The sequence below is a fragment of the Rhinatrema bivittatum genome, chromosome 18, assembly GCF_901001135.1.
Source record: "Rhinatrema bivittatum chromosome 18, aRhiBiv1.1, whole genome shotgun sequence".
Taxonomy (NCBI): Eukaryota; Metazoa; Chordata; class Amphibia; order Gymnophiona; family Rhinatrematidae; genus Rhinatrema; species Rhinatrema bivittatum.
This window is the reverse complement of record NC_042632.1, coordinates 35,854,299-35,915,100: the sequence shown is the minus strand read 5'-3', so window position 1 is coordinate 35,915,100 and position 60,802 is coordinate 35,854,299. Positions and strand designations below refer to the sequence as shown.

At 45.2% G+C, this 60,802-nt stretch overlaps 2 protein-coding genes across 5 annotated transcripts; both read left to right on the top strand.

The window, feature by feature from the left end:
• Window positions 1-11,451: 11,451 nt before the first annotated feature.
• On the top strand, window positions 11,452-24,002 carry RPS14 (ribosomal protein S14). Of its 4 annotated transcripts, none has more exons than XM_029583805.1 (5): window positions 11,452-11,556; window positions 12,790-12,940; window positions 13,405-13,566; window positions 15,116-15,192; window positions 15,895-15,980. In XM_029583805.1, exons 2-5 carry the CDS (start codon window positions 12,792-12,794, stop codon window positions 15,963-15,965), a joined length of 459 nt encoding a protein of 152 aa, XP_029439665.1. In that variant the 5' UTR covers window positions 11,452-11,556; window positions 12,790-12,791; the 3' UTR covers window positions 15,966-15,980. The 4 variants fall into 4 exon arrangements, with proteins under 4 accessions (XP_029439665.1, XP_029439667.1, XP_029439666.1 ...); XM_029583807.1 differs by lacking the exon at window positions 15,895-15,980 and adding an exon at window positions 23,883-24,002 and having other exon boundaries at window positions 11,466-11,556; XM_029583806.1 differs by lacking the exon at window positions 11,452-11,556 and adding an exon at window positions 11,578-11,599.
• A 14,172-nt stretch (window positions 24,003-38,174) lies between these two features.
• On the top strand, window positions 38,175-58,432 carry CD74 (CD74 molecule). The gene is made up of 9 exons (XM_029583407.1): window positions 38,175-38,416; window positions 42,952-43,130; window positions 50,527-50,630; window positions 51,253-51,315; window positions 52,882-52,977; window positions 53,887-53,989; window positions 55,297-55,503; window positions 56,373-56,438; window positions 57,048-58,432. The coding sequence occupies exons 1-9, from the start codon at window positions 38,331-38,333 to the stop codon at window positions 57,059-57,061; spliced, it is 918 nt and encodes a 305-aa protein (XP_029439267.1). The 5' UTR covers window positions 38,175-38,330; the 3' UTR covers window positions 57,062-58,432.
• The last annotated feature ends 2,370 nt before the right edge of the window (window positions 58,433-60,802 follow it).

Sequence of the window (60,802 nt, the reverse complement as noted above, 5' to 3'; positions counted from 1 at the left end):
ACGCTCCCACACAAAAGGACAGACACATACAAGCTCGCATACAGGCTCATGCATGCATAAATACAGGCTCATGCATGCATAAATACACACATACACAAACACAGGTGCACACAATTAGGCAGGCATAGACAGACACCCACACAGGCACAGGCTGCAAAGGACCAGACTACCTGAGCAACATCAGGCACCCTTTGCTAGTAGCATATAAATACAATAGCAGAGAGTTACAATAATAAAAAGCAATAAATCTGTCATTTGCACATTTGATCACTTCATTCTTTACTCCCTTTCCAGATCACTAATGAAGCCATTAAACACTGGTCTTGGTGTAGACTCCCAGGGCTCACCACTATTCATCGCTCGCACTGGGAAATCCGCTCATTTAGTCCTATTACTTCCTATCCTTTAACCAGTTACCAGTCCACAATATGACATCGCCTCCTAGCCTATTACTTTTACATTTCCTCAGGAAGCTCTCAGGAGGAATTTTATCAAATGCTTTCTAAAAATGGCTATTTCCATTTTCAATTATTTATGCCACTTAAAAAAAAAAAATAGGTATAATCTTCTCAGCATGGTTTTAGCCTGAACAGAAAATAACTATTAATTGAAGGAAACAAACTACTTCAGCTAGAGAATCTTTTGAATTTGTTTCAAAAAGTTAATCTGCCACTTCTCGGGATATAATTCAACCAGGGATGTGCAAAGAATCTGAATTGAAGCAGTCGGATTTTAGCTTGGTTCACAGTGGATGGGGGATCTGGATTTCCCCACAATTTTCTGGAAAAATCCAGGAGATGATCTGGGGAATATCTGAAGTGGATCCTGGAAGCTCACTGATGTGAGGACACCTATAGCAAGTATCCTCTGCTCTGCTGTGTGTTTTTCTGCAAGTGTGGGTGTTCCATTGAATGACGTTCATCGAACTGACTTGATAAACCGGTTGAGATTTTCCGAGTTTGTTGAACCTCTTAAGATGCACAAGCATTGTGCATTCTTAAATCTAAGCGTGATCACGTTACGATGTTTGGCACAAGCTGATAGCAGGAGATTTTAGGATAGTACCCAAAGAGTACCGAGAAGCAACTACGAGGCTGGTGCAATATAAACACGCTAAAAAGGGGCGGTCGTATTGAGCACCCATTTTTCCTAACGTGCGCCCATTCACCTTTCCTAGGCGCGGGATGAAATATGCTAACGAACTGTCGTATTAAAAAGGACGCGCTAGGGGAAACTGAGGTCCTAGCAGGCCCTTGCCATCGGGCGCCCAGGAGACATGGCTGGGTGCAGGTTAGGAAAACAGATGCTCAATACAAGCGTCCATTTTATCCTGCGGCAGCTAATTGACTGGCACAATATATACGTAGAATATATACATGGCCTGGACCATGTATATTGTGCATCCAGAAATTTTTTTTTCCCAGGCATGCCTTTTTAATTTTGCATGGTGCTGCTTTCTTCGGTTCCTCCTACTTAGTATTTTTTTGCTCTTAAAATGAGCCCTTGACTCACGGCAAGACCTTGCGCCTGCTCTGGGACAGGCGTAAAATTTTCCGTGTTAAAAGTGTGAATCAGGTGCATGGCAATTTTTTTAGAATCAGGTTTAACAGCTAATAGCCTCATCTACATGGCATTTACGTATGGTGAGCGCTATTAGTTACGTGCCTGTGTGGCCGCGTGTTTTGGATGCGCTAATCCCATTACTGCATCAGGAGTTATTCTAGCACGTCCAAAACACGTGTCAAGCTGTGTGCCGGGCTAAGGGCGCTATATTGCATCGGCCTGAGAATGAGCTTTTATGACAAAACGTAGTTATAGATGTGATTGCTTCGGTAGAAAAGCAGATCTGTAAACAGCCTGGGCACCTAATGTAAGCGATTCGGATGGGGCCCAGGCCATGGGGCAGGAATCGTGGAAGCTGTCATGGTGGGGCTGGAGAGAGGAAGGTGCACAGCTGGTGGAGGAGGAGAATGCCTGGAAGAAGAAGGGAAGAGAAGAAAGGTGTACCTGGAAGGAAGCAGGAAAATGGGAGGGGAGGGACGACTGCCTGGAGAACAGAGAAATGTTTGGCTGGTCCCTAAGTCCCCTGAATCTTTCTCCACCCCTGTACAAAAGTGTTTGGTTCTCCGATCTCACTGCTCTGAAAGCAAACTTGTTCCATTATCCCACTGTTAAAATGCTTTTAAGCTTTGTTTAAGCTGTTGCTTTTTTTTTTTTTTATTATTATTATTTATGACTTTCTTAACTTTACATGGCCATATTCAAATGAGAAAGCAAAGGCTGGACAAAGGAAAATATTTCCACAATAGAAATACTGGACGAAAGGAAGAAGAGCAAGGCCTAGTCCACAAGAAGAGGAGGTGGAGAGACAGAGGCAGTGAGGGAGCTGAAACAAAGGAAACAAAACTGAACTTGCTCCAGGATCCTGCCTCTTAGCGCATCTTATCGCCTACTTCAGGCACTGCAATGAGCGATTTCTTCTGATCTGAAAAGAAATAGTATCTATTACCAGCGGACGTATCAACACACTTAACCCGGGTATCTAAGCACCCAATACCAGAACTTCCTGACACACAAGAAACCATTTCCATCCAGTGGTGAGTCAGCTAGCAAGGGTCGACCATTCCCCCTCTCTTCTCAAGAAATCACGTTTGCTAATAGGTGGATGCAGTGAACGCTGAGGATTCTGCCACTCCTAGGCCCGTGCCCTGACTCCGACAAAGGACAACAGAGCAGAAGGTCTAAGGCACAGGCCTCTTTGCTCTGTTAATCTCTTCTCATGTCCCTAAATGACAAGAGAGGGGCGAGATTAGGGAGCAGAGTGGCTCTTCTCTGTTCCCTGCTATCTACTCTTGTTTATTTGCAAAATCTTAATATTCCGCCCTCTTACCAAAGAATTTGTGTGAGGCGGAGTACAACATCAAAATCAAAACAAACTTACTATAAAAGCATAGGTACTCTGGCCTTCTACCTCGCCTCCTGCTCACTGTGGAGAGCAGGAGGAAAGGGGCTGGCAAAGGGAACAGAGCAGCTTTTCTTTGCTCTGTCCCTTCCCGCCTCACCCCTCCCCTCCAGTTCTCTTCATTGGGGGTGTGGAGGGAGGGGCTGGAGCAGGACGCAGAAGGCTGTTCTCTGATGAGGGACATTCAGCACTGCTGGAAGGCAGGAAATCTTAGGTTGGTCTGTGGCTCCCAAGGTTTTTGCCGCCCTAGGCACAGGCCTAGTGGGCCTACTGGGACATCCAGGCCTGGGTGGCAGGTTTCATCAGGCAGTCCCAAAACTTCGGGAAAATATTTCTTCAAGGTTCCTTTGACTGGAATCTCTGGTAACCTAGGGAAACGTAGAACGCGCAGGTTCAAATGCCTTGAAAAGTTCTCAAGCTGTTCAGTTTTCTTATGAACCGAATTCGTATCCCGTTTTAATGCAGGATTGACAATTTGAACATCTTGCGCTTGTTGTTCCACATTAGTCACCTTTGATTCGATCCCTTGGAGCCTTTGTGAGTGAACTTCTCGGAGTTCACAAACTGATCTCACCAACAATGTCCGAGGCACGGTTGGTTATAGTGGAGTCCACCCGCACCAAAACTGACCATAGCGGGTCTAAAGAGACTTCGACAGGTCTTCCCAGGGGTTGCAAGGGACGACTCGGGAGAGGAGAGGATTTATCTCCAACCTCAGTGCTTCGTGCAGAGATGCCCAATGAGAGCATCTCACCATTTTGTTCAATGATGTTATCATCTATCCCAGTTGGGTCTACACCGCCCATGCCCCACTCCCCACCATAGACAGAGCCGTGTCATTTTCCTGCGACTATCGGGGGCACCCGGCTGGGATGGAGGAAAGCGGGGGCTAAGAGTTATGGCAAGCGGATCCAGCACTCCCTCAGTGGAAATCGCAACAGACTGCTTGTCCCCTTCAACCATCGCTCGGCCGAACACCAAATCCAGGGTGCACTGACCGGGAAGAGGAGTATTGCCTGGGTTTCCCTTTTCGCTTTGGAAGGCATAACCAAAAGAGAAAATTCAGAGGTAAAACACCAGCACCCGCGAGAGCCTAGCAAGCCGCCATCTTAACTCCTCCTCTGCCACCCAAACCAGAGGACCTGAAGCTCTTTCTATAGCTCAGAGTATCCCGGTCTACCTTATCTCCCCTCGACACACAAGAAACAGAATCGATGAATGGCAAGGAGTTAGTCGTCCAGAAGGCAAATGCTACACCCAATGCGGAGAGACTAAGAAACCCACTTTCAGGCTTTATGAGGAGGATCTGATATGCTATGCATAGATACAAAATGGGGGAAACCTTTTAGTCCTTGATCATGCCATGCTGATGTCACACAATTGTGCTTTCCTGAGCCCCACGCCTTGGTGCTATAGTGAGTTAAGTTTGCAATATAATAACATAGCATATCCGCCCAGTTATCCCTGCTAAGCATATATCCCAGCTACTGACCGCTAGTGAGCTCTCTCTTCTCATGCAGGACAGTTTTGATTGTCCTCCTCTTTTGTACTTTACCCTCCTGAGTAGATGAGCATGCAAGATCCTCCAACTTAATTCACATCCAGCATCCTTCCCTTTCCATGTCTAACCACAAAGCTTGCAATAATCTTAAGTCAGGAGTGGGCAAACGTTTTTGTAAACAGGAGCACATTACTGGTGCTCACAAGAGCTGGGGGATCCCCTCAGAGCTCCGGGCATGGGAGGGGAGGTGGGGGGGAGGAACAGTTACTGTGGCAAGTATAACTCTCGGGGAAAAGGACCAAAGCAGCAACCGTACCGATAAGAAGAAGAATTCAAACAATTAACACATAGAACAACATCAGATATTTCAAAACTCATATAAAAAGGTTCCAAATACCCATAAAATATTTCAAAACAGACCCATCAGATACTGCCCAATAATTAAAGCTAGTAAGGATTTTTAAAAAACTCCACTCTCCATACCTGGGAACTTTTGATTTCCAGATGCCCCGAGCCTGTCATGGATTAGCAGGCAGAGAGGAAGGGGGGTTGTTGTGTACAGATGCTCTCCCTCATCCACATGTTCTCTCCCATCCACCCATATTCACATGCTCTCTCTCACCCATACTCGCTCTCATCCACACACAAGCACTCACTCTCACTGACTCCCTCACACACTCCACCAGGCAAGGCCCCATTCACTCTTTCTCTCTCTCTCTCACACATGCACACATGCAACCAGGCAGACTCCCTTCATACACACACACACACAGCAGGCTCCCCTTCATTCACACATACACGCCCAGGCAAGATCTTTCTTTTGCCGGCAGCCTCACAGCCTTTCTCACTCTTCTGCTGTTGCTGCCACCGCTGCATGGGCCCCTCTCCCTTTTTATCAGCCACTGTTGCGTTGGGGCCTACCAGCAGCCACATGGGCCTCTCTCCGTTTTTCAGCTGTCAATGGGGATGCCTATGTTGGCTATCGGCACACGCCAATTCCGGTGGGGCTGCAATGCTCCTCCTCTTCCTGCCCCATGGATGCACTGCTCCTATTTTAATTGCTGACTCTGGGGCCATGTTGCTCTCCTGTCTATGCTCTACGCCTCTGAGGGGGGGGGGTGTCATCACTGGCTGCCGACACTCAAGTCGACGTCATCAACAAAGGCCTGTGCTGTCAAGCCATTGTCGATGACATCATTGCAAGGCACCGGCGGGTCGGAGATAACGGGGAGGAGGGCCGGGGAAAAAAAAGGTGTCGTCTGGCTGGATTTGGCCCGCGGGCCGTAGTTTGCCCACTCCTGATCAGACTGCTGCCCTCCTAGGTCCCCTGCAGAGCCTGCCAGATGCATCCAGCTAGGTAAGTGCCCGCGTATCTGCCATGACTTCTCTTATTCCTGTAGTTCCAGCCTGCCAGACAGACCCAGCTGCAGGGCTGTTGTCTTCTTGTTAGGACTCCCAGCGTTTCACATTGCCCACTTGGCTGTTGCCTTTGGCATTCCCAATGCCCTCGTTTGTTGGAGTGGAGCACTTAACGCTTCCGCTAACATTAACAGATCACTTTTTTTCCTGCCTCATTCTGACCCCAGCAGTGGCCACCGTTCCTGCCATCTTTTCTTTGTGCAGTGCTTTGGCACCAGAGCCGAATCCTTTCCATTTCAAAGGCTCTTTGTTACCCAGACCCTCAGCACAAAAGGACAATCAATCTTTTTACCAAGTTGCCCTCACACAGCATACAGTATGTCAGCTAGGCCTTGCCTTTATAAGCTGAAAATGTGAAATATCCCAAAGAGCAGTGAGAATGGGGTCACTCATTTTCCAGCTGAGCTCTAAGAAAGGGCCCTGTTCAAAACATTCAAATACGCCTTGTTTCTTTCATTTTCTGAATGTGGATTTCTTGCTATGAAGAACACAGCTGCCCCCAAATCACATATTTCCACATGTATTTTGGTAACAGAAGTGGTTGCAAACAAAGGCAGTGGCTTCGGGCACCAGATTCTTGCTGCATTAGATCAATAGCGCCCTAGGTAACCCAGGCACATCGGAGGGCAGCATTGTCCCAGTCCTACCCGCATCTACAGCGATGATAAACAGCCCAGCTTCTCCGCCCTACATCCTGCTACGCACATCAGGTTTTAAACCCAAACCTCCTCAAACTCAGCCCCTTCCCCCATAAAAGAATGTCGGTGCACAAAGTTATATATTTCTCTGTTGTTTTTTTTTTCTCTCTCGGTCATACTCGACGTTAGAATAGACCATTAGTGGCCAGAGTTCTCATAACGGTTTATTCTGAAGGAGGAGGCTGACCCCTAGTGTTTCGTCTCCGCCACTGAGAAAAAAAAAAACCCCCTTCAGCGATTCTCGGTTCCCACTAACTAGGGCGTCTGAAGAACGGAAGGACTGCACAGGTTAGATACCCCGTTAGCAGGAACTGCACATCCATCGGGGCTCAGACCTGGCTGCTGTGCCGGTCTCTCCCCTCTCCGGTCACTTTCCCTCTGCACCTCACTCAGACAATTGCAGGCTGTGAAAGAATTACTAGTGGGCCGATTCAGTAAAGTCCGTGGGAGAGCGGGGAGGCCACTTGCCTGTGCGCGCGATTCAGTATTTAAATGAGGTCCGGCGGTAGAAACGGGCAACAGGAGGCACTAGGGACACTAGCGCGTCCCTAGCGCCTCCTTTTTGACAGGAGCGGCGGCTGTCAGCGGGTTTGACAGCCAACGCTCAATTTTGCCGGCGTCTGTTCTCGCGCCCGCTGACAGCCACGGGCTCGGAAACCGGACGCCGGCAAAATTGAGGGTCCGGTTTTTGACCCGATAGCCGCCAGCCCATTTAAATTTTTTTTTTTTTACCCTTCGGGACCTCCAACTTAATATCGCTATGATATTAAGTCGGAAGGTGCACAGAAAAGCAGTTTTTACTGCTGTTCTGTGCACTTTCCCGGTGCTGAGAAAAATTAACGCCGACCTTTGGGAAGGGGCTAATTTCTGAAAGTAAAATGTGCAGCTTGGCTGCACATTTTACTTACTGTATCCCGCGCGCATACCTAATAGGGCCATCAACATGCATTTGCATGTTGAAGGCCCTATTAGGGTCGGTGGGTTGGACGCGCGTTTTCCGCCCCTTACTGAATAAGGGGTAAGGGAAAACGCGCGTCCAGTGGCGGGTTAACAGTGCGCTCCGTCGGAGCGCACTGTACTGTATCGACCTGTAGGTGAGGCGCCTTCTTTGAATTTCAGCAGGATGCCATCGCATCTGGGGGTGCGGTGAGAGAGGAGGGAGGATCCACATTATGCGTCTGGGGGGGGGGGGGGAGAGAAGGCTGAAAGCAGAAAGCCCTGAAAGACGTTTTAAAGCTGGGGGGGAGGATTCTGCCTCACCCCTCTTTATTTTCATACATAACTTTATAAAGTCTGGTCAGCTCTGTTTAGGATTTTAGATGACCAGCCCAGCAGCCGCTTGGCTTTCTGTGCTGAGAGAAAAACTGAAGGTGAGGAAGATTATTTACAGGTGAGACACGGTAAAACTCTGACCATCAATCGACTGCTAAATGACATGGACACATCTCACCAATAATGTCACAGTGACAAGTGAAACCCAAGACCAAAATAAAGGAGTTGTACTGGAGCTTGGCACAGAAGCAGCCTTCATGCTGTGATAATATAGTGCAGTGTGGACGCGATGCCATACGTAAGCCGCTGCCAGGAGCAGGTGAACCTTCAGTGTTGGATCTCTCCCCCTCCCCCATACCCATGCATGCCCTCTTCAGGCGTCCTTTTCCTCCTGCCTTCCCCCATGGCCTCTTCCTGGGTCCTCCTCCGACCCACCTATGGCCCCCTTGCCAGGTTTGCCTCTCCTCTATAGCTCCAGTCCTCCCCTTCCCTCACATCGTTTGACTGGTCCAGGGCCTGGGCTGGCAGCAGTAGGAAAGAAAGTCCATGTGGAGCCTCACAGGCCCAGTGGGGGCCATGCTCCTTGCAAGCTTTCCTTGAGAACAGGAAGCCCTTTTGGGTGTCCCTGACAGGCTCCACACTGAGTTTTCCTCCTAATGCTGCCACAGGCAATCAGATGTTCCAGAGCCATAGGCCACCAGCCCCCTAACTTCATGGCTTCTTCTCCCATACATTCTGCTTAGGTGATATTTATACCACTGCTAGCAGGCACATAGTTTTCATTTTTGAGCCCCTTTTCTGTTTGGGGCCACACCTGGATTTTCCAATACCTATGCCTAGAATCGTGCATGTAACAGGATGCCAAAATCTGTCCCTTATAAGTGTTGCCATTTTATCTTTCTAGCAGCAGTGTCCTCAACGGGCCTACTATGCCAGCAGTAGGTGTCAGAGGTTTCAACAAACCTTCTTCCTAAAGTGATGTCAGGGAGATAGAGAGGTGACTCCGAATTTGGAGGGGTTGAAAGTATATATAAAAGCGCCTACAGTGGTGAGGTGGGGAGAATGGAGGTAAGAAACACAGGAGTCCAAGTTCTGCAGTGCCAGAGTGCTACCATTGGGCATGGAAGGACTTGGGAGGTGAGGTGCTTCTACCCGGAAAGGGTGGCTGGGAGGAGGAGGTTGGCCAGGAGGGAGATGCTCTGAGATTCCAGGGAAGAGGAGTTCCTGAGAAATGAGCCCCACAACGAAAGGGGTCTTCAGAAACTGCTGGATGAGGTTTTAGACAGCCTGCCTGAGAATCAGAGTTGCTGATTGACCAAATAATTCAGACAGAGGCTGAAGAGAGAAACAAAGGAGAAAAAGATTTGCCACCCAAGATAGTGGGAGAGCCCAGGGAGGCAGGGTGCCTGTTCATAAGAGCTTACCTTTGGGGAAACAGTTAAGGAGTGTGTGACAAGAGAATGATGCCACTTTTATTGTATTTTGTGGACATTGTATTACCATACTGGAGCATTGCGCTGGTGTCTCTAGACTTTTGGAGCTTGCTTTCCAACCACCAGTTTTCAGTAAAGACTTAATTTGAATAACAGCTCCGGAATGGAGTGTGATTTTTGCTGTGACTGAACTGGTGTGCAGAAAAGCCCCATAGCATGAATAAAACCCTACTGGCCTTAAAAAGGGATTATTTTCCCCCATGCAGAAACTCGGAGGTCATTGGGCTTTGAGTGGTCTGTTACCCTCCACATGTGCCCCCCATGCCCAGTAACTGACCAGGACCAGAATTACATGTATAAGTTAGCAAGTGTAGACAGATGTGCTTCATTTTTAGGGACCTTCGTTTTCAGTTTTTATTTTATTTTGCTTGGGAAGTTCTCAGTATTTATTATAACAAAACAAAAATAGAAGAAAATTAATGGAAAAAAAGACAACTCATTTTTTTCACTGATGTTAGGTTCCATATTAGCAGCTACCACCCAAGGAATGGATCTAGGCATCATAGTGGATAATACTTTGAAATCATCCTCTCAGGGTGCTGCAGTAGTCAAAAAAGCAAACAGAATGTTAGGAATTATAAGAAGGGAATGGTAAATAAAACAGAAAATGTCATAATGCCTCTGTATCGCTCCATGGTGAATACTGTGTACAATTCTGGTCACCTCATCTCAAAAAGATATAGTTGCGATGGAGAAGGTACAGAGAAGGGTGACCAAAATGATAAAAGGGATGGAACAGTTCCCCTATGCGGAAAGGCTGAAGAGGTTAGGGCTGTTCAGCTTGGAGAAGAGATGGCTGAGGGAAGATATGATAGAGGTCTTTAAAATAATGAGAGGTCTTGAACGAGTAGATGTGAATCGGTTATTTACACTTTCGGATAATAGAAGGACTAGGGGACAGTCCATGAAGTTAGCAAGTAGCACATTTAAGACTAATCGGAGAAAATTCTTTTTTACTCAATGCACAATTAAGCTCTGGAATTTGTTGCCAGAGGATGTGGTTAGTAGCTGGGTTTAAAAAAAGTTTGGATAAGTTCTTGGAGAAGAAGTCCATTACCTGCTATTAATCAAGATGACTTAGGGAATGGCCTCTGCTATGGTTTCTTCTTAGTGTTTGGGTACTTGCCAGGTTCTTGGGGCCTGGTTTGGCCTCTGTTAATGGACCCTTGGTCTGACCCAACACGGCAATTTCTTACATTCTTATGACTCATTATTTACAAAGCATGATTGAGGTGTAGGTATCCCCCCACCATCCTCCACAGTCGATCCAAGCAAGGAATTAGTTTAGTTTTAATTCTATGACCTTATCCTCTCTTATCCCCAAGTCATCTAACTTCCAACTAACTTGTGTTTTTGGGGGGGGAATCCCTGGCTAATCGCGAATGAGGGGTCATGATACCAGATCCAGCCCTCGTTCCCACTGAGCTGGAAATGCAATGGAGCTGAAGGAAAATGCCAAGTCACAAAAAGAAAGGTGTACAAGTTTCTGCCTGCTTTCCAATTGTGAAAAACAGAACAATTCGGAATACAGGCCAGGATAGGACTAGCTAAGGCTGATACTATTCACGCCAGCGCAGTTTGACTTTGCGTAAGCGATGATAACGCCGCTCAAGAAAGACAGCAGCAGCTAAACGAACCACTGAGCACGTGGATCTAAGGCATATGTTTACAATTCGCACTCGAGATGCACATATTAACGCAAGGCGTCATTACGACAAAAAACGCAAGTCAAGGCATATGACCCTATAGCAAATGACGCTCATAGAGATGTCTGCAGGCACCAGAGAAGCACAGCTTCTCCGTTAAAGTAACTAACAAACTCTATTAGTAAAGAAAACTATGCTCAAAGATATGTATTTACTAGCTTTTATCTCGAGACATCTGGCTATCTATGATCGATTTCTGTCGTACACTACATTTCATATTTTATCCAAACATCACCCTGCCCTTATACCGGAAGACCGGCGGAAGCCATGTCAGTGAGGGGCATCAAAGCTGAGCACAGTATGTTTTTCTTTAAAGATTACAAAATCATATAATTAATATATTAAAATATAAATAGTGCAGGACTAACAAGTTAAATGAATATATGTATAAATAATACCTATTTTACGTATCAGAAGATACTACTTCCGGGAGGAAACGGTGACCTTTGCCCCCGCCAGTGAGGCTCTTTCCTTTCCTGTAGCGGTTTCGCGAGCAGACGGAGAAGTAAGTGAAATGCCGTGGTGAGAATCTGAATTAATCCTTAAAGGTGATGGGCTGAAGGCGTTATCTCCTGTCTTACTGTAGAAGGGGAAACTGTCAGCACCCTGTATCAGGTGGTATTCAAGGAGTCTTGATGGCGAGGATGCAGGACGGAAGGCATTTGACTTAGAAGTAGGGCCGGAAGCTAGTGAGGCCTGATGCAACTGGGAGTGGAAGAAGGAGGTTCCCGAGCTAAACGCTTTTGCCTTATGTCTGCAGTTGTATTTTATAAAAAGTAGGCTTTTTGATGAAGCGGTTGTACTAATGAAGCATGCTTGCTGTCAAGTGTTTCCTTTTGGACTGCTTTCTAGTGTCTCAAGGCAAGGAGAGCCAGGTCTGATTCCAAACAAAACGGGATCATGCTGTCTCTAATACAAGCCTTGCCGTAAATAGCATTACATTTCTTCTACATCAGATTCGCAAGTTAACATGCCAGTTAAACAAGATGCCACCACTTTTTTTTGTGCTGTTAACTTTTTTATGAGAAGAAACGGCTGCAGTGTAACTTTTATTTACTGTACAGTATTTATTATAAAACTTATTTTAGCTTATGAGCTAAGCAATTATGGTTTAAATAGCAAAGCAGGCACAGTGACTAGAGCTTTTCTAAAAGTATGCGTTTTGCCACCTACTAGTGTTGGTTAGGCCAGTTGTTTATAAATTGCTGCCACGCTGTCCAAATGTCTGAATAAGTGGTTTAGTGGGAAGAAACATAAAGGAAAGCTGCTATTACAAACATAGCCTATAGTACTACTTATAATAATCTTGAAGTATACGATTTACTAGTGGCTATGTCTCTATATTGTCTGAAGTCTTTTAAAGCATTAGTACTAATTAGATTCTTCAGACTATAACATGGACTGCTTTTTGTCTTCCTTCTGTTGATTCACCTGTGTTATGTTTGCACTTGTTTGAAAAGAAAAGGTATGCATATTTTATTATGACTAAATTGTCATTTTTTAAATTCTCCTGTATGTCTATTGCTCATTCTTTGATGCTGTCATAAAGTATATTTTGATTATTCAGTTGTCGGTTACAACAAAGTCATAGAGATTTTAGTTTTCCTTGTCTATTCCATAATCTCAGACCATCCATGTTTACAATTTGTGAAGGCTCCTTCTACTTCCACTAGCATAAATGAAACTAAACCAGGGCACTATCAATCTTGCTCATACTTTGTTGTTGCTGATCTTATAGAAATGGCTCCTCGTAAAGGTAAAGAAAAGAAGGAAGAACAGGTCATCAGCCTTGGACCTCAAGTTGCTGAGGGTGAAAATGTGTTTGGAGTCTGCCATATCTTTGCTTCTTTCAATGACACCTTTGTCCATGTCACCGATCTTTCTGGAAAGTGAGTAATGCTTGGTTATTTCTTTCTTTAAGACCATATAATGACTTCAGATATTCTCTGTGGGTTTTAGCAGGTCACTCTTCTGATATAGATACTGTGTTTTTAATGTATGTATTTCCCTGGCCCCAGAGAGCTCTGCGCTGTTTGGAATACCTCATCACTTTTGTAAGTAGGTGGAATGGTGAACCTTTTTCTGCCCAAATATTTATGCAGTTGCTACTGGTTATTGTGGTTGGTATTAGCTGTAGCAGTGATTATTACAGCACCACCTCAATCTGCAAGTACCTTAGATGTTATACTGCATATTTGCAACTGTTCGTGAGCACAGCAGAAGCAGACGGAAGAATGAACCCTTGAACCAAGCTGGGTGCTGGTTGATTAGCACTGCTCAAATACCAACAGACTATCTTTCTAATCTTTGTTAGTTCTTTAGATAACACTGGTTTCTATCTCTGCCTTTCTAGAGAAACTATCTGTCGTGTGACTGGTGGGATGAAAGTGAAGGCAGACAGAGATGAATCTTCTCCATATGCTGCCATGTTGGCAGCTCAGGATGTTGCCCAGAGATGCAAGGAGTTGGGCATCACTGCCCTTCACATCAAACTACGTGCAACAGGTGGAAACAGGTGTGTAATTCGGAGCAGGTGCTCACTCTTAATGACAGATAGGAAAATAAGCATTCATTGCTACTGCCTAAAAATACATCGAACAAGAGAAAGCAGAAAGGCATGGCCCTATGTTTTTTTTTTTCTTTTTACTTATATGTAGCATATGCCTTTTTATTGGTGGGTTAAGGTGAATTTCATTGAACTATTGTAGATATATCTGTTTCAAGCAGCTTACGATCTGACCCTTAGATTTATCAGAATGCTATAAATATAGTGGAAATAGCACCCGCAATTTAAAAAAAAGGGACATGGTTAGGCTCATTACTTGGCTATCATATCGCATAGACAGTTTTCACACAAGGTGTGATAAATTTATCACATCTGTGCTATTTTTAGCATTGCATGCTGATTAATACATCGCAGAGAGAGAGAACAAGCCTCTGTATAGAGTCAGTCTGACACTCTCTCTCTCTCTATATATATATCTATATATATATACCACTGTAGAGGGGCACTTTGAATCGGTGGGGGTTACAGAATCATTTTGGGGTATTGATAATAAAATTGACATTACTAAAGATTTGTAGCCATTGCAATGGATGAAAAGTATAACCAGAGCTGCTCTTGCTCTCCTTCTCTCTCTTATTGTGTCTGTTAGGGCCTGAACACGTGTGTTTAAGGCCCTATCGTGAAATGATAAATGACCTGGTACATTTGTACTTGTGGCAGTTGAAATTGAGGGTAAAGTGACTTGCCCACAAGTTTTCAGCCTGCTACTCTAACCACTTTTTGTTAATAGGTTGGTGCAAGTAAGATGCCTTCTTAATGACCAGAAAAAATTGTGTGTGTTATCGTTATTATTTTTATTGCAGTCTTGCATTGATGTGTACATGCATGAGTTTGTCAGCATTTGTGGCATGAGCATGTCTCTGTCTCTGAGAGGGGACTGCCCTTGGGTTCTGTTTTTTTGTCCCTTATAGTCACATCCATGCTGAATTTGTTTTCTGTTGTATTTTGGAAGTTAGGTGGCATGCTATGCTAGCACAGATGAAAACAGTTGTTGGCCATATAGTTTACAGTTTTTGATTCTAAAACAGAACATATGGACTTCTCAGTATTGAGTGGAAGTAGTTTAAAATCTTGTATCTACAAGTCTCTGCTGCCAAAGATTGAGGCTGTCTTTCTCTCTAAACCCACCCCCCTTATTCCCCCAGAATGTCTGGGCAGTATAACCTTGCCAATCGGGAGGGCTAGAAGGAAGTCTCATTCAAGGCTTGCCTTCTGTGTTCCTCAAATAAAAGGTTGTGACCGTCACAGTAGTAGTAGCTATCTTTCACTTTCTAAGTACATCCAGTCCTAATAGGCAGACTCAAATGAGTCTTCTGCACTGTGGTCTGAGCCACAGGGGCAATAGGAATGCAAGTCCTTTTGTGATTATAAACTTACTGGTACACAGTTTGGTCTGTGACTTTGTTGGCTTACAGGGTTGTCACTGGTAGGTCTTTCCTCCAAATACTGTAATGAAATCAACTTTTTTTCTTTTTTTTTGTTTTTTTTGTTTTTTTAGGACCAAGACCCCAGGACCTGGTGCTCAGTCTGCCCTCAGAGCTTTGGCTCGCTCTGGCATGAAAATCGGCCGCATTGGTAAGGGTTCCTTGAAAGTGACTCTGACAATAGTGGAAATAGTATTTTACAGCGATGTGACGTTGTCATCTCATTAACTGCTTGCATTTCCTTGCACTGTACATGGCATTTTCTTTCTCCTTTCTAATAAGATCTGGAGCATAAGAAAGTTAGTGCAGGGTTGTGCACTTGAGGGTGCAGAAATTCCAGGGAGCAGTTTCTGATGGTGGGGGTGAGAAACTTTATCTACCAAACAGGAAAGAGACCTCGGGGTGATCATATCTGATAAATCTCAAGTTGGTGAAACAGCCAGCACAAGACGAAAGCTTAGGGCACATAAGTAGAGGCATAACAGTAGAAAATAAAGAAGTGGTAATGCCTCTGTATAGAACATTGCTAAGACCTCACTTGGAATATTGATCCAGTTCTGGAAGCCATACTTCCAAAAGGAAGTCCAGAAAAGGGCTACCAAAATACGTAGGGCGTAAGGATCTAAATATGTAGTCAGAGGAGAAGAGAGACAAGGTGAATGATAGATGTTCTTATACTTCCTAGGTATAAGTAATGCATTAAATAAGAAGCAAACTTTTTTTCAGCGGAAAGGAAATTCTAGAGCTAGAGGCCATGATATGAGGTTCCAAAGTGATAGACTCACTTTTTGATGTTGCTCCTATTTCTTCATGGAAAGGGTGGTGAATGAATGCATTGAATGGCCTTCCACAGGAGGTGATGAAGGTAAAAACAGTAGCAGAATTCAGGAAAGCATGGGAGCATCCTTCACTGTAAAGATGTAACAGGAAAGCCAGAGATCAGCTGGGGTCTGGCATGCACCAAGAAGTAAGTTGGGCAGACTTGGTGAGCTTTGCAGCTTTTATGTGCCCACAGTCTCTCTCTTATTTCTAAATTGCACTTGAACGGAATAGTGAACCCATTGTGTTAGTTACAGAAGAGAATGCAAACAAACCTCTCATATTTGCACATACAGTTTGTGCTTCTCCAGCCTGATATTGTGCCATTGCTTTTAGTGATTGAATGACTGTTCCTTGTGAGCAGTAACTCCATTGGTATGACTAGCTGTGATTTTAGGTTTTTAGATTGTCCAGCTTGTTGTTTTCCCAACCAGTGTGATCAGACCTGATCAGGTTTGCCATGGAAAAATCACTGTTCCTGATGCTCGGATCCAGACTAGCACCTGGGCTCTGTTTTTCTGTACCAACATGTTGTGTACTTGAACTGCTAATACGATGTAACCATTTAATACATAATCGACAAAACACCATACACAGCTTGGAAACTTTTTTACTTGTGAGACCAGACCTCATATATTATGTGAGAGAACTTTTTTTTGTGTGTATATACCTATTACTACATGATTAGCATCATATGTCGTCTTATTTAAGCTTTTGTAATCATTGGTCTTGGTTTCACTAATTTTTTAGCAATGTTTTTTAAATGTATATTTTTTTTAGTAACACTTATTTCACGTTGAGCAATTAAACAACACGGCTGGAAACGCTGAAAGATGTGAACGAGTGACAGCAGAAAATTTTGGAGCAATTAAAAGAAATAATATATCGCCCCTGACGAAGCATTTAAGAAACACGAGCCGTGTCGAATATTATGATCGCTCCCTCAGCGTTTAATCGCTCAATGTGAAATAAGTGTTACTAAAAAAAAAATGAGGTCTGGTCTCACAAGCAAAGTTTCCAAGCTGTATATGGTGTTTTGTTGATTACATATTTATATCTTTTAAACATGTAGCAGATCATTTCTGAGAGTGTGTAATTGTGCAAGCCTCTTTCTTAATTAAAGCATGAGCCTTGGAGAGTGGTAATCAATGGTCAGCATGCAGGGCATGGATAGCCTAATTCTGCTGTGTGCATCACCCAGTGTGCACAACACTTCCTCAACTTCACCCTCCTGAGCTCTCTCCTTTTGAGTTAAACGTTCAGCCTCTGGCTTACTCCTACACTGAGTGGGATAGCAAGTGCATGCAGAGTTTTTTTGGAGCAGTAGCAGTGGTGGAGCCACTTCTCCCTTCTCCTGCACTTGTATATAGGGGTAACTGGCCCATGGTGACAGGTTTGTGTGTGCGTTGGCACCCACTCTCCCTTTGTTTCAAAATTTGGAAGATAGACTGGCTAGGCCCTGCGCTCGGTCTTCTCTGAGATGCCGCGTGATAGGCTGCAGCAGCATTTGCTCGCCGCCTTCTGCGCGTGTCTCGCACAAAACAGTGACTGATGTTGGTTTGCGCCTGCGCGTTCAGGTTGAGTGTCCATCTGGACTGTGCAAATTGGGTGTACGTAGTTCATGCATTCCTTGGATCCTAGCACCTAAGCTCTTCTTCATAAGAGAAGTATGGGCTTTCCTAGCATGTAGCCAGATGGACTCAGGGCCAATGGGTTTATGCTCCCCTGCCAGCAGATGGAGACCGAGTCAGGTTTCAAAGCTGACATCACCCTAGATACACCCCTGCAGTGACCTCAGCCCTTCAGAATTTCTCTGTCTCCAGCGGATGCAGACATGCTTTCCCTATGGGGATCGCTGTACCTTTTGGAAGAAAAAATTCTACTTTTAAATTGGAGAAAAGGTTGAGCCCCGCTCTCCTGCTGTGATACCTAAAGATCCCTCCCCAAGTTGAGAAATCCTGATGTGATTTCCATTATCCCTCAGAGGTGTGCCTTGGTCTGGTACCGGGGTTTCAGTAAGACTTCCTCTGGTCTCCTTGCTCGGCGCGCCCTACCAGCGTCATTCCTGATCCCATTAGTGTAAGGGGACGTGGGCTTCTGAGCAAGTTGAGTGGGCACCCCCTCCCCAGTGGGCTAGGTCCCACTTTAGGTTGGTCGGTACACTATGTGGTAGGCAGCAGCGGCGCCATCTTGTGTGCGTTTTTGTGCCTGTATTGCCCACCATAGAGCTTCGGTATGCGCAGTGCGTATAATGCTGCGTGCTTATGTACGTGCACAACTTAACTAGGCACAGAATACAAGTAAAGCTGGGGGCACAGACTGTGCATGCGCCTCACTGTGGCCCGTAATCTGTGCACATATAATTTTAAGCGTGAGCCGTCTGAACTTAAAATTACCATTGCCAGTGTCTCCGGCAGCAAATAAATATAAGCACCTTTCTCTCTGTGCTGCTTGTCATATCAGGGCTGCACAGTCTGACCTGGATTCTTGCTTTTGTCAGCCCTGTGAGGAAGCCCAGGGAGAGTTGGCCTCCCCAGACTTTGCTAAGCCCGGCTTCTCCCATTCAGTGGATGGGTCAGCCGCAGTCTTAACTGAAAGTACCCTGGATCTGAGTACTGCCGGGACTGGGTCATCCATGGGAGAGGGAAATTTTAGCAGCACCTACCCAGGTACCTCCTGGGCTAGGCATGGACCCAGCCACTTTCTCTTGGTTGAATTCTTTCAAGGCCTTCAAGCCTTCGTACAGGCACAGTCTGCTACCTCACTTGCCCCTGTCCGGACGGAACCTCAGCCAGTAAGCCCTCCCTTTCCCAGTCTTATTGGCAGACTGGTAGGGACTCAGACGGCATGTATGAAGAAGAGGATCCAGGTTCCTTGGAAGCTCCTGAAATTCCCCCCCCCCCCCCCCCAGTTCAGAACCGTATTGGACCATGTTACGGTTTTTCCATAGAGATGAATTGCCAGCCCTGGTTTCCCAGACCCTGAACATGCTGGGAGCTCCTACTGCAGGCTGTGACAGAACCAAAGAAGAATCCATTCTGATTTCCCTATGGAAAGCCTCTTGCTACTTTCCAGTACTGGACGCCATCCAAGAGTTGATTTGACCTGGCATGGGATGCCCCAGAAGCAGGTTTTAAAGGTGGACGAGTGTTAGAAGCTCTATAGCCACTGGATCCAGCAGCGAGAGAGTGTTTGCGTTTCCCTGAAGTGGATGCACTGGTCTGTGCCACCTCTTAAGTGAACAATTATCCCAGTGGAGGGAGGCACGGCCTCAAAAGATATGCACGATAGGTGGATGGAGTCTATCCTTAAATGGGCCATTGATGCCCTTTAGCTTGGCCACCCCAGAACATTTTCCAAGATCATGGTGGTTGTAGTGGCAGCACTGAGAAAAGATAGAATCCTGGGGCACCCGTACTTGGACGACTGGTTGATCTGTGCAAAGTCCGTAGAACAGAGTCTCCAGGTGACCTCCTTGCTTCAGGAACTCAGGCCGTAAACCTGGATGAAAGCAGTCTCAAACCCTCCCAGTCCTTGGGATATCTGGGAGTCCAGTTTGACATCCAGCAGGGCAAGGTATTCCACCAGACCATGTGAATAAGTTGATGACCAAGTATGCCTGTTGATGAACATGATAGCACCACTCCATCGGGCATATCTTCAAGTCCTCGGTTTGATGGCAGCAACCCTGGAAGTAGTGCCGTGGGCGAGGGCACACATGCAACCACTTCAGTGCGCCCTGCTATCACGTTGGAACCCACTGTCTCGGGACTATTCGATTTGTCTCCACTTACCAATGGAAGTATGATCTCTGTTCCAGTGGTGGCTGCAGGAAACTCATCTGAGCAGGGGTGTACCCTGGCCCCTCTGAACTGGCTGGTTCTCACGACAGAGGCAAGCCTCTGGGGCTGGGGAGCTCACTGTCAGGAACTGATGCCTAGGGGCATTGGACCAAGGAAGAGGCCCTCTGGAACATAAACCTCCTGGAAGCCCGGGCAGTCAGATTGGCGTGTCTACAATTCAGCCACATACTCCAGGGTCAAGCGATCCGTGTAATGTTTGACAATACAGCAACGGTAACTTACATTTATTTTATTTATTTAAAAACGTTTCTATACCGTCGTTTAGTAATGCACCATCACAACGGTTTACAATTAGGCATGTAAATAGGTTTGGTTTATAAATTATCTAGAGTGTGCCAATAAATATTTCGGTTACATGTTTCAATAATATACTCTATATGGAAAGTGGATTGGAATTTCCATTTATATGATTAATAGGATAATCATATACATTTTATACTGTTCTCTTAAATTAATACTTAATTATGATAAAACATAATAAAGTAAGCAATTACGCTTTTAGGTGACTTTCAGTTGTGTGTAGGTGTTCTTACTCATCAACCTCATTGTGAAAGGCTTTTTTGAAGAGACATTTTTTTTAAAACTTTTTTTGAAGAGTTTTAAAACTTTCATTAATCTTATTTCGAGTAGCATTCTATTCCATAATATTGGACCTGCTAAAGATGGTGCTCTCTCTCTAACTTCTGTCAGTTTTGCTGTTTTGACCGAGGGCATGGTTAGAGCTTTATTGGCTGATCTGAGATTTCTCTGGGGGACATGCAATCGTAGTGCAGTGTTTAGCCAATCAGCACCCCACCAGGATGGAATCAAAAGCCAGCAAGTGTCACAGAAGATAGACCTCCTTATGGAATAGGTGGAAATACATCTACAGATGTTCTTAGCCTCCCACATCACAGGAACAGACAACATCAGAGCAGACTTTCTAAGCAGGGAGAGTCTCTGGATTCAGGAGTGTGGGTGTTGTTGGCCAAATCTTTTCAGCTGGTAGTAGATCGCTGGGGCCTCCCGTCCATCGACCTGCTTGGCTGTATCTTACAATGTGAAGGTTCCCAGATTCTTCAGTCACAGAACAGATCAGTTCACCCTGGGGACTGACGCTCTCTATCAGACCTGGCTGGAAGAGGAGCTGCTGTATGCCTTCCTTCCGTGGCCCCCTCCTGGACAAGATCATTTGCAGGATCGAGCGCCACAGGGGGTTAATCCTACTAGTAGCTCCAGATTGGCCCAGGCGTCTGAAGTATGCAGACTTGCAGAGAAACCCTGGATGCCTCCCACCACCCAGGAGTCTGCTACAGCAGGGGGGACCGGTCCTTCACGAGGATCTGGCTTGATTCTGTTTTACAGTCTGGCCCTTGAAATGACTTGCTTGATAAAGCGAGGATCTTCGGCGGCAGTAATTGGCACATTGCGCCTTGTGTGGAAGTTCTCTGTGCCCCTAGCATATGTACAGGTCTGGAGAGTATTCGAGACCTGGTGTGAGGAACACGGTGTTTCCCCTCGAATGGGTCAAAATCCCACTAATTCTGGAATTTTTGCAGGATGGCTTAAATAAAGGTATGAACTTTAACGTCTTGAAAGTCCAGGTAGCAGCGCTCTCCTGTTTCAGGGGCAAGGTGAACAGAATCTGCCTATTGGCACATTTGGACATGACCTGTTTTCTGAAAGGGGTAAAGCACCTTTGGCCACCCCTATGGTGGCTGGTTCACTTTTGGTATCTTAATCTGGTATTGGAGTTTTTTGCACATTGGCCAAAAGGAGGGTCCTGCAGTCTTTCCTTGTGTTTTATTAACCCTGAAAACAGTGTTCCTGGTGGCTGTATGCTTCACAAGTTGCATCTCTGAAGGCATTGTTGTGTCGGGAACCGTTCCTCCGAATGACTCCCAGGAACATGACAGCTTGGTACCGTTCCATCCTTCTTGCCCAAGGTAGTCTCCGTTCCATCCTTCTTGCCCAAGGTAGTCTCGGACATTTGAATGTCAGTAGGCTTTTGGTGCGGTATCTGGAAGTTTCAGAACCGGTAGAAGGAAACACGGCAAACTGGCTTTGCGAGCTACCATAGCTTGCTGGATTAAGGAGGTGGTCATAGGAGCCTGTGTGGAGGCAGGAAAGCCAATACCCCCTTCATGTTAAAGCTTATTCCACTAGGACTCAGGCAGTCTCGTGGGCGGAAGCTAGACTGCTGATTCCCGTTGACATCTGCCGAACGGTGACGTGGTCCTCCTTGTACATCTCCAGGTTTTATCGCCTGGATGTTCAGGCCCAGGAGGATGCAGCCTTTGTAAGTGTGGTGTTAACCGGATCACAGGCTGCTCATGCCCCGATCGGGAGTAGCTTTTGCATATCCCATTGTTTCTGAGTCCATGTAGCTATGTGCTAGGAAATGGAGAAATTACTTACCTGATAATTTCATTTTCCTTAGTGTAGACAGATGGACTCAGCATCCTGCCCACGGCTGCTCAAGAACGGTGACCACGATTTGTCCGTGGAGTGGATATCTATTCCAAGAGATTAGGGGTAAGCCATCATCTAGGCCCTAGATCCAGGGCATCTGTAATCTGCTGGGGTTCAGTGTTTGGTTGAGTACAGTTATGGTTATTCATTTTTAATCCAAGCTTTTTTGATAGTACGTCCACAGAGGCTTTTGAAGAGAAGTTAGCATGGGGCACATTTAAAACTAATTGGAGAAAGTTCTTTCTTACTCAACGCACAATTAGACTCTGGAATTTGTTGCCGGAGGATGTGGTTCGTGCAGTTAGTATAGCTGTGTTTAAAAAAGGATTGGATAAGTTCTTGGAGGAGAAGTCCATTACCTGCTATTAAGTTCACTTAGAGAATAGCCACTGCCATTAGCAATGGTTACATGGAATAGACTTAGTTTTTGGTTACTTGCCAGGTTCTTATGGTCTGCATTGGCCACTGTTGGAAACAGGATGCTGGGCTTGATGGACCCTTGGTCTGACCCAGTATGGCATTTTCTTATGTACTGAAGGGCTGAGGTCACTGCAGGGGTGTATCTAGGGTGAGGTCAGCTTTGAAACCTGACTCAGTCTCCATCTGCTGGCAGGGGAGCATAAACCCATTGGTCCTGAGTTCATCTGTCTACACTCAGGAAAATGAAATTATCAGGTAAGGAATTTCTCCATTACATTATACTCTCACTTTCGTTTGAAAGTGGGTGGAGGAAGTAGGATGCCCTGCTGCTTCTGGTTCTACCTCCCAATAAAGATAACCAACTAAAATGGGAGAGATGGGAAGAGAAACTTTGAGAGAACTGAGACTTTTCATTGAAACAGCAGCTTCATGAGATGCAGCATCTTTTATTGATGGGCTTCCTGGGAACATTACTTAACGATACACAAACTGCTTGTATATTCAGAAGTTCCCTGTACGTACCCGGATCAGTCCAGGCAGCTGGGTTTTGCCTCCCTTTCAGCAGATGGAGACAGGAAAACTTTGAGAGAGCCCTCTCTTAACCTGGTGTGCCACTTGATGTTCCTCGGTATTTCTCTGTCTCCAGCAGACGAAGGTTGTGCAAAACCGGTGGTTCTGACCCAAGCTTACAGAAAGAAGAGAAAAGCAGATCTAATATAGGAACAGAGGTCCTGCGGACACAGCGGCCTCCTGGGGAGTTGTGCCTGTAATGTTTTGGTTTAAGAGTAAATTAAAACTAGGATGTTGCTGTTTGTATGGAATGGTATAACTCATGATCTGTTTGGCAGAATTTAAATTGATCCTCACTCTTTTTTCCCTCCTAAATGGTGATAACAGGAAAATGTATTTTTAGTTCATTAAAAAAAAAAAAAATATGAAGCCTATGAGAAGTTACTTTAAAAAGATGCTGCATCAAAAGGCCTGCTTGTTTTTGTTGGCCATGAAAAGTTCTGCCGACAAGCAGAGAATATCCAAGAAACAATATTTCAGAGCCAGGACAACTCAAGCTTTTACAGACACCATTTTGCCAGATATTTTCCCTTTTTGAAATTTAAGCCTCTTACTGCATTAATATTAGCTCTAACAATGTTGGTGCATACAGGATTGTTTATATTTTGGATTTCACAGTATTTACCTGGTTGTAAATAGTAGGTTTGGGAATTGCTACTTCTAACTCTGGAGTTGTATTTCTGAGGCATAAGTAATGAATGTCTTTCTTCTCCCACAGAGGATGTTACCCCCATTCCCTCGGACAGCACTCGTAGAAAGGGTGGTCGCCGTGGTCGTCGGCTGTAGATTATTTTGATGGATATTCCTGTTAGTAAAAAAAAAAAAAAATCTGACCAACTTCTTGGCTCTGTGTGTGTTTTTAATACTGGTGAGGACCTGAGACAGCTCTGTCAAACCATATGAAGTTTGTATGCGGCAGAGCTTCTCCATGTATGCACTTTATTTCATGTGAGTAATTCTGTGGCATCTCAGCATAATGGAAGTATAGTGTTCTAGCCCGGTAACTGTGCAGTAATTCACTTTCTAGCTTTCTGTGTGTGGCGACCAGGCAGATCCTAAATAATTACGTTCTACTTCAGCTACCCCTTCACTGATATTTTTAAAAACTCACAGAATTATCAGACTTAAAATAAAAATGTTTTGCCACTAGAGGGTGCTCTAGGTCAGTTGCTTGTCATAATTCTAAAAGACAGGCCCCTTTGTCTCTGGTGTTGGAGCTGTATGCATGCATTAATTTTTGTCTGGTGCTTCTGAAAAATGATGTTCCATCTGTTAGAGGTAGTCTCAGAGCTTGAGGTGATTTGACATCTGAAAGTTACATTTTAAGTCTGATTTTTATTTTTGTTAGAAACTGTCATGCAGAGCATCTGTGTTTGATGCCAAGGCTGGGTTTAAAAAAAGATTTGGACGAGTTCCTGGAAGAGAAGTCCATAAACCATTAAGGGGGCCTTTGAGAAAGCCACTGTTTTTTATGCCTGGGATAAGCAGCATGGAATTTGTTAACCTTTATTCTACCTCATACTAGAAGTAAAAATTCCAGTGCCAAGAAAATGTTAAGCCAGCACCTCTCTCTTTTCATGGCAGTGTACTAGTTATTGCATTTCCCTGTGCGGGTGCTAAGCAGGATGCACAATCTGACACCCACATGTTTTGTGTGCAAAACCCCTTGCTGCAGCAGAAGTGCAGTCTGGGTGCATCTTATTACATTACATCCTAAGTAAGGTACTTGCTGGCTAGATCAAAGCTGTGAATATCCTCCCCTCCTGAGCATTTATTTAGCCATCTAAGTTTCATTAGGGTGCTAACTTTAGCTGATCGGTTTTGGGGCAGGATCGAAAGTCAGAGGCTAGCCAAAGCTAGGCACTAGCAGTCCTAAATCTGGTTGTCCAGTCTTCCCCCGAGCACTTTTTTTTTTTTAATTCCTCTCCTCCCCCCCCAATTCACAGATCTCCCTCCCTACTTAGATTCTGACAAGGAAGAATAACCATCACCTATCCTGCATCCATGAAAAGGAGACACCTGCCCAAAATGACTTTTCCTGGGTCCTGCATCCTCCTTTCCCCTGCAACTCCAAAATAGCACCCCCTTTCCTACTCAACTCCCATCCTCTAGGAAAGCCCAGTTTGGCACCGTTGAGTGGGCAGGACGTCTTGCTTTCTCTCTGCTCAACTTCCTATGTTAAGTGGGAAGCCTAGCTCCCTAAAATCCAGCTAGCCAAATATTGACCAGCAAGATTTAGATAGTTTTTATCTGAAAACCTAGCCAGCTGTGTTCAGCTGAAAATTCACCTAAAGATGTTAGGCGATTATCATGGCCACTCAGTGACTTTGCAAATGTGAACTTGTGCTCCACATTTAGAAAGGAGCAGTAGTACCTGTGTGTGATGGCTGGACATGGATAGTTGGACAGAGGTGGAAGGGGGATGTGAAATGGGGGAAAACCCCCAGGTATTGGCGAGTGAAGTCTCATGCTGATTCAGCTGGAAACCCAACAGAAGCCGGAGGAAACAGCTTGGTCCTTTTGGATACGGACTTATAACTGTATGGGTGTGGAGCTTGGGTATGCTGATGACACAAAATGTAATGATGGGAACATAGCCTCAAAACTATTTTAAACCATGACTATTTTAAGTGCTGTGCCTTTAACTATATGAAACTCTAAAGACGAAACAATAACTGTAACCATCAGTCACTGGATTTTTTTTTTTTAATCGAAAAGTGAGCTGGATGAATAAATCAACAAAAGGCAAGAACTTTATTTCAAATATTTATAATTTGCCTATCCACAATACTAGACCGGTAACAATAAAAATACATAATATCAATACACAGACATAAAACTGAAAAGAATTAAGAACCCCCCCCCCAAAAAAAAATCAATATATAAAACAAAGGCAAAGACCAATAAATGAAATAAAATAATCATATAAAACCATTCCATTGTTGTATGCAGATAGTGGAAAATCCAGTAATTCTATTCATGACCCATTTTTATATACTTTCTTCCAGTCCCTGCTTGGCACATGTTTTAGAGAAATGTTTTGCAAACTAGGGAGCCTTCTGCTTGGCTTATGGGGAACTGTTGAAAACCTGCTCAGTTGCATGTAACCCTCACTTTAAGCAAACATTACACAAAACAGTTTCCTAACTTGTAGCCAGATGGACTCTGGACCAATGGGTTATGCTCCCCTGCCAGCAGATGGAGACAGATTTCAATGCTGATGTCACCCTACATACACCCCTGTAGTGACCTCAGCCCTCCACTATTCTCCATCTCCAGCAGATGGTAGATGTACCTCCCCCTATGGGGATTGCTGTACTTTTTTGGAAGGAGAAATTCCTCATTTAAATTGAGTGATGATGGACTACATCAACCATCAAGGAGTAATCAGGAATCAGGTAGTGGCTCACGAGTGCTGGAGTGAAAAACATTCAGGCAGACTTTATCAGTCAGATAAAGTTAAACCCCAGGGAATGGGAGCTGTTAGAGGCAGTGATGTGTCTCATTCATGGAAGATGGGGGGGGGTATCCCAATCAAAGAACACCAAGGTCGTGGTTTTACAGCCACTGAACAGAACACTATACAAAGGAATCGGAGCTCTGATGTTGCCATGGACTCAAGGGATTCTTCTTTGTCTTCCCTCCCATGGCCTCTGGTGGACAGGGGATTACGGCAGATAGAGAAACATCCAGGCAATGTGATCCTGGTAGCTCCAGAATTGCCACGTCGACCATGTTTCCCAGATCTGATCAACATGGCCATAGTTGGGCCTCTGAGTTTGTCATTGGTCACCTTGTTACCTTTTCCACCAGGGCCCAATATTTTTGGGTTGGGTGGCTCACATCTGTCTTGTGGCTTCGCTTCTGAGAGTAGACATCTGAGATGGAGGGGAAATTCAGAAGCAGTTATTTCCACCTTATTGCAGGCTAGGCAATCTTCTACATCCTTGATGTATGTGTGAATTTGGAGGATCTTCGAGTCCTGGTCTGCTGTTGACTGAGTCTGTTCAGGCTGTGGTGTTGCATATTTTGGCTTTTTGACAGAGGTTCTGGTCAAGGGACTGGCCTTTAACTCTGAAGAGTCCAGGTAGAGACACTGGGTTGTCTCCAGGATAAGGTGCAAATTCTTGGATGAGGCAGTTCAGAACCCGGAGTAGCCTTTTCAGCTGATGCTTCCTTTGACTTGGTATGTACTTCTGCTAGGAGTTTGGCCTCCATTGTGGTGGCTAGGAGACTTCTGTGGTTGCAGAACTGGTTGGTGGATTCAGTTTCTAAAACCAACTTGACAAAGCTTCCTTTTAAAGGGAGTCTGTTATTTGGCAAAGATCTAGAGAAGATGGCTAAAGTTTGGGGGATTCCAAAATGCTTAAGTTTCCCAGAAGACAGGCCTAAAAGTATGTTATGTCCACCACAGAGCCAAAATAGACTTCAGGATTCCAGAAGATGCAAACAGAGGAGGCCTTTAGGTAGTCAAGTCTAGGCCTTACTGCTTCCAAGAGAAGCAGTAAGGATGGAACCATAGCAATGGCAGGATCTCCCTGTAGTTTTTGTTTGTTTATTTAGAAATTGTAGGTACAGTTGTTCCATATCCCAATGGTTTACAAAGTGACATTCATAGTTATAACTCCAAAAACCAACCAAGAAAGAAAGATTGGTTACAGGGATGGTATTCATAGGCAGGCATTAATATCCATAAAGTTAGATTTTCTAATAATAAAATTGATCTAGTTTATATGGCAAAGAGTATGGATTAATAAGACGAAATGATAGTTTTTATATCATAGCCGGTGGGTTGTTTTGAGAATCTCGCATTCTCACGTTTGATTTATTCTTTATTTTTCAATTATTATCTTTTGCCCCTGTTTTTGTGGTTCTACATATTTTGATGTTTTAAGTTAAATTATATGTGATTTTGAATAGCTAGGTTGTTAATTCACATTTAAATCTTTCTGACTGGTGAAATACGTAATTTCTCAGGCAGAGAATTCCAGAGCTTTGGACCCGCTATGGAAAACACTCAATCTCTTATTTGCGTCAGATTTGTGCTCCGTATCGTGGGAATAGTCATTTATTTTGAGATCTTTAGTGTTCGCTGAGGATTGTAAGGTTGTAGTGTCACTGCTAACAAGCCGGTGTTATTGGAGTGAAAGATGAATATTAAAGTTAATATTTTGTAGTAGATTCTGGATTGTACTGGTAACCAATGCAATAACAGCAGCGAGAGTGTAATGTGGTTATATTTCGTGGTTCCTAATATCCGTGCTGCAGCATTTTGGAATAGAGGTAGTGGTTTTAAATGGCTTGCAGGAAGACCTAAAATGAAGGAGTTGCAGTAGTCAAGGTTTGAGAAGATTGGAGTTTGCAATACAGTACAGAAGTCTGCAAAAGTTAATGGTTGTTTCAACCTTTATAGTATATGCAACTTGGCGTAACCTGTCTTAATTTACTGGGGTGCATTTTCATTGTGAGTTTCTCATCGAGCTGTACACCTAAATCCTGTACTTGATTTGAGGGATGAATTTGAAAATTACCCAGGTCTAGGGCAGGTGGTTTAACTAATGATGGGTTTCTACTCAGCCAAATGATCTTTAGGGTTTAATGCTAATTTAAGTTGTGAAAGTTCTTGATTTGCTTTCATATAGGTACAGAGGAACGAAGCTGTATTTTCAGATGAACTGGAGAGTGGGATGTAATCCTCTCTAACTTATAGTGTGAATGTAACCTTGTAAGCAGTCCCCCCTCAATATGGCTTGAAGGGTGTGGTATATAAAAGCTTTTAAGTAAATAAATAATGACTTGAAGCTTGTCAGTCAGTCTGGGTGCAGCACAGGAGGACTTCTCATGCACCCAAGCATAGTGTAAGTCTCATTACCAGTAGTGGGGGGAAAAAAACTACTGTTGTCTTGGTGCGGAGCATAGTTAAACGTCACTTATAGTACTGGGTCCATTTCTGCAGGCCCTGCTCTTATAAAGCCGTTCAGAGGATGGAGACTTTATAGGAAGGTTGCCAAAGTAGTACAAAGCCTGCAACCCAAGCCCTACAGAGGGAGCCTTAAGGGATTGGAAATGCCCTCTCTGAAGGAAAATAGGCTAGAAACATTCATCTCAGGCTTCAAGGGCAAGGGACCAAGAACTAAACTTGGAAAGAGGGAAACTTGAGTTACTTTCTGCTTTGGAAGCATTACCCAGACAAGCTAAAAGCCAAAACAATAGAAGCTAGGGACAGGTACATAGGATGGGAGTAAGAGTATTTGGGGGAAGGCAGGGAGTGAAGTAGAGAAATGGGTGGGGAGCTTGTTGGGGCACTGGATTTTGGTTTAGATAAGGAAACATGCCTGTCCCTATCCAGAATGGCAGAGGACGCAGGCCCAGTGCAAGGGTATTGGACCCCATAGGCAAAACTCCAGCCGCAGGGACCAAAGGAGTGCAGAAAAGCAGCAGGGAATATTTTTGCTAGCTTCCACCATCTCAGGTGAGAGCTGGTGTTTTCAGTGCTGCTACGACCCTGGAAGTGAAGCGGCGTGGCTGTGCTGCTGAAAATCATTGCTGTGGGTGAGAGCTGGCAGCGTGAGGAAGGTAGAGAAAATGGCAGGGAGCACATTGGCAAAATCCCGCCACGATGCCAAGGCTAGGCCTCCGTCGATGCCTGATTGGTCCAGTACTGCCACTGCTGCTCTAGGCAGCTGCCTAGTTCTTGCACTAGACTTGAGAGGACCAGAAGGAGGCAATGCCAAATCTGATTTACGGAGTGGCAGTAGGGCTGCATGGAGCTCCCAGGAAAAGATGGTGAGGTGCATACGGTGATGGTAGGGCTGTGGTACCTTCTCAAGCACAATTGGAGAGCTGGCTGCTGACTGAACATGGGCAGCATGAGGATGCCACTATACTTTCCAGCTAACTACAAACCTGGATTAGAAGTAACCTCCTGCAGTCAAACTTGTAGGGCTGACAGCTGAAAATCTCCACTCGTGCAATGGTAGGCAGGTGCCACTAGATGAGTCAAAAGGTCTTTATTTGTCAACAGTTTATCCCTGTAAGAAATGGCTCATGGGTAGCTCTGTTCCTCTTGACTATCTCAATTTTCAGAACATTCTTGCTGTCACAGATCCCTGGAAAAGCAAGTTTAGACACAATACTTTTAGCGTTGCTTGTTCAGCTGCCAGGGTACATGCATGCAGCCCGATAAAATCCAATCACATTACTTAGTAGAGGCCACAGGTGAGTGGAAATGCATTAAAAAACTACAAGATAACTCAAGCTTATCAGAGTTGAGATAAGCCTAGTCCTAATCTCTGCCACTGTAGAACCAGAACTCCCAGGATCCAATAGAAGAGCTAGAAAAATCTCCAGAATTTGGATCAGTATGTGCAAAAACCTTTTTCAGAAGTTTTGTTATTTGGAGTACAATAGTGCATCAGCTGTGTTAGTCTGCTTGGATAGTTAGAAATAAAGATTGACAAATGAAGAGTGAATGATACATTTCTATTAGTCCAATTTAATATAGTTGTGACTAGCTTTCAAGAGCTACAGTATATCCTCTTCATTGAGTCAACTAAGCTAACCCATCGGAGCAGTGCCACTAAACTACATGTACGTTTTGAAGAACCTTAGCTTGCAGAAAGGTGCAGTCTAATATGGACATGGCAGTGTAGCCAGGGTTACCAAGTGAGGAGCAGGGTCCAGCCACTGCCAGGCATCCTGAGCCTCTGCTGCTGTGACATCCAAGGGGGCTCCTTGTACTGGGGCCCAGGTTGCCATCTCCCCCCACCAACAAACTGGCCTTGGACATACCACAGAGTAGGTATTGCCCTACTGCACAATTAGCCTCCTGAATAACTGCTAGTCTTATATCAAATTATTACACTAATAATATTATTGATTCTCTGCTTCTTTACTTCCTATCTCGGTACAATAATCTTCTGCAAACTCAAAATAATTTCCCACAAGGGCACATTTTGCGCACACACAAATGCTGGTTGTACCAAAAAACATGCTTTGGCACTTGGTTGACTAAGACAATTTGTTTACAGTTTTTAAAAAGTGTTCTTAGACAGAGGTGGGAGGTGCTATTAACTCCTCTCCCCCGCCCCCCCCCCCCCCAAACCAAAAGAAAAACCATTGTCTTCCTGTTTTGGGTTCAGTTAATGTCATATATATATACCTTTCAGGCTGGCAGGAATCAGGACTGCCTTTTGGGTACAGCAGGAAAATTCACCAAGGGTGAAGGAGAGGAAAAGAGCCAGGCTATGAGTACAGCCCTCGACCCAACCTCTCTTAAAACCACCTTGGTAGACCTCATCATGGTGGGAAGAGGGCACTATTGCATTCTGACTAACTGCCATCAAACGTTGGGCAAAATCCGGTTTTAGGCATCACCTGTAAAAATAAATTTGTTACAGGGATGTGTGGGGGTTTTTTTTGTTTTGTTTTGTTGCTGTTTTCTTTTGCACTAAAATACATAAATGTAGCAAAAGGACATTTTGGATTAGGGAAGCCAGTGCATCATTTTTACTGTGCAATGTCTGCTCCAGGCTTCTTCTTCCTGTCCCCTCCTGTTCCCTACACAAGACAGAAGGGGAGGGGTTGGGGAAGGGAGTAGAGCAGCTTTACTTTTTCCTCTGGCTTCATCCCTCTCCTCCTGTTGCCTATAGCTGCTTGGGAGTGGAGGGGCTGGAGAGGGAAGCCAGGTCTTATGCTTTGGCAATGATTTTCTGCTATTTTGTTACCAAAAAGGAAAAATCTTTTTTTTTTCCAATTGAATTTTTAAAAATGCATCACTATGGTTTGTTTTTTTTTAAGAAATCACAGTCAATACAAGACAAATTCAAAGTGAAAATATAACACATGGAACTTAGGAGAACTAGCTTGCAACAAGTCCACAACCCTGGACGAGAGAAAGAAAAGTGTTTCTTTGCTTCAGTCAAATATTTACATTGATGGCCAAGCCCTGGTCACTTTCTGTACAGAACCCACTACACGTTTTGGCGCCCCACCACGTGCAATACCAGGATCATAGAAACATAGAAATGACGGCAGAAGAAGACCAAACAGCCCATCCAGTCTGCCCAGCAAGTTATGCACTTTATCCTTTTTTTTTTTTTTCTTTTTCTCTCTCCCACCTGTTACTATTGGCTTCCAGTACCCTCCAGCCCTAATTCCCCTCCACCCCACCACCAATGTAGAGAGCAGCGCTGGATCTGCATCCAAGTGAACATCCAGCTCAATTAGGGGTAGCAACCACTGCAACAAGCAGGCCACACCCCTGCCCCATACTCTTACCCACCCCTGGTTTTTATTTATTTATTTTTTTGGAGATGGCAGCCCTCCATCCTTCCGCTCTGTGAAGGTGGAACACCAACCACTGGCATCCCACTCCGTGAATGCCTCTGTGGCTACTGCCGCTCTGTGCAGTGTTTTGCTGCCTCCTCTTTATTCACGTCCTCTAGACTTGATGGATCCACAGTGTTTATCCCATGCCCCTTTGAAGTCCTTCACAGTTTTAGACTTCACCACTTCCTCCGGAAGGGCATTCCAGGCATCCACCACCCTTTCCGTGAAGAAATACTTCCTGACATTGGTTCTTAGTCTTCCTCCCTGGAGCCTCAGCTCGTGACCTCTGGTTCTGCTGATTTTTTTCTGACGGAAAAGGTTTGTCGTCGTCTTTGGATCATTAAAGTTTTTCAAGTATCTGAAAGTCTGAATCATATCACCCCTGCTCCTCCTTTCCTCCAGGGAGTACATATTTAGATTCTTCAATCTCTCCTCATATGTTATCCGATGAAGACCCTCCACCTTCCTGGTCACCCTTCTCTGTACCGCTTCCATCTTGTCTTTGTCTCTTTGTAGATACGGTCTCCAGAACTGAACACAGTACTCCAGGTGAGGCCTCACCAAGGACCTGTACAAGGGGATAATCACTTCCCTTTTCTTACTCGATATTCCTCTCTCTATGCAGCCCAGCATTCTTGTGGCTTTTGCTATCGCCTTGTCACATTGTTTCGCAGACTTCATATCATTAGACACTATCACCCCAAGGTCTCTCTCCTGCTCCGTGCACATCAGCCTTTCCCCCCCATCGAATACAGTTCATTCGGATTTCCACTCCCTATATGCATGATTTTGCACTTCTTGGCATTGAATCTCAGCTGCCATATCTTTGACCACTCTTCCAGCTTCCTTAAATCCCGTCTCATTCTCTCCACTCCTTCCGGCGTGTCCACTCTGTTGCAGATCTTAGTGTCATCCGCAAAAAGACAAACCTTACCTTCTATCCCTTCCGCAATGTCGCTCACAAAGATATTGAACAGGACCGGTCCCAACACAGATCCTTGCGGTACACCACTTAAAACCGCTCTCTCTTCAGAGAAAGTTCCATTTACCATCACACATTGTCTTCTGTCCGTCAACCAGTTTGCAATCCAGGTCACCACCTCGGCACTCACTCCTAAGCTTCTCATTTTATTCACCAGTCTCCTGTGCGGAACCGTATCAAAAGCTTTGCTGAAATCCAAGTAGATGACATTGAGCGCTCTTCCTTGATCCAATTCCTTGGATACCCAGTCAAAAATGTCAATCAGATTTGTCTGACAGGATCTTCCCCTGGTGAATCCATCAGATCACTGCAAATAACCACGGTTTTATCTTCAAAGAAAAGTCTCGAAATGAGTGAGGTAAAAGAAAACAAAACAAATGTATTCCTGATAGTATACAATCACTTAGAGGGGAAACAAATGTCACCTAATGCCATCACCTGCTGCCCTAGCTAAAGGAACAATTTTTGCCAAAGAGAAAAAGATTTAATAGATCAAAGTTTCAGTGTCTCACGGGTGAGCTCCCTTGCCTTACATTTGAGTGGCATCATCACTATCCTTAGTGCAGTAGGGGACTTTGAGGTTTGTAAACTGAGATGGCCTATTTCATTGTTCTTTCACATATCACAAAGAATTTTTTTTTTTTTTGTTAGATAAGTTGTAGGAAAACTACCAAAAGCTCCAGACATCTGAAAAAGGTATAAAGATTTTTATTTTTATGGTTTTTAGTTTAAGATCTCCCCTCTGATCTCCTCACATGGGGTCTTTTGTGATTCAGCTCTCTACCATCCATCTAGAACAGGGGTGAGCAAACTATGGCCCATGGGACAAGTGCAGCCCATCAAACACTTTTTTTTTTTGTTCTGGCCCACCTATCTCTTACAAGAGCTGCATGATGTGTGGCCTGCCGACGCTATGACCTGTGTGTCCGAGTGCCTAACATCCTCATCAAAGGATCAAAATGTTGCTCTTGATAGCACCTGAGCAGGCACCTCAGAATGTTGGCGCAATGGGCTGGAGATGATGTGATTCCACCCTTGTTTATCGCGAATAAACCCCACATACTGATACCTTTAATGATGTGCTAGTGTGGGGTTCTTACACCCTGCCACTGAGGGCCCACAAGGCGGTGGGCCTGATGGTGACCTGCTGGTGGGCTTCCACATCCATATGGCAGGAAGAAGACGGCGACCTGGGGAGAAGAATCAGATGGCGGATTCCGGTGGAAAGGGAAGTGAAGGGTGAGAGGGAGGGAAAGGGAGGCGGGCACTGAGTGACTTTAAGGGAAGGGGTGAGCAGAGATGAGGGTGAATGACTGAAAGGTGAATGAGAGAGAAGGGGGAGGAAGTTTGTGGGAGTGAGAAAAGGGTAGAAGAGTATGTGAATATGTGTGTGAATGAAAGTGTGTATATAGGGGAGAGAGAGAGAACAAAGTTGGTGTGTTCCCCCCTCCCCTCCACCAATCCACTACAATCTCAGGGTGATTGGAAATCAAGGATGGAGAGGGGGAAGTTTTGTATCCTTGTTCATTTTAATTATTGGGTGTTATTTGATAAGTCTGCTGTTTTGAAATATTTAATTGATTTTTGGGAAGTGTTTTTTTTTCTCCTTATTCTTAATTATTAGATTCTATTTGTGACCTGTTTTGAAATATTATTTTTAATATTATGGTTTAATATGATGATTGATGGCATATTTCTTGATTTTGTATTATGAGGAGTGGTGATGTTTCTGTTTTTGCACTGTTGCACAGCATATGCATCTAGCTTGTAATTTCCAGTTCAGTTTATATATATATATATATATATATATATTTTTTTTTTTTTTTTTGTCTGCATCTTTCCCGTTACGCTTTTATGGTCGTTTTTATTCTTATTTGGTGAGGGTCTAACTGGGTTCTGCGTATGTGACCGAGGTGAGGTATTCTACTAGTTAAGAAAATAAATGCCCTTTACCTCTTGCCCTTAAAATGCATCTCTGTTGGCTTGAGGTTTTTGCTAATTTTGGTAGAGGCTGGAGTCCATGATGGTGGGGGCCCCTTGGGTTAAGTACTGGGGCTTTGATGGTTTTCCGAGGAGCTGCAAGGGGGGACCGTCCCTCATCCGGTTGTGGCCGATAACTTGTAATGCGGCTCCAGCCCAAAACCATTTGCCCCCCATCTAGAATAGGTCAGGGCTACCTTCTAGTTAATTCTGAACGAGGGTTTTAGGAGCAGGTTTAATCTGGGCTTTCAAGGGTAAGGTCTACATGGAAACAAGTGATGCACTCAGGCTCACCAATGAGCTTTTTCTTTCAGCAGGCTCCATTTATGAATAATTATGAAGGATGTGGTTGATGGCAGCATTCCAGAGAACTACAGGTTGGGGGTTTTATGAAATTTGCAGTAAAAGGCCTGCAACAACAAAAAAAAGCATAGGCCTCCAAAATGTAGCGCTTTGATGTTTAGTACTTAAAATAAAATCACAAAATATTGTGTGCTGCCAGCCTACAAATACAAGATAAATTAACATAAGTGCACTATTCCTTCGCTTAAAGAAATAGCAATCTAAGCAAATACAGGAAGACTAAGGGCCTCATTTTCCAAGCACTTTACCGCGTGCGATAAATTCGCAAATCGCGTTAACAGCTGTTAACGCGCTTTGCGAATGCAAATTAGTCATTTGGTATTCAGGGGGCGGAGTTGGGGCGGAGCATATGTAAAGCGGGAACCTGTGTATCGTGTGCGGCGAAACAGCCGCAGTGTTAGCGCGGCTGCTATCGCGGCTAAGAACTACAACTCCAACCTCGCGTTATGGACTGCGTTACGGGCCTGAAAAGGATTACCGCCATGAGAGAGAGAGAGAGAGAGAGAGAGAGAGAGAGAGAGAGAGAGAGAGAGAGAGAGAGAGAGAGAGAGAGAGAGAGCGCGAGCCTTACTATAGTGCCTCTGCCCTACATTGGTATTTTAACCCCTATGGGAGGGCCACCTACTAACTCGGGGTGGGGATTAGGTATGAGCGTCGGGGGTTGGGGGCCACTTTCGCATTCCACATGAGACCTACGGACTGAACAGTGGTCTCTAGTGCAGATTTGCTGGCCGTCGGAGTGAGGACGCTCACTCCAAGCGGAGATTTGGCCAACATTCTCTCCACCTAGCATGTTGTTGCCCAGGTAGAGTGTCCATCAAGCTAGGTAGAGAGAACGTTGCCCAAACCACTTCTTGGAGTGAGCGTCCTCACTCCGACAGCCAGCAAATCTGCACTAGAGACCACTGTTCTGTCCGTAGGTCTCATGTGGAATGCGAAAGTGGCCCCCAACCCCCGACGCTCATACCTAATCCCCACCCCGAGTTAGTAGGTGGCCCTCCCATAGGGGTTAAAATACCTATGTAGGGCATAGGCACTATAGTAAGGCTCTCTCTCACTGAAAGAATCATCGTGCAGTGGGGAAACATCGCGTGCGGCGCTAATGTTTTCGTGAATGGCGAAAACATCGCCGCACGCGCTTTTTCCCCACTGCACGAAAGAAGCCTCATTTGCATTGGTAACGCCCCCTAATGCGTTACCAATGCGATATTGGAAAATAAGGCCCTAAGGGCCAAAGCAAATGAGGCTTCTTTCGTGCAGTGGGGAAACATCGTGTGCGGCGATGTTTTCGCCATTCGCGAAAACATTAGCGCCGCACGCGATGTTTCCCCACTGCACGATGATTCTTTCAGTGTTGCAGGCTCCGGGGGGGGGGGGAGAGGGAGAGAGAGAGAGAGAGCGAGCGCGAGCGAGCGCCTTACTATAGTGCCTATGCCCTACATAGGTATTTTAACCCCTATAGGAGGGCCACCTACTAACTCGGGGTGGGGATTAGGTATGAGAGTCGGGGGTTGGGGGCCACTTTCGCATTCCACATGAGACCTACGGACTGAACAGTGGTCCCTAGTGCAGATTTGCTGGCCGTCGGAGTGAGGACACTCACTCCAAGCGGAGATTTGGCCAACATTCTCTCCACCTAGCATGTTGTTGCCCAGGTAGAGTGTCCATCAAGCTAGGTAGAGAGAACGTTGCCCAAACCACTTCTTGGTGTGAGCGTCCTCACTCCGACGGCCAGCAAATCTGCACTAGAGACCACTGTTCTGTCCGTAGGTCTCATGTGGAATGCAAAAGTGGCCCCCAACCCCCGACGCTCATACCTAATCCCCACCCCGAGTTAGTAGGTAGCCCTCCCATAGGGATTCAAATACCTATGTAGGGCATAGGCACTATAGTAAGGCGCGCTCTCGCGCTCTCTCTCTCTCTCTCTCTCTCTCTCAGTCCATAACGCGAAGTTGGAGTTGTAGTTAAAATCCGCGCTAACACTGCGCGCGGTAAAGTGCTTTGAAAATGAGGCCCTAAGTGACTTGCAGAGGGGGAGTCAGAATGGGGGTTTCTAGACTCATAATTATGTCCTGGGCATTAAACGCCTTATAATTTGAGATGTTTTTGATCTCTAAAAACTAAAGGCGACCTGAATCGCGGGGCGCGTCGTTTTCGCTTTCTCTCCTGCCAGCTTTCCTGAGGTCCCAGCGCTGGAACGACCGTCTGTATCAAGTCTTCTCTAGAAACGAGTGACGCTCTCTAGCTGACCAATCGCAAGGCTCGTTTTCTCAATCGCCCACAGGCTTCGCGCCAATCCACTTGCTCGTATTGGCGAGGGGCGGGGTCGGCTGTCAGTGGGGTATTTCCAACTTGTGCGCCCACTTTGCTTTCAGTTCCTAGTTTTGGGGGGGGTGGTGAATGGTTTGGCAAGCGGGGGTCGCTTGATCAGGTTCTCTTCTTCAGCGTCGCCTGGCAGAGCTGAGCTGTGAGCCGAGGAAGCAGGAGCAGCAGTCCGGCCCTAGTAGCACCATGGCAGAGGATAGGCAAGACTTAATGCCTCCCCAGGAACAGGATCCTTCGGAGACCGTGCTTGGCATGGGTGCAGGACAACATCGGTAATATGAGCGCGATGATGCTTTTTTAAAAAATGGGATCGAAGCCTCTGCGGAGAACGCTAATCGACCCACATGTCCCGTCCTTAATGTAAAGGTGCTCTTACTAGAGAGGTAGCAATGAATATGGGCAGCATCAATGGGGACGGTGCGCCAGCCTAGCCGCCTTTGCTTCGCACGTTTCCCGATCTTGACCGGTTCTGAACGTCCCAGCCCCGGGCTCGCTCTCTTCTTTTCCACCCGTTCTCATGTCCCGTCCCCCGCCCCCGGTACTTGATTAGCTGATTAGATTCGTAGAACCTTTCTCTAATGTCCTGAAAGAAACAGTAGGGAGGAGACCGAGCCTCGGTCCCGGTTAAACAGAAATGTTAGCCGCCTGCTAGTCCGCAGCAGGAGTAGGCAATCTTGTGGGCTGCGTCTGGGCGACCGGTTCTACTGCTGTTCCAATGGGGGGCGGGATTGAAATCGGGCAAACCAGCAGGTCTGATCCATGCATGCTGCTTTCCATATATTCATATGCATTCCGTTTTTTGTTTTGGAGGGAGATGAGATTTCCGAGCTGTAAGACAGGAGAATCGGGGCTTCTGAAAATGTTTGATATGTTTGTGGTATTCAAAAAGCAGGATTTCCCTTGCAGATTGCATTTGATTCACTATTTGTATACTGCATATGCTTATTACAAAGGCGCAGGTTTAGGGAAACGCTTTTTCCTTTTGAGGTTTCCAAACGATTAAAAGTTAGCTGGCGGTGAGCAATCATCTCTCTTAAAGTTCTGCGATTCCGTCTGAAATGCTACAGCCCCGGGTACCTGGAAATCCGGCCCGGACAGCCAAGAGCCAATCAGAAAGCAATATCTGTATGACATCATAGGTTGCTGGGCAGACATCAGATCGGTAGTGATTTATAATTCCTTCTTCTCCTTTTGGTGTGATGGCGAAATTAAGAACCCGATGTTGGTTAAAATCAGGAACTTTCTTTCGGCACAACTGTTATTTTATTTAACATTCTTTTCTTGTTTTTATATTTATTCTTATATTTATTTAACATTCTTATATTATTTTTATTATTTATTCTTATTTTTTATATATTTATTATATATTTATTATTTATTATATATTTTATTTATTATATTTATTTATTATTTTTTATTATATATTTATTATATTATATTATTTATTTATTATATATTTTATTTATTATACTTATATTTATATTTATTATATATTATATATTTATTATATATTATTCTTTTATTATTTAACATTCTTATATTTATTTAACATTCTTTTCTTGTTCTGTATTTGTAGCATAGAACAAGGTTGGAGAACGGCAGTCCACAAGTGCTGCAGCCAGAGCTGGTTTTGAGTGCCTGCCATGACTATTTGACATTTTATTTGCCTACAGTGGGTTGTTTATGGTTAATGTACATGTTTGGGTTATGCTGAAAACTTGGCCTGTCTATAGAATAAATAGGAGAAGATAGACATTTATCTAAAAACAAAGAGTGTTAGAATAATAGGTTCTAAGCTATAGGGACCCATCTCTACATATTATAAAAATATTGGGGGCTCCGGGTGATATTTGTGTCGTGTACAAATGTAATGATTTCACCTGCAGCAGTGGATAAGGGAGGAGTGGGGGCATTTCTGCTTACTCCATACTGCTCACTTCCTCCCCAATGCACCCAAAGTTACAGGGGGGAGAAAGGGGGGCGTGCATACCCCCCTTATGCCCCTCCATTCTCTTCTTGACACCCCCCAACACAAATATTTCTCCCCCTGCCATGACCCTCCCCCATACATACACACATGAGTGGGAGTCAATGTGGAGAGAGAGGGAGAGTGCACAGACTCCCCAACTCGCACACACCCTCAACTGACTCCCTACACCACTCACAGCAGTCCTATAACAAACACATAGAGTGAGGGGGTGTGTTGAGTGTGTCCTCCCTCTCTCCCTGCTGTTTCCTGCAACACACCTACACATGGGAGGGGGACAAAGTGGAGAATGCAATGGGGAGGGGTGAAGAGCGGGCACACACACACAAAATGGCCCCCCCGCGTAACACACACACACTCCCCAATAGCACTTACATATTCACCACAACACACAATCATTCCCACATGGGTTGAGAGAAGAAGGGTAAGAGAATAATGTGGGGGGAGTGCACACAGCCCTAACCCAATAACATCTGCAAACACCCCCAACCCCATCCATTCCACCTGCACCCCTCCCCCACTACCACTACTCTCATGCCCTCACTCACACACTCCCTGCAAGCCTTCTGACCCCCTCACCTTCCCCCATTCTTCTACCTCAGCAGAGCAGGTACACAACTCCTATACTAATGTATACATCCAACACATAGAATCATAAAAATGCTTTTTCAAGTTGCCAGGCAGTTATCATTTTCTCTCTTTTGGGGGTTCTCTTAACATCCACACAGAGTCCAAAGAGAAGGAAACGGAGAGGTGGAGTTGAGACTTCTACAGCTCTCTCCCTGCCCTTTTATTAAAGTCACTAGCCCTGCCTGGCCATTCCTTGCATTTTTCACCTGGGTTCAAACATGGTCTAGAGTGGTGGGACTGGTGAGTGAAGTGAGCAGGGGCACAGCCCCTAGTATAACATTTAATCACGTAGCATGCTTTTTTGTCCTGGAATCAGATTTACAAATAACACTTAATTGTTCTGGACCCTCTGCTGCATAAAGAAATAGAGAAACTAATGTACAAAACTGCTGATTTAATGATATTTCAGAAGTTAAAATAGGACTCTTTCAAAAAGATAAAATGTGTATCTGATAGTACAGATCATAGTCAATTTAGTGTCCTGATACAAAAAAAAAAAAAGCAGCTGGTACCTTTCATGGGGAAAAAGTAGTTGATATTACAATTAAGTGGACAGAAAAGTAAAAAGTATCCATATTTTTGGTGAAACGTCCCCTGGTGGTATTTACATGCTTAGTGGAAAAGTAGCAAAGACGAGAGTGCCCCAGTTATTCTGATAGAGAAGCCCCCTTCCTGTATCTGCTCTGCACATCACTCTGTGCTATTTCACGGTGCTCAATAGTGAGTGTGAATGAGTCTCTAGCAGAAAGGCGTGAAAATACATTTTTCAGTTCAAAGCAAGGTGAAACCATTGTGGGTCATTAAGAAAGATTTACGTGCTATGTGCCTGTGACTTTTGAGGGTGGAAAAGATTTCTTCTGGGGAAAAAAAAAAGAGATGATAATAATACTATTGCCCCTATAGCTTAAAGACCACATTTTCTGGAGATGGTAATTCTGGATGGCATTGCGCCCTGAAGGAAATGAAACAGCAGAAAACCAAGAGAAAGTTTCCATTAGGATCAGGGAAGTCCCTAGAGAATTTTCGGCTAAAACTTTCACTTCTTTTCTAGGTCTCTGCATGGCAGACAAAGGGAACTTGCAGGCTGGGCGGATCCCCTGCTCTGTCACCGGCTGTACAAACTGTTCCGGATTATATTTTAATGTCTTTGAAAAGTGAAATGATTCTTGGCCCATTTTTTTTCCCTTTCGTTCACTTGTCGCTGGGCCACTGTGGAGCGGTGACCTTGGCTATCTTAACTTGCCTAGGCAAGCCAGCTTGTTTCTTAAACTTGTTATGGGCTTGTTCTGAATATTATTATTGATATTCAGAACCTCAGCAGCATTAGAGAATATGGAGAAGCTTACTTTGTGTTTTTCAGGCAGGCTCAAAGGGAGGCAGGGTAGGGATTAGGGCACAGACCCTCTCCCGAGAGACTCCCCTAACCACCACTCGCCATGTGGTCCCCTATCCTTAAGACTGTGAGGGGTTAATTTTTCTAAAGGTTTAACTAGTTAATTTTGGGAGTTAGCTGGCTAAATCTCATCTTTAAAAAATGTTCCCCCACTAACTGGATACATTAAACACACACACACGCACATATAGTCAGAGGCATACACATAGGCTGTTATAAAGCAGACTACCCAAGCAATGCTGGACACTTTTCGCTAGTTTGTACGTACAAGTATTGTTTAAAAATAATATGAATGGTTTTCAATGAAAAAATGTGATTTCTTTTGCATAGTCAGAAAAGTACAACTTTATGCAAAATTATTTAATTTGCCACAGAAATCTCCAGAAATTGCTAACTCTTGCCGCAGAATCTTGACAAATCTGCCGCAGGAAACCAGGGGCTTTTGTTTTATATCGCATTGTATTTTTATTTCTTTTTAATGTAAACTGTTGTGATAGAGCATGGAACAACGGTATATAAAAGCTTTTAAATAAATAAATAAATAAATACATAAATAAATGGATTAAGACTGAAAGTCTCTTGTGGAATCTGGACGGAGGTCTGTCCAAACAGCCATGCCTTGGTTTTTTTTCATCAGGGTAAATTTCAAAGTGAATTGATCTGCTTGGCTGTGTTAGCTAGAGAATGTGTTGGTGCCACACAGGTTAGTAGCAGTTTCAGGATTCAGGGAGTCAGTCTGGAAATGTATTTACTCAGCAGAGGATTGACCTCTTCTCTTTCTCTTGTGTCTCCTATAGAGGGTCCTGCATGCGGAAGACACTGTACTCTGGCATTTCCATTTTTGTGGCTCTGCTGATAGCCGGACAGGCAGTCACTGTCTACTATGTGACACAGCAGCAAACGCAGATCAACAAGCTCAGTCTGATTTCGAAGCAACTGCAGCTGGAGTCCCTGCAACGGAAGCTGCCGAGCGGACGTTAGTGTCTCCTCTGCTTCTCCCTTCCTCCATTCTCTGCTCTTACTCTTTCTTCTTCCTTTTAAATGTCAAAACATTCAGATCAGCAGAAGGATACTGGTGGTTCAGATCTAAAGACGGAAGGTACTGAAACAGTTCTCAGTTCGTGAATCAGACTCTGTTGCAAAACGATGATGTGGGAAGAAGAAAAGGAAAAGCGGAGTGAGGCTGGCACATGGAGTTTACAGTTAGGGATACCAAAACTTGACAGTGTCCTTGGGTTGCTCTCTTTGTGGCTGGGAGGAAGGGCAGGCAGAAAGATCATGGGTGCTCTCTGAGGCCAATAAGTCCTCTGCTTCGAGCATCCTGCACCCATTGACCAATAGCATGGCAAGAAAAAATGCTTTGGGTCTTCTTTATCAAAAGATTATGCCAGTAGATAAAGAATAATGGAGGAGAGCATTTTATGAACTAGGTTCATATTTCATCCTTCAGCCTGCAGTAAAGGAGGGCAGAGATTATCTGTGCAGTGAAGGAGTGGTCACTAAGGCTGAGATGTCTAGGGTGGGGGGGGGCAGGAGCAGTCATGTTTAGCTAACAACCTTCCAGGACCCAATAGGAAAACAAAAACCTAACGTTTTTCAGGCTCATGACTCACGTTCCATGTACGTACCTGGATCAGTCCAGACCCTGGGTTATGTCACCAATCCAGCAGAGGGAGACAGAGAAAGATTCCACTGACTCTGACGTATACCCTGGGGTGCCACCTGCAGTCCGTCAGTATTTTTCTGTCTCCCAGCAGAGTTGGATGTACCTAATCTGCAGTCTGTAGTAGTTTTTTCCTTGATAGTTTATTTAGGAATTCTTTTTGGTAAGGTTGCTAGGTCTTTTTTTGAGACTGTTCTTTTAAGTTTAAAAAAAAAAAAGTACAGCGGTCTAGCTTTTCTTAGCAGCCGCTTCACTGCCTTCCAGGAGGTTGGGAGGTCCTGATGGGACTATTCCTTCTGGTTCTGAGGTCGCCGGACTTGGGGAGGTTATTTACCCAGCAACCAATCCTGGTCAGGGTGATACCGGGGGGCCTGGCTCACTCACCCTATTTGGAGCAGCTCCCGGGGTCCACGGCGTTTTGTCAGGTAAAATAAAAAATTATAATATTTTTATTTATTTCTGTCGGCAGCTTTTTTGTGGTTTGTTTCGCTGATGCAGTGCTCAGTGGTGCCATAAGTTTTCGTTTTCACGTCAGGGTGTATTTTATTCTTTTCTTTTTTCTTTGCGCCGTTTTTCAGTTTTTCTCTCGATGCTGCGCGGGTCTCGAGGGAGAGGCTCTGCTCTGCTTGCCTCCCCGGTGGGGAAGGCCCATCTATTTCGGCCGCAAAGGATGCTAGTCGACCGGCTCGCGCGGCCGTTCCCCCTACTCCGGACCCGTTTTGCTGCAATACAGGTACAGAAGCTTTGCTCAGTACCATGTGAGCAGCGACACAACAGGCCATGCAGGGAGCATCGGATCCGCCTCCCTTGTCACCGCAGCCGGCAGTTCCTGGTGGGTCAAGCCGCGCGAAGATGGAGCAGGTTTAGATGAGGAGAGCCTCGAGGATGTCTCAGATTCCTCTTCCTCCTTTTCAGGAGATTTTATCAGTTTTCTCCGTAAGGCCTACAAGTCCAAGAAGGAGCGAAGGAAGGGCAGAGAGAGCTTCTCTGGGCAGAGTCCGAAGGTCCGCTCCTCCAAACGTTCGAGATCAAGCGGTTTTGGCTCTCATTCAGCTCCATAGTGTCCTCTTCGCTCAGGGCTGGTTCATTCCATGATTTCTACTTCGGATGACTCCGAACAAGACCCATTGGATATCCCGGACAAGTCCCTGCTGGATGAGGATCTCGGAGGGGATCTTGGTCAGGGCAATAGTTCTGTCCTTCACATAGTGGACGGGGATGATTCCAAAGTGGTCCACCTTTTGATCCCATCAATTTTAATGGAATTGGATCTTGAAGCTCCAAAAAAGGACTCTCGGATGGGTGATATCGATCCAGTGTTGCTGGGACTTAGGGGTCCAACGACATCTTTTCCTTTCCTCCTTTCTCTTGCTGACCTCTTGTACCAGGAGTGGGACACTCCTGAATTAGGTCTAAAGGTAGGAAGGGCCATGGACAAGTTATATCCATTACCGGAGGAGGCCTTGGAAGTTTTGAAACTTCCCAAGGTAGATGCCGCTGTGTCAGCAGTCACTAAGAGGACAATTATCCCAGTGACGGGAGCAACGGCCCTTAAAGACCTTCAGGATCGTAAACTGGAGGTGCAGCTTAAGAGAATTTTTTAGGTTTCTGCACTAGGTGTGCGGGCGGCTATGTGTAGCAGCTTGGCCTTGCGAGCAGGGCTGCGTTGGGTGCAGTCGTTGCAAAACAATTCTTCCCTCTTTGACGAGGAGGTAGTGCAAGCTGGCAGATTGGAGGCTACTGTTGCCTACAGCGCAGATGCTTTATATGATCTTCTCAGGACTTCTGCTCGCTCCATGGTGTCATCAGTGTTGGCTTGCAGGCTCCTCTGGTTGAGGAATTGGTCGGCTGACGCATCCTCAAAGGCTCAGTTGGGAGCTTTGCCCTTTAAGGGAAAATTACTCTTTGGAAAAGATTTGGAAGATATGATATTGTCCTTAGGAGAGAATAAGATTCACAAGTTACCAGAGGATCGTCCTAGAGCTCGAAGTTTCTTCTCATCCCGCTCTTGTTTTCGGTCTGGTCGAAGATTCCGTTCTTCTCGTCCATCAGCTCCACCTGCAAAGCAGCCTTCAGGCAGGCAGCAAAATTGGCCTCAGTCCTTTCGTGGCCGCCTATTCGGAAGACCAGGAAATTCCCAAGTGGCAGGTGGAGCAAAGTCTGCCCAATGAGATAGGGCTGATCCATTCTTCGGTTCCGAGTATAGATTGCAGGCTGTCTCTGTTTTATGGAGAATGGACCAAATGGACGTCAGATCAGTGGGTTCTCATGGTGATAAGTCAAGGTTACGCTTTAGATTTTGTTCGGTGGCTTCACAATTGGTTTCTGGTTTCCCCATGTTCCTACCTGGAAAAACGTCGGGCAGTAAAGGACCCTCTGCAGTGTCTGAGCGATCTCGGAGCTATCGTTCCAGTTCCTCCTTCAGAACAACGGAGAGGTCGTTACTCAATTTACTTTGTCATTCCAAAAAAGGAGGGAGCTTTTCATCCCATTCTCAATCTCAAAAGAGTCAATTGTTGCCTACAGATTCCCAAGTTTCGAATGGAAACTCTCAGGTCAGTCATAGCCTCGGTACACAAGGGAGAATTTCTAGCATCTCTGGACCTCACTGAGGCTTATCTTCACATCGGCATTTGCTCCGATCATCAGAAGGTTCTCAGATTTTGCATTCTTGGACAGCATTATCAATTCAGGGCTCTCCCATTCAGGTTAGCCACAGCTCCCAGAACATTTACCAAGGTAAGGGTTGTGGTGGCAGCGCAACTCAGGAAGGAAGGTCTTTTGGTCCATCCATACCTGGATGACTGGTTAATTGGGCGAAATCGGAGTCTCTTTGTCGCTCAACGGTCAGCAGAGTCATCAGCCTCTTGCAATCCTTAGGTTGGGTGATCAACGAGGACAAGAGTCACCTAGTTCCTTCACAGTCGCTGGAATTTCTGGGCGCACTGTTCAATACTCTTTTCAGGAGAGTGTTCCCTACCAGAACATCGTCTTCTCAAGCTGCAAGCGCAAATCCAAGACTTATTGTCCATTCCTATACCATGTGTACGGGATTATTTGAGAGTCCTCGGCTCAATGGCATCCACTCTGGAGTTGGTTCCCTGGGCCTTTGCGCATATGAGACCGCTACAGTCTGCATTGCTTTCCTGCTGGAATCTGGTTTTGGAACAATACTGCCTTCCCCTTCCAGAGAAGGCTCGATCCAGTCTGGATTGGTGGTTACAGGCAGACAATCTACGGTGGGGAGTTCCTCTAGAGATTCCGGAGTGGACTGTAGTCACCATGGACGCCAGTCTTTCGTGCTGGGGAGCGGTGTGTCAGAAAACATCTGTTCAGGGACAGTGGTCCAGCGAAGAAGCGCAGTGGTCGACCAACCGGTTAGAGACCAGGGCGGTACGATTGGTGTTGCAGGCTCTTCAGCTCTTCTTTGCGGGAAGTCAGTGTGGATTCTCTCTGACAATGCGACCACTGTAGCGTACATCAATAGTCAGGGAGGAACTCAAAGCCATCTGGTAGCGCAGGAAACGCGACAGCTGATCACCTGGGCTGAACAACATCTGCTCAGCATTGCAGCTTCTCACATTGCTGGAGTGGACAACATCCAAGCCAACTTCCTCAGTCGTCATCATCTCGACCCCCGGGGAGTGGGAATTGTGTGAAGAAGCTTTTCAGATGATATGCAACAGGTGGTCCAGATCGGCAATGGATCTCATAGCAACATTCCAGAATTCCAAAGCACCTCGGTTCTTCAGCCGCAAGAGGGAACAAGGAGCGGAAGAAGTAGACGCTCTAGTCGTTCCTTGGCCACAGGACGTTCTTCTGTATGTGTTTCCCCCTGGCCTCTGATCGGCAAGGTCCTGCGTTGGATAGAGGTACCACGAGTCGATGTTGTTTTAGTGACACAGGAGTGGCCACGCCGTCCGTGGTTCGCAGATTTGATCAATCTGGCGCTGGACGGTCCTCTACGATTTCGGGATCTACCGTGCCTCTTGTCTCAGGGTCCCATTTGTTTGTTTGGAAGAGGTCAAACCTTCTGTCTAGCGGCATGGCTTTTGAGAGGCGCCGGTTAAAGAACAAAGGTTATTCCGATGCTATGGTGGCTACTTTATTGCATTCTCCTAAGCCTTCCACATCTTTGACGTATGTGAGAGTGTGGAGAGTTTTTGAAATTTGGTGTGTGGAGCACTAGTTGGATCCGGCGCAGGCTTCCATATTGGATATTTTGTCTTTTTTACAGGCTGGCTTAGCGAAAGGCTTGTCCTGCAGTTCTTTACGAGTCCAAGTTGCTGCCCTTGGATGCTTTCGGTGCAAAGTATGTGGAGTATCTTTGGCGGCGCATCCGGATATGGTACGTTTTCTCCGAGGTGCTAAGCACCTACGTCCTCCATTACGGAACCCTTGATCTGCATGGAGTTCGAATTTGGTTCTCAGGGCTCTGTATACAGCGCCTTTTGAACCCCTCAAACATATGACTTTGAAAGATCTTACGTTAAAGGTGGTTTTTCTTGTAGCCATTTCCTCAGCTCGCAGAGTTTCAAAGTTATAGGCTTTGTCCTGTAGAGAGCCTATTCTTAGTATTTCCGATACAGGAGTTTCCTTGCGAACTGTGCCTTCTTTTTTACCCAAAGTTGTTTCTTCTTTTCATCTAAATCAGTCGCTAGAGCTTCTGGCTTTTCCCTGTTTAGATCGTACAGATCCTTCCTCTAAGGATCTCAAGAAACTGGATGACAGGCGTCTACTGTTGCGTTATCTTGAAGTTACCAACAGTTTTCGACTGTCAGATCATTTGCTTGTTCTGTGGAATGGTCCTCGTATGGGCCATAAAGTTTCCAGGGCTACGATTGCTCGCTGGTTAAAGGAGACCATACGGTCAGCTTATCTTCTGGCTTGTCGGGATCTTCCGGAAGGTTTGCGGGCTCATTCCACTCGATCGCAAGCTACTTCATGGGCGGAGTGTCAACAGGTTTCTCCTCAGGAGATTTGTAAGGCAGCAGCTTGGAAGTCGCTGCACACTTTTGTTCGTCATTACCATTTGGATGTCCAGGCTCCGAGTTCGGCAGCTTTCGGAGAGAGTGTTCTCCGAGCGGGTCTCTCTGGGTCCCACCCCAAGTAAAACAGCTCTGGTACATCCCAGGGTCTGGACTGATCCAGGTACATACAGGGAAAGGAACATTGGTTCTTACCTGCTAATTTTCGTTCCTGCAGTACCATGGATCAGTCCACAAGCCTACCCTTTTTATTTGTGTGTATAGCAATTATTTTTTTCGGAGAGTCCGCTCGTTCACTGTCTTCGTGTTTAAACAGCATTTCATGCTGTCTACATTTTTGCTTGTTTATTTTGACGGTTCCTCGGGATTCTGCTTCCACTTAGGATTTGTGAGTAGGAAGTATGTTATAGAGTTTAGTTAGCCAGTTAGTTTTATTGGTTAGATTTTCTGCTTTGATATTGTTCAATACTGACGGACTGCAGGTGGCACCCCAGGGTATACGTCAGTCAGTCGAATCTTTCTCTGCCTCCTTCTGCTGGATTGGTGACATAACCCAGGGTCTGGACTGATCCATGGTACTACAGGAACAAAAATTAGCAGGTAAGAACCAATTTTCTTTTACCTGCTTGTGTAGGTAACGCCTGCGGAAACTTCTAGACTGAGACTATATAGTTACCGCTGTTTGCATTAGTGATTTCTACCTACATACTGATTCCCTAGGAAAGGTGCATTTTTATTTTGCAGAGTGACTGTGAACATGAGTCTTGCAAGTGTCATAGCAATGGCCTTTTCCTTCATTTGAGGGGGTGCTCTGCTGATCCTTGGTACACAGCTCTGTGTCCCAAACAGCAAAAGCAGGATGCATCCAGCGTGATCTAAATCACTCGTATCCTTATTGTGCTAAAAAGACCGGTGGCATAGAGCTGCTGACCCATGGCCTCTAGTGTACCATGTTCATTAACCAATGCCTCTTTTATATGAAAAATATGGTTTACGGTTACTTAGCTCTTTCTTGCTCATTCTCTCTCTCTCTCTGCTTTTCAGTGTTTTCCCCGAAGCATCTTTTCTTACTTTGCAATTTATGATTATGGATTCTAGTTTTAGATTTCAAGTGAAAATAGCCCATAAAACAGCACACAAAAGTTTGCTAAATTGGTGGTGAAAACATTTAACGGAAGAAACGGAGGTGGGTCGGGATTGGGGGGCCCAAATCTCGTTATCTCTGGACTTTCACTTGCTGGGCCTGCTTTGTGCCATTTGGATGAGGGAAGCAGCGGGCTCTGTGCGTGCCGTGACCATCACAATGTGGCAGATCTAGCGGAGATTTATTTCGGTGTAAAAACATCTTTGGTTGTGCCCCAGCATTTTTCCCATTGATAAAGCTGGAACAAACGTATTGCTACTTTTGACCCCCTTCTCCTGTTTCAATTTACACTCTTGGAAACAACTGGAGTGCGTATCAGTAATAGCTGAACTCCCCTGCCCCCAACAACAACAAAAAAAGGTTTTATAGGAAATAGTCACAGGTATGTAACTAGAATTTAATATTTCCCAGTGGTTTAAATGAATGACCTTAAAGCAGAATCCCTGAGTATAACCTACAGTTAACAGCAGCCTCTGGCCTACAAAAGAGCTTTGGGATGCATTTTATATGAAAGGCACTATATAACCATTCTTTCCTTCTTGTATGTTGATTTCTGTGTCTTGCTTCTGTCTTGCAGCCTCCAGCCAAGTTAAACCCATGAGGATGGCCATGTTCAGCATGCCCCTGGCACTCAGGGCAGATGTGGATACTCAAAACAAGCCCAAGAAGATAAACCTGACTGTGAGGAGCGATGGCGTGCATTCTTGCTAATGTCAATTCTATCAGTCCGTGCAGATTTCGGGAGTGGGTCTTATCCCTGGCATGCTCACTTTCTTCTCCCACCCTCGTTCCTTGTGTCTTGTCAATATGTCCTCTCCTTTCTGGAAGTCGTCTCCGTCCTTGGCTAGAAGTCTTCCGCACTGCGGAGCTCCTCACACTGCCCTGCCCTGTCCTAATCTCACTGAGAGGTGGACTGGCCGAGGGGAGAGCAGGTGACGTTAGTGCAATGGTTTGTGTTTGCTGTAAACCGATGCGATGTGCAAACGGTCATCGGTATAAAAGAAACGTTAAATAAATAAATAAATAAATAAATGGATAAATCATTGCTTATTGGCTAACCTGAGCAGCAGGGCCCTTGGCAATTCTTTCTTGTGCTTTATGTGGGATATGTTAGCAATCGGAGCCTTTCCCATGTCTTTAGATGTCACCAAGATTTGTCATTCTGCAATATCCTGGGTGGAGGGAAGGGGGTGGAAGAGTGTCTGGTTGCATTTTGATTTTTTTTTTTTTTAAAGAGGGTTCTTATATCGAATTCTCCCTTTTGATGAAAGAATATCACTTTTCAATGTTTTTATTTCTTCAGGCTCTAGAAAACACAGCAAAGAAAACCAATAAGATGGAAGACCACGTGAAATACATGATTGCAGTAAGAGACGCGTACAATTTTAAATTCACAACAGTATTATTTATATCTGTCTATATCCATGTTCAAAAATGTGTCCGGCTGAGTTCAAGACGTAACCAGACCGTCGTAGGTTTTGAATATTTCTACCTCCTTTCACTGACTGGATAAAGTCATTACCCAGATAAACAAAAGAAGCGTCCTGCAGGCAGGGCTTAAACTTAACGGGGTGGTGCTGATAGTCACTGGGTCTGATCTTGGACCAGAGCAGGCCTGAAGTTATCTGAGTATGTTTTACCCAGATAACATTAAACCGAACCAGCTACATTCTGAATGTAGTTTGTTATGTAAAAACAAAACAGGCGGGCTCGATCCCATGATAATTCTAAACAATTTTGGCACCTAGCACCAAATCTCCAACGCCCAAAATAATTAAACCAAGTTGCAGCCCCCGCCCTCCAGATATTAAAATCAAAGGCCTGGCTCTGGGGCCCCCCCCGCCAGAAACCTCTCTAAAATCCCAAGGCCGAACTTGGAAGATGGTAGAGAGTTTCTGCTCTCCCGGCCACATCCACCGTTGATCCCACAGCTGTTCTGGTAGTGCGTGCAACCAACTTTGCTTTCAGGTAAGGCGATGACGGCAAAGCTGGGTGTGGCCAGAAGCACGATAAGATTCTCCCACCTCGGGCTCGGGGTTTGGCTGAGGCCGGGAGGATGAAGGGAGGGGTTTTCCCAGGTGAGCTGGGTATCAGGGCCTGGAGCCGGGCCTTTGATTTTAATCTTGGGAGGGAGGAGAGTGCTTCGGCTATTATGGCCTACAACTTGGTTATTTTTTGGGGGGTGGGGGAGCGGATCACGTGATAGGTGCTGACATATTTTGGAATTATTTTAGTACGTAGGAGAGGAGATCAGACCTGCTTGGCTGCAAGTTTGTGGGGGGTTTTTTTGGTTTTTTTTTTGACAACCAGTTATATTCAGAATGTGGAAATTTTAGGTTGGAAGTTATCAGGGGTAAACTTATCCAGATAACTTTAGCCAGTCTATTCAGTGGTATAGCTAAAGTTAGCTGAGTAATTTTGCCCAGATAACATTGCTGCACAGGTGCTTACCTAGGTGCCTTATCAATCTCCATCTGCAATTTACAACTCGAGAATTCTTCGGTTGTATGAAACCACTTTTTTTTTTTCTGTTGGGGACTTTTGGTTCAATGTTTGGCACTTTCTCATCTAGAGTATTGTCATTTTTTAATTTGCTGGCACCTTTTTAATTAAAGCTAGTAATAGAGCAAAGCATAAAATCAATACATATTTTTAAAAATCATCAGTCACATGCATAAGACAATAGAATACCACACACACGCACACCCATAAAACCAAAAATCCCTGGGCCTGCACATTGCCACTCCAGCTGCAGTGTCCTAGAACTTACTGGCCGAGTGCCTGGTCCGATACGCACTGAGGCTGGCTGCGGTGTACTTTCAGTAACTGTCGTAGTCTTCTGTGTGTTGCAGGTCCCCGCTATTTGTTCTGCCTATAGCCTTTCCTTGCTGCCTGTCATTATCTCTCCCTTATTTGTTGTGGCTTTCTGCAGAAGGAAAATCCTCATAAGCCACTCCCGGATTTCAATAAAAGCTTGACGGAGAATCTGGAGGAGCTGAAGAAAGGCATGAGTTCCAGAGACTGGAAGGTTTGTGCGTCCATGCCACTGAAACCCCTCTCTTTCTCTCTCTCTCTGCTGTTTTTCCTTTCTTCCATTTTCCTCAGTCTCACAGCAGGCATGAGGATTGCAGCACAAGGAGACAAGGGGAAGAAAGCATGTAAACTCAGGGTGGTTACGTGACCTTTTTCAGTGGTTTGATTCAAACCTTGACCCCGGATTTCACAGCTGTGAGCTCTGATCATCTGGCAGGTGCCTTCCCAAGGGAGGAGGAATGGGGACACCAGAATGAAAAGCTAGCAAGAAACACAAAAGTACCTTTCCTTTGGCCTTTAATTCTCTTCCGAGCTGCTTTCACACACATGGAGTTGTTCTTCTTGACATCTTGACCTTCTGTAATTTATTGTGCTTGATGAGATCATTACAGTCAGATCATTTCTGTGCACAAATGCAGAATCTTTTTTTTTTTTTTGTCCCTGTCCCTGTCCCATTTCCTCCTGCTTTTATTGGGCCTTCAGCTCAGTCAGAACTGGCTTCTGTTGGGCTAGGGCACCATGAGTCTTCCTTCACAACTACCTGGGTTTTTTTTTTTTTCCCCTCCTCTTTTCTGTCAACTCAACAAAGTCATTGCTGTGACCATCCTTAGCCAGGGGCCACACACAGAGTCTGCTTCTAGAACCCCGCGATGATGGGTCTTAAATCCGGCCACTAGGTGTCGCCATTGTGGGGCGAGTGGGGCTCCTTTCCTTCTGTGGCATCCCCAACCCGGGGAAAGGAAGACCCGACCCAGGAATCGAACCCACTTCTTCCATCTGCAAGTGCACACCCGGCCCAACTCAGGATTCTTTGGGGAAAGGCCCAGCGCTCTGTGTGGTAGGACCTTGAATCTTGCACTTTAACCTTTTGTAGCTCTTGCTTGACCTTAGTTTTTTTTTACAGGAATTTGAGATCTGGGCACACAAATGGCTGCTGTTCAACTTGGTCCAGAAGTCGAATGAAACTGAGACCAGATTGAATTCAATCCAGACTGACCCTGTCACAGGTACCATAGTGCAACAACTTCTTAACTCCCCTAGAGAGAGTCGTCTGCCACTGTTGTTCTTTAAAACGTACCTCTTCCTTGTGGAGCCATTATCAGCTAATAGGAGACAGGACTGAGTTTGCATGACTTGATTTTTGGAGGGGGAGAGGAGATTTCAGCGTAGCGCCATTAGGCTATCGCTTCATCTCATCCCCGGCGCTCAGGGAATGCTGTAGCACTGGGCAAGCTTCAGGAGGCAGTGGTATTATTTGGATATTGCCTTTTTATGCTAAGAAAGCACCACTAAAACATTCTGGTGATTTTGTGCTGCCACATTTAATAAAAAAAAAGAAAGGAAGGAATTTGTTTTTTTACCATGCAATACAGTTTGACTGTGCATCTCCTCTTTAATGCAAAAGTATCCTGAAATGCATTACAGTCACACACACACATGCAAAATAAAAAGAGGAAAGAGGAAGGATAAGGGTCTTAGTCAGGGCTGCAGTGGTTCTCCTTTCATCTAGAATAAAGGGTTGAAACTTGTGCTTATGATGTGGAAATGGCCTGCATTCCTGCACAGAATATTAAATCGCATGTTGGTTGAAGGACCGCCTTGGAATGGGTTACACACTTTTGCCTTGGCTTTGGTGCGGCCTGAGATTTAATTTTGAAAATGTTTCCACGTGTAATGTTGGCTCCTTTAGGCATCCCACGTGGACCCAATACTTGCTTTGTGCTTGGGCAGCTGCTCTTCTGAAGGAATCCTTACCTATATTCAGCTTTGCAAAGGTGCCACAAATGTGTGTTGTTGCATTCCCAACTGCTAATGCATAGGTTTGTCTTGCTTTTTAGTTTTATTTCTTGTAGAAAACGTAGACCCCCGACATACTATGAACAGAAATCATACTGGCGAGGAAGGAGAGGGGGCATATTTCAAAGCAGGTGTTTGCTGAACAGAAAAAGGCAAATTGTTAGTACAGATTAGGGATGTGCATTCATTTTGCACTTTTATATGCATATTTACAAGCATAAAATTTTTATGCATGAATACGTAAAAGGCACAATGTTGTCTTTTATGCATGTAAGGAAACAAAATTGGAAAACACTCCGAAAAAAAGACAAATGAAACAGGTTTTCCTGTGCATGCCCCTAGCTAGTACAGATACATTTCAGATTTTCTTTATTAAAGTTGCCTAGGTTATTATCAGAGAATACTTTTGGATTCAAGAGTCTACAGATTTACTATGCAGGTTGCTCGTCAGAACAGATAAAGATCGGAGGGAGACTATGGAAATGTAACTTTTACTGTATTCATTACCTTTTTAAAGAAGCTCCGGTCATGTCCAAATGTCAGTTGGAAGCAAGTCAGACCAGTAGCAAGCATCAGCAGCCAGGAAGCTTCAGTCCCCAGTGTGCCGAAAATGGTGACTACCTTTCTGTGCAGTGCTGGAGAAGCACTGGCTACTGTTGGTGCGTCTACAAGAATGGCACGGAGATCCCGGAGACCAGGACCCGGGGGAAGTTGGACTGCAGCAGTAAGGGGCTTCCTTTTTCACTCGTCTCTCACAATAAAAATGACCTAACACATTTTAAGTGAAGGCTATAACACCGTTGGGCCGATTCAGTAAAGTCTGCGGGAGAGCGGGCGCACGATACAGTATTTCAATGAGGCCCGGCGGTAGAAACGGGCAAAAGGACGCGCTAGGGACACTAGCGCGTCCCTAGCGCCTCCTTTTGGCCCGGAGCTGTGGCTGTCAGTGGGTTTGACAGCCGATGCTCAATTTTGCCAGCGTCGGTTCTCGAGCCCGCTGACGGCCACGGGTTCGGAAACCGGACGCCGGCAAAATTGAGCGTCCGGTTTTCGACCCAGCAGCCGCCGGCCGACTTCAAATTTTTTTTTTTTTACCCTTCGGGCCCTCTCATGATATTAAGTTGGAGGGTGCACAGAAAAGCACCATAAAGAAAATCTATAGCCCCCCCCAATAGAGAAACTTGGAAGCTGAGGACCAGTTTCAAGTTTTCGGGTCAAAAAAAAAAAAATCTGTTAAACAAGATCTCACCTGTAGCAGTAAAATGATTGTGGCATCCGTTCTAAACCTTTTCTGTTGCTGTGGCTCAGTTGGTTATTTCCCGTGAAAGCCGTGGTTGGTCCCATGATCAGATTGGCTGCTTCAGCCTTTCCTGGTAAATGGTCCTCAGACACACAGCATCATATTGGTTATACAGGAGCCCATTTATAATGTAAGTGCCTGGCTTTTCTCTTGTGTATTTCTAAGGCTATGTAATATTCCTTTTTTCATGTTTATATGAAGGGCTTTGGTAATTGCACGAGCATTGCTACCTCGTTGTTGGGGGAAAGGTTCCCCCAGTGGAATAATGGAGAGCTACTTTGCTTTTTCAAAAGGTATCCAGGATCCCGAGGGCTCCAGCCTGGAAACAGGGGAAGATGCAGCTGAGGACTATGGCCCAGGTAATCCCTTCAACTCCTTTTCTTTCCTCTTTCAGTCTTGGGTAAACTCCAGAGCTGAAGGACGCTTGATGGCTGGGAAGTGACCCAGAGGGGCAACTGAGGTTGCAGCTGGGATTTGCAGTTGTAACGAAACGCAGATAACCGGCAGCGTTTCTCCCATGCTTGTAGGTCTAGTAAAATACTTAGTACACCTGGTGCTAACCGTGGGCCTGCTAATAATCCAGCCCTGTGAAAGGCGAGGCTGGGAACAAATGGGGTAGAGAGACTGAAGGATTCCCCCCATCCCCCCTAAACCTGCTTTTGTTAGGGACCAGGGCCCTTGCTGCAGGCAGGAGGCCCAGAGTCCGTAAATAACAGACTGGCCTTTGACTCGCCTTTGGTTGCCCTTCGGCGTCAGACCCATTCCTACCTCCCTGGGTCCACCTGCAGGTGATAACTCTCAGAGCCAGACCAAACCTTAATCCCATGGGGCGTGGGTTCTAGGCACTCACCCCGTGGTGTGCTCGGAGGTGGCTGCCGCGTGGGGGTAGCACGGGGCTAGCGGAGGAATCCTAGGTGTTTGCTCCTTTTAATTTAATTTCTCTTTTTTTGTTTCCCCCACTTCTCAAGTGAGCTTCAACTAAGCGAGGCTGTGGCAGAAGGCACCCAAGCCCGAGATGTGAACTCTGCTCTTGTTCCTGTTCCCTCACTCTTCCTTTTCAGCGATCGAGCACCTGAAAAAAAGCTTTTGATCTTGTAGAATAGCCGACATGATCTCTCTTTTTTTTTTTTTTTGCTAGGATGTACTGGAGGATCCCCACCCCCCTCTCCCCCTTGGTAGAAAATGATCTGTAGCGATGCAAACCAGCAAGAGAGTTTCTACGGTGTGAAACAGGAGGCATAAGACAGACCTTTAGCCAGGGGTTGGGGAGCTCTGTTCAAAAAAACAAAAAACAAAACAGAAAAATAGTAAGGTCAGGCTGTTAGCAGAGCCCTAGGTCCTCCTTACAGAAGTGGCCACAAATCCTTGCCGTTTCGGGATAAGTCACTTGCGAGGGGTCAGTCATATTGTAGGGACTCGCTGTAGTGGTGCAAGGTGTAAGCGGAGCTGAAATATTAGGGTGTCTAGTTCTCCTGCACGTATTAAGGTCTCCAGTTCTCCTGCCCGTATTGGACCAGCAACCACCTGACTTCATCCCAACGCTAAAAGAAAGATTTGATAAATATAGCGTGGGCGGAGAAGTTACAATTCAGACACCCATCAGCCAGCAGAATGATTTCCTTCTGAACGCGTGTCTCCCCCCAATATATTTAGCGCTAAATTCACGTCATTCCTTGCATGGCCCCTGCTTTCAGCAAGTTGTTGGTGCAGGGGAAAACTCGATGTAAAGTTTCTCGTTTTGCACAGAGAGCGGTCTTTTTTTTATTTCTGTCATGGTCTCAGAGTTCACACCTGCATGGGGCCTAGCAAGAGGTCCTGTTCCCCCCCCCCCCCCCCAGGAGAGGGGAGGAGGAGTCTGAGGCAGTGAATTTAGGGAATGTCCAGCGCCTGCGGGAAGAGCTGTATCCTTCCATGAAATAATTTGAAAGGGCACAAAGGAGTAGGGTTGGTTTGTTTGTTTTTTTTAATCAAAGGCATGAAGAACAGCAAAGCTTAAACACAGTGTGTGCTTTTCTGCTGTGATTCTTATACATTATATAAACTCTAGAATGTTTTAATCATTGTAGCAGAGAGTCCAGCCTTCCTTTCTTCTTTCTTTAGGATAAATACATGGGAAAAATCAGCACAGTTATCTATTTTGTTTTTGCTAACAGCTCTGTTTTTAATTTTCTTGGAGCATGTGTGGAAGATATTCTTAACTTTATAAGACTAACCCCATTTAAAAAAAATGTATTTAGGAGGGTTGCTTTGTTGCTGTGGGAAAATACGTTACAGCTGTTGTTTCAGCTTTAACAGCATTTTTGTGAGCTCTTATGAAAGTCATCAGAATAAAGCTGCAGAATGTGTAAGCAACCTTGGGTCTTGGTGCATTTGGTTGTAGAGGGTACAGCGCTCAAAAAGAAGTGTAATGGGCAAGTGAAAGAAAACAGCTTAAACGAAAAATTAAATCTTTCACTCATATAGAACAAGTTACATGAAAAATATCTTGGACTCTTCTGGATGTAAATATTAAAAATTGGAAATCAAATTTAGTTGATTAAAAGATCTAAGGTCGGATGGAGGTTTTTGACCTATTATTACAAAAAAGCATTGACATTCATAGTTCACTGAACCAGATATGTCATAAGCCTGAGGTCATTTATCTCCTATCTAGAAGAATCCAAGATATTTTCATGTAACTTGTTATATGAGTGAAAGATTTATTTTTTCATTCAGGCATAGGAACGGCTCTGGCTTGGAGGCCACGGCCCAGCTCTTCTAGAACCCTGCAAACATGGGGCCTGAAGCTGATCCCTGGGTGCCACCATTACTTGGTGACTGAACGCTGCCTCTGCAGCATTCCCACTAAGCCAGTCTGGGCTTTGGATGCTCATTCTGCAGAGCCAGAATTTCTTTCCTTTCAATTAAAAGTATCTGTTCTACAGGACAGCGGCCTAAGAGAAACCTGGAATCGCTGTAGGTTGAGATACCTCATATTGAACCACCAACGTTGGTACTTCCTGAAGACCTTCTCCTGTGGGATTTCTCACCCCCCCACGATTGATAGAGCGAAATACTTCCATCAGTCCTCTCTGCAGATGGGACCTAACTGATCTCAAAGACTCGTGTCTTTTTTTGTCAATAAAACTTCTACATTGCAGGGCAGCTCAGTGGCAGTGCCGTTTCCTACCATGCAGATGGTTCCAGGTTTGATCCTCATGTACAGCCTTCCCCAGTAGTAGGAGGGCAGGGCCTGTGCTTCCTCCACACCTTCCTAGCAGCAGGGTCACCTCCCATCAGAGTCAGCCCTTAAAAGAGGCAGCAGTGAAGAGGGCCTGGAGATTTTAGCATCGCTGCCCATCCATCATCCCCTGTGCCTTTAAAAACCGCTCTTGGGCTAGACCTTTAAAAAGACTGAGGATATCAAAGTCTTTTTGTTTACTTTTAAAGTTCAGGAGTGGCTGCCCTTGGTGGAAGCCATTTTATATAACTGCTCTTCAGGATGCAAGTTCCCAACACTGACAGAAAAATCAGGCTTCCCACAACCGAACGAGGAAGACAAAAATCTTTATATGCCTGGGAGGAAAAGCAGCTACAGCAGCACCGTCTATGATATCCTGCCACCAGAGCAGAAATAAAACCGGACGAGGGCTAATACAGACCAGCATCAAAATTCAAGACAGGGCCCTCAGGCTGTACTTCCTATAAACCTTTAAAATAAAAAAAAAGTTAAGAGGAAAAAAATTCAAATCCACCTGTATCTATTACTCTGGCAACGCATGTAAAATTGTCATGCCAATAAAGTTAGTTAGCACTGTGAATCTTGTATAAAGAAGCTGCCATAACCAGAGAGAGGAAGGCAGAGAGAGCTAGGGCAAAGAAAAAGTGAAAAGGCAGAAGAAGATACAATCCTGCTGGAAATCAAAGCCGTTGCCATAAAAGAGCTACATGGAATGAGGATAGGCAGGGTGGGTGCTAGTACAGTGCCCACCCCTCTTAATCATGGCCTACCCCCCTCTTCTACTCCCTGAATCAGCTATGGCTGGCAGTGCTGCAGGGGCAGGAGGAGGAGTGAGTCAAAGGTGACACCCCCTGCCCTGAATGCAAGCAGCCCCTTGTACTATGATCATCCCTGCAATGAGAGCAGCCTCGAGTCCAAAATAAAAGTAACTCGTTTACAAAGGGACAGTTTTACAGCTGTGTCAGCCTTCCCCATTCCCTTTTTATCAGGTTTTTCTCTCCACGAATTCAGTTGCAGCTCAGGCATCATCCGTGATAGCACAGAACGAGTAAGGGAAATATCGCATGAGAGGCTGAACTTTGCAATGCCTCGATTTAGCATCAGCACGTGTTCCCCACCTTCAGACGAGGAGAAACTAAACCTGCGTGTCCACTGCAGTGTGCTTCACTAGTGCCCGGGCTTGCGATCACCCCTTTCAAGAAAGCAGGCACCGAACAGGCAATTGGCTTAAAAAAAAAGAACAAAAACTCAGGGGATCACACCATCAAGTCCGGAGGAAAACAATTCACTCCCTTAAAGTTTTAGACACACTCCGACTCCCAGTAAACATTTATATGGTGCAACAAGCCCTGTCCAGAAACACTCAAGACAGTCCCTCATGGGTGGAGCTTACACTCTCTTCAAGACAGACGAACGTTTAAGGGCAGGGCATGAAAACCAAAGGTTTATAGACTGTGGACATGGGCAGCTTACTATAAAGTAAGTCCACCCGTGTGTGTGTGT

Bases quoted from the DNA above. Each gene is read 5' to 3' on its own strand.
- RPS14 (XM_029583805.1), top strand. From the start codon at position 12,792: ATGGCTCCTCGTAAAGGTAAAGAAAAGAAGGAAGAACAGGTCATCAGC. The intron at 12,941-13,404 runs GTGAGTAATGCT...CTGCCTTTCTAG, and splicing joins GTCACCGATCTTTCTGGAAA to AGAAACTATCTGTCGTGTGA. The intron at 13,567-15,115 runs GTGTGTAATTCG...TTGTTTTTTTAG, and splicing joins CGTGCAACAGGTGGAAACAG to GACCAAGACCCCAGGACCTG.
- CD74 (XM_029583407.1), top strand. From the start codon at position 38,331: ATGGCAGAGGATAGGCAAGACTTAATGCCTCCCCAGGAACAGGATCCT. The intron at 51,316-52,881 runs GTAAGAGACGCG...GGCTTTCTGCAG, and splicing joins ACGTGAAATACATGATTGCA to AAGGAAAATCCTCATAAGCC. The intron at 52,978-53,886 runs GTTTGTGCGTCC...TTTTTTTTACAG, and splicing joins TGAGTTCCAGAGACTGGAAG to GAATTTGAGATCTGGGCACA.